Source organism: Myotis yumanensis, unplaced genomic scaffold (assembly GCF_028538775.1).
Source record: "Myotis yumanensis isolate MYYU_CA2020_CCGP unplaced genomic scaffold, mMyoYum1.0.hap1 SCAF_16, whole genome shotgun sequence".
Classification (NCBI taxonomy): domain Eukaryota; kingdom Metazoa; phylum Chordata; class Mammalia; order Chiroptera; family Vespertilionidae; genus Myotis; species Myotis yumanensis.
In genome coordinates, this window is record NW_027223767.1 from 45,760,765 (window position 1) to 45,830,730 (window position 69,966).

The 69,966-nt window shown below is 43.4% G+C and overlaps 7 protein-coding genes and 1 pseudogene across 11 annotated transcripts; all 8 read right to left on the minus strand.

The window, feature by feature from the left end:
- Positions 1 to 424: 424 nt before the first annotated feature.
- On the minus strand, positions 425 to 10,632 carry LOC138994602 (keratin-associated protein 4-6-like). 3 transcript variants are annotated; one of them, XM_070394616.1, is made up of 3 exons: positions 10,584 to 10,632; positions 10,033 to 10,367; positions 5,492 to 5,893 (listed from the first exon to the last, which is right to left on the minus strand). In XM_070394616.1, the coding sequence occupies exons 1-3, from the start codon at positions 10,630 to 10,632 to the stop codon at positions 5,492 to 5,494; spliced, it is 786 nt and encodes a 261-aa protein (XP_070250717.1). The 3 variants fall into 3 exon arrangements, with proteins under 3 accessions (XP_070250716.1, XP_070250717.1, XP_070250718.1); XM_070394615.1 differs by lacking the exon at positions 5,492 to 5,893 and adding an exon at positions 425 to 882 and having other exon boundaries at positions 10,020 to 10,632; XM_070394617.1 differs by lacking the exon at positions 5,492 to 5,893 and having other exon boundaries at positions 10,006 to 10,367.
- A 4,026-nt stretch (positions 10,633 to 14,658) lies between these two features.
- LOC138994603 (keratin-associated protein 4-3-like) lies at positions 14,659 to 21,315 on the minus strand. 3 transcript variants are annotated; one of them, XM_070394618.1, is made up of 2 exons: positions 20,881 to 21,315; positions 14,659 to 15,159 (listed from the first exon to the last, which is right to left on the minus strand). In XM_070394618.1, the coding sequence occupies exons 1-2, from the start codon at positions 21,313 to 21,315 to the stop codon at positions 14,659 to 14,661; spliced, it is 936 nt and encodes a 311-aa protein (XP_070250719.1). The 3 variants fall into 3 exon arrangements, with proteins under 3 accessions (XP_070250719.1, XP_070250721.1, XP_070250720.1); XM_070394620.1 differs by lacking the exon at positions 20,881 to 21,315 and having other exon boundaries at positions 14,659 to 14,950; positions 15,047 to 15,198; XM_070394619.1 differs by lacking the exon at positions 20,881 to 21,315 and having other exon boundaries at positions 14,659 to 15,198.
- An 11,441-nt stretch (positions 21,316 to 32,756) lies between these two features.
- Positions 32,757 to 33,089, minus strand: LOC138995034 (keratin-associated protein 9-1-like). Its single transcript, XM_070395397.1, has one exon. The coding sequence runs from the start codon at positions 33,087 to 33,089 to the stop codon at positions 32,757 to 32,759; it is 333 nt and encodes a 110-aa protein (XP_070251498.1).
- Positions 33,090 to 36,410: 3,321 nt separating this feature from the next.
- On the minus strand, positions 36,411 to 36,797 carry LOC138995035 (keratin-associated protein 9-1-like). The gene has a single exon (XM_070395398.1). The coding sequence runs from the start codon at positions 36,795 to 36,797 to the stop codon at positions 36,411 to 36,413; it is 387 nt and encodes a 128-aa protein (XP_070251499.1).
- Positions 36,798 to 40,101: 3,304 nt separating this feature from the next.
- LOC138995036 (keratin-associated protein 9-1-like) lies at positions 40,102 to 44,306 on the minus strand (annotated as a pseudogene).
- Positions 44,307 to 47,627: 3,321 nt separating this feature from the next.
- LOC138995037 (keratin-associated protein 9-1-like) lies at positions 47,628 to 48,050 on the minus strand. The gene has a single exon (XM_070395400.1). The coding sequence runs from the start codon at positions 48,048 to 48,050 to the stop codon at positions 47,628 to 47,630; it is 423 nt and encodes a 140-aa protein (XP_070251501.1).
- A 3,325-nt stretch (positions 48,051 to 51,375) lies between these two features.
- LOC138995038 (keratin-associated protein 9-1-like) lies at positions 51,376 to 51,918 on the minus strand. The gene has a single exon (XM_070395401.1). The coding sequence runs from the start codon at positions 51,916 to 51,918 to the stop codon at positions 51,376 to 51,378; it is 543 nt and encodes a 180-aa protein (XP_070251502.1).
- Positions 51,919 to 56,260: 4,342 nt separating this feature from the next.
- On the minus strand, positions 56,261 to 56,698 carry LOC138995039 (keratin-associated protein 9-2-like). Its single transcript, XM_070395402.1, has one exon. The coding sequence runs from the start codon at positions 56,696 to 56,698 to the stop codon at positions 56,261 to 56,263; it is 438 nt and encodes a 145-aa protein (XP_070251503.1).
- Between the last annotated feature and the right edge of the window lie 13,268 nt (positions 56,699 to 69,966).

Genomic DNA, 69,966 nt, shown 5'->3' on the forward strand with positions numbered 1-69,966 from the left:
GTATTTCTAAGCCAGGAAAATAGAGCTTTATTCAGAAGCAACAATAAGATACTGAAGCATCCCTCTTAAAGGAAATACATGATAGGGCCCTCTAAGGTGTTCAGATCTGAGGTTGTGACATCAGTGGCCCTACAGGCCCTGCAGGTATTTCCATATTTTGGACAGGATTACCAGGAACCCAGAAATCAAAAGATCAGATACAGAATGTGCATAAATATAATAATTGCTTATTATAAATGCCACCTAATTTCATACTCTGGATCCACATCAGAGAAAAGTCAGCTAAAGAGAGAGTTTGGCCTGAGGCCAGGATATGGACACAAAGTTGAAGGGAATGGGCAGTCCTAAGGCATCTCTGAGGTGCACAGGGTCTGCTTCTTTGATGAGCAAGATGCAGGAGAGAGAGTGGGTTCAGGGAAGGTGCTCAGCAATCAGGGACAGCACAGCACATGGGGCGGGGGCAGGTGGAGATGACACAGGTGGGGCGATAGCAATTGGTGGGGCAGGAGACCTGGCCACAGACTGGGCGGAGGCAGCAGCAGGGGCAGCAGCAGGGCCGGCAGCAGCTGGAGCCACAGCAGCTAGAGCCACAGCAAGAGGGGCGGCAGCAGCTGGAGATGCAACAGGAAGGACGACAGCAGCTGGAGCCACAGCAGCTAGAACCACAGCAAGAGGGGCGGCAGCAGCTGGAGATGCAACAGGAAGGACGACAGCAGCTGGAGCCACAGCAGCTAGAACCACAGCAAGAGGGCCGGCAGCAGCTGGAGATGCAACAGGAAGGACGACAGCAGCTGGAGCCACAGCAGCTAGAGCCACAGCAAGAGGGGCGGCAGCAGCTAGAAATGCAGCAGCTGGGGCGGCAGCAGCTGGTCTGGCAGCAGCCTTGGCCACAGCCCTGGTCAGAGCAGACGGAGCCACAACAGGACATGGTGTTGGAGGGTGGAGGTTCTGGGTGGGTTTCCAGGAGAGTGAGGTTCTTGAGTTTGGATGTCTTCTTACCACATGTCCCCTTTTATACCCAGCTGAGGGACTTCTGTGATTATGAAAATACTATTTCCTTGTTTTTGTTTATATGACTACAAATGCATTTAGTAAATTATATCATTGCACTTTTCTAGTAAAAGCTTTCATTATATAGAACACAGTTATTTCCCTTTTATCAAGTTCCCCAGTGTTCCCACATGAATCACCTTTTGTGTTTTTCCCTTGTTTGCAGTGTCATAAGATTTCACTCCCTGGGTATCATGTGACACAGGTGGGCCACTATCTCTTGTCTGTCCCTTGCCTTGACATAATTGTGGGAGCGCTTCTGATGGGGCTAGGTTTTCTGGTGGAAAATGTTGTGTTTCGATCAGATGGAATGCTGATAGGAAAGAAGGAAGTAAGCTCATTTTTTTGAGTTTGAGAAATAAGGAAACGTATGATTCATTGTGTTTTCTGGGTGTCCATGGAGCTAATAAAATTACTAGGACATTCCAAGCTGTGTTATTTTTCATCACCCTGATGCACTTTGAAACAGTTAGCAGTGACTCAGTGTTTTTAAATAGCAAAGAGTCATCTGGTATTGATCACTTTTGATCTTCATAAATCTCCTCTCAGGTGGGGTAGAGTAATTGGGACAAAATTTTTTTATCGGCCTTTCAAAATATCATGATATGTCATGGTTATGCTTTATGGACGTTTTCTTAAAATCTTTTTAAAACATGCTGACCTAAAAAATCTAGTAGTTTTTGTAGTATCACTTATATTTAAGATTTTCTTAGATAAATTAAGAAGAATATACATGCACAGAAATTGCATCCATAAATGGTTTTGTAACCAATGCCTATATGACTATAGTCATAATAAGAGGTCTTCTTCAGTGCCACAGGCATTCAGGAAAAAACTAATTCGAGGAAAGAACAAATTACCCTCATGATATTCCCTCTTCCTGCAAAGTCTCTTGTGAGCTCAGCATTCTCCTAGTTATCTTTTATTGGGAAGTTCAAATGCCATCTTCCTCCATTGTCTTTCTTGGCCAATGCAGAGCAAAGTTCTTCCTTCATTGACCTTCTGTTGTGCTTTGTGTATGTGTGGGTTCTATAGCATTCTCTGCCAGAAATGTATGTATATAGCTAGCTCTCTCTAGAATGTCAACTCCATTAGGGCAGTATTTTACCCATCTTTTTATCCCGCAGGCTTGAAATAGAACACATTTTTGATAAAGGAGTATTTTTTTTAGTAAGTGAAGAGTTTGTCTAGGCCATAAAAAATGACACACTGATGTTGAGAACATGTTATTTACATATATAGACAGAAAAAGGACTCAAAAGAGGAACAAATGAGAGTAGGCATAACTCTGGCTCGTGATGATGAGAGTGGTATATCTAGAAGGTCTATTTTAATAAATAGTGAGAGATATGGTGAGGTTGCTAGAATGTGGGAAAGACTGTATGTAGCCTTGAATTCCACAAGAAATTGTGAGGATCTATTAAAAGCCTTTAGGCAAGAAGTAATATAATATATTTATTATATGTGATTTATTTTAATTTTTTTATCTGCCTTTAGAAATGCCAAAATACACTTGGATTTCTGGGGAGAGATGTTGCTTAAAAGTTTTAAGTGGGGCAGGGTGGGCGGTGTGTTCACAGCATCAGGCGATAAAATGAGTATAATAGTTATTTCAAAGAAAGAATCAGAAGAGAATTGGGCCAAATTGAAAATGGAGCTATAAGGAGGGTTTTTCAGAAAAGTTATAAAAGATACCTTAACTTAACTATTTATTTATATGTTTTGTGACTAGCTATGTGTATAATTTATGACACCTACTTCCTAAAAGCCCACAATTAAAAATTTTAAAGGATAAATAAACGGTGCTCTAAATTTCCACCAACCAGATGCTCTCTGAACAGCATTCTTCTGGGTTTTTCTGGAGGCTTCATACTGATAACCAGGATTCGGAGCCAAGGTTTTTTTTTTCCTCTGGGGTAATGTCTTATGAAGCCAAATTAAATTGCAGACCAGAATATTGAAGCAAAAGTGTGGAAAATTTATTACAAAGCAGATTCAGACTTCCCGCATGGGGAGGGGGCCCCATAATGGGTTTCCCATGAAGCTTTGTGGTCTAGGAGTATATATTGGCTACAGGCCTGATGTGTATCTATCCATGTCATCACCTGGTTGATTCCCTCAAATATTCTTGCCCAGCAACAGACCTGAACTTTCCCTGTTTCTATGTGTCAGTTCAACTTATTGTTACAGAACCTCCCTAGTTTCACACGTCTCCTGCTTTGAGTCTAGAAACATTTTATTTTTCTTCATGGTTGGTTCCTGTGATTAGGCTTTGCTCAAACTGCCGTGTCTGCCCCTGCCTGTGTTCCACCTGCCTTTGTTTCCCACTGGACCCCTGCCCTGTCTGCCTGCGTGTCAAGCTAACCCTCTCACTAACACCCTAACGCTCAACTTATGTTGGGGTGAAGCCCATTTTATATCAACCTCTATATGGCCTGTTTCTTGACACCTTAGAACTTTCAAAAATTTTTTTAGAAATAACAATCAGCTCTTAGTTACATTTATTTTTTGGAAATATAACCCAGCTAACATATAAAACTCTGATATACACAAATTTTGAATTTAAAATGTTTTTAATGTACTTCAGATTATGAACCAAAAGTTATAGACCCTTATATTAGTACTAGAGGCCTGATGCACAAAATTCGTGCAAGGGGCTTGGCCCTCACAGCCCCAGCTTCATCCAGACGGTCCTTCTGCTGTTTGGTCTAAGTAGCATATTAGCTCTTTATTATATAGGATAAAAATGATATTATTGTATATATATTGTGAGATGTTTTTGCAGCTAAGGAGGATCATTCTCACCTGAGTTTTGGTGACAAGAAAACTGAGTCTCAAAGAAATATCCTGCACATGTGCTCTTACATAAGACCAAGCAAGGTGACAAAAGCCGAAAACAGGAGAGTAAAACCATCAGGAAGATAGGAAACCTCAGTAACGCGAGAGGCTAAAATCATGAAGGCGTTTCCGTTTTAAAATACTAAAATTTTAGGACATGCTTAGAGAAAGGAATGGAGAGAGCAAGAGCGAGAGAGAGAAACATAGATATGAGAGAGAAACATCAATCAACTACCCCCTCATCAAACCTGCAACCCAGGTATGTGCCCTGATTGGGAAATGAACAGGCAACCCTTTGGTGCATGGGACAGCAGCTCAACCAACTGAGCCACTTCAGCTGGGCTTGCACATCTATTAATAAAGCGTTTTAAAAGCACAGGCTGTGTGGCTCAGTGGTTGAGCATCGACCCCTTAATCAAGAGGTCACTGGGATTCAATTCCCGGTCAGGGCCGTGCAGGAGGCAGCCGATCAATGATTCTCTCTCAATTGATGTTTTCTAGCTCTCTCTCTCTCTCTCTCTCTCTCTCTAAAATAAATAAATAAATATCAATAAAAAACATTTTTAAAAGTTTTACAATTTTTATGGAGAGGTTGCCATGGACTTTAATACACTTCCAGAAAGCTATATTTAGAAGGTACACTTCGTATTCTGAGATAAAGTTTATTATTTAAAGAGAAAATGAGGAAGGGGCAGAGGGAGGAGGAAGAAGTACTCCAGCTAAGTGAAACACCCAAATTTATTAACACAACCAGTAGTGGGACAGACTGCAAGTAGAAATATAGTCCAATGAAATTTAGATGATGTCTGTATGATGTTCAATTCACTGGAGTTTTTAAGGGACATTTGAGACATATGCCAATACTTAGAGTTCTAGAGGTCAGTGAAACAATTATGCAAACTTTCTTTGTTCTGTCAAAGAGAACATGATACTAAGGTAGTATTCTCAACCAGGGCAGTGTTTCAATAATAGTAACAATAAAAATGGTATTTACTGAGAGCTTACATCATGCTCCTCACCTCTGTGCTAAGTGTATTTATTACATGGATTATGTCTTTGAACCTTTGAAGAGCATAACCTATTATCCCCATTTCACAGAGAAAAAAACTGAGGCTTAAAGATATTAAGTAACTTTGCCTATGTCATGCAAGAAATGCCTAGTGGAATCTTGATGCCAAGATAAGTAACTGCTCCCAAACTTACTGTCCTGCATTTCATGCAACATTTCTTACTGTGAAGTCATAAAGACACACATGTACACACACACATACACATCAAATTAACAAATCAGGAGATTTCGATATCAGGGAAAATGGCTGTTTATTAAGAACATATGGAGACAATGTTATATGAGATCATCACATACAGTATATACTTCGGACGAGACAGTGTTGGTTCAAAAATAGATGCATGTGGGCCTCGGTTAAAACCATTTGACAAGTGTGTTTTCATTTATCATTTCCTGAAATTGAACACCAACTCTGAATGCCAAATCAGAAGAAGAGTTGGAAGCTAAGCGTTCATTCCCCAGTCACTGGCTGGCTCAACACATTTTAGGTGACTCGTGAGGATATCCATAGTGTGACAGATTACAGGCAAAGATTCAGCAGTCAGGGATGGCACAGCACATGGGGCGGGGGCAGGTGGAGATGACACAGGTGGGGCGATAGCAATTGGTGGGGCAGGAGACCTGGCCACAGACTGGGCGGAGGCAGCAGCAGGGGCAGCAGCAGGGCCGGCAGCAGCTGGAGCCACAGCAGCTAGAACCACAGCAAGAGGGGCGGCAGCAGCTGGAGATGCAACAGGAAGGACGACAGCAGCTGGAGCCACAGCAGCTAGAACCACAGCAAGAGGGGCGGCAGCAGCTGGAGATGCAGCAGGAGGGGCGGCAGCAGCTGGAGCCACAGCAGCTGGAGCCACAGCAAGAGGGGCGGCAGCAGCTGGAGATGCAACAGGAGGGGCGGCAGCAGCTGGATACACAGCAGCTGGGGCGACAGCAGGTGGTCTGGCAGCAGCGTTGGCCACAGCCCTGGTCAGAGCAGACGGAGCCACAACAGGACATGGTTTTGGAGGGTGGAGGTTCTGGGTGGGTTTCCAGGAGAGTGAGGTTCTTGAGTTTGGGGGTGTCCTTGTGGCAAGGCCTCTTATATACTGTCTGAACAGGGTGAGCTGTCCACATGTTTCCTTGTTTTTATTTACCTAATGTTTGAGTAATTATCAGATTACACATTAATGTTTATCTGTCTAATGGTTTAAACTTATTGGAAACAACATTTTCCTTTCCAGATATGCTAAGTGCTGTCTGATTTGCTTTTCCTCTGAGTCATACCTGTGGGCATCTTCTAGGCCACACTCTCCTCCATTTAGCATTTGGGATTACATTCCTTACTCTCCCCTCGGTATCCCCTCAGGATGGGATCTGGGCAGACATGTTCCTGGTTGTGCATTTCTTCCAGTGACTAATGTGGAGGAAATTCCATCCGCATAGTGTGGCATCAGGCAGGCATGGGACAAGAGAAAAATGACCCCTCTGGGTCATTTGTGAGCAATGAGGAAGGGGACCTCTGTACGTGTGTGATGTCGGTGGCCTCTATGCCACTGGAATGGGTTTCCTTAAGTGTTTCAAACTTTGGATCATGTTCTGTATCCTAAACTGTGGCAGACAATTTATCTACATGGCTTTGGTTACTACAACATCCCACAGTTTATTACGTTGTTACTTTGCTGGCATATATGTTTGCAGTATCTCTCTCCAGCTGGTCTCTTTGTTAAAGTTTAATTTATATATTTGGCACAGTAAGAGATAAACAAACATAGCTAAGAATAAAATAGAACAGTTATAAGACTACCCTATATAACAGTGATGGCGAACCTTTTGAGCTCAGCGTGTCAGGATTTTGAAAAACCCTAACTTAACTCTGGTGCTGTGTCACATATAGAAATTTTTTGATATTTGCAACCATATAAAACAAAGACTTATATTTTTGATATTTATTTTATATATTTAAATGCCATTTAACAAAGAAAAATCAACCAAAAAAATGAGTTCGCGTGTCACCTCTGACACGCCTGTCATAGGTTCGCCATCACGGCTATATAATAAAGAGGCAATATGCAAATTGACCCTCACACCCTCACAAAGATGGCTGACTGCAACCAGGCTGGCAGGGGCGTTAGTGAGGGACGACCAAACGACTGAATAGCAGGCTGCATGGGGCGATCAGGCCGGCAGGGGCTGGAAGTTGGGGGTGACCAGACCAGCAGGAGGGGTAGTTGGGGGAGATCAGGCTGGCGGGGGAGGTAGTTAGGGGTGACCAGGCTGGCAGAGGGGGACAGTTGGGGGTGACCAGGCTGGCAGGGGGTGCAGTAAGAGGCGACCAGGTTGGCAGGGGGGCAGTTGGGGGCGATTAGGCTGGTGGGGGGGGCAGTTGGGGGTGACCAGGCTGACAGGGGGGGCAGTAAGGGGTGACCAGGCCATCAGGGAGGGGGCAGTTGGGGCGACCTGGCTGGCAGCGGGGGGTAGATGGAGGTGACCGGGCTGGCAGGGAGGGGGCAGTTGGGGCAACCTGGCTGGCAGCAGGGGGGCAGTGGGGGGAAGTTAGGGGCAATCAGGTTGGCACGTAGAGGCAGTGAGGGGTGATTAGGCCGGCAGGGTGGGGCAGTTAGGGGTGACCAGGCAGGCCAGCAGGTGAGCGACTAGGAGCCAGCGGTCCAGGATTGTAAGAAGGATGTCCCCCAAGGGGTCCCTTATTGGAGAGGGTGCAGGCTGGGCTGAGGGGACCCCCTGCCCCATGCACAAATTTCATGCACCAGGCCTCTAGTGCTGTAATAAAAGTTATGTGAATGTGGTCTCCCAACCAATTAATACAAATTTCTTTTTCCTTCATCACAATTTATGGATAAAAGATCCATTCTTTTTTTAAAAAAAAATATTTTTATGAATTTCAGAGGGGAAGGGAGTGGGGGAGAGAGATAGAAACATCAATGACGAGAGAGAATCATTGATCGGCTGCCTTCTGTACGTCCCCTACTGGAGATTGAGCCCACAACCTGGGCATGTGCCCTAGACAGGAAGGTGCCCTTGACCAGAATTGAACCCGGGACCCTTCAGTGAGCTGGCCAGTTAGGGGTGACCTATCCAATTGAGCAAACTGGCTAGGCCAGAAGATCCATTCTTACTGTAGAAATTAGCAGCCTCAGCATATGCTTTTAAAAAAATACTTTCTTATTAAGAACTTTCTCTTAGAAGGAGCACTTTAGGGCTTCTCTTTGGCATATTTGAACTACCAGCGTCACTATTCTTACACTTTGGGGCACAGGTCACGATGACCAGCAGCAGTAAATAAGGAACACAAGCACTGCAACACCAAGAGAGTTGATCTGACCATTGAGACAACTGCTAAGTGACTGATGGTGTGCAGCATGTACAGTACAGATTTACTGCACAAAGGGATGATTCGCAACCTGGGTGGGATGGAACAGGACAGCACAAGATTTCACCATGGCTGCTCAGAATGGCGTGCAAATTAAACTATGAATTTTTTATTTTTAAAATTTTCCATTAATATTTTCAGACCATGGGTGACTGTGGGTAACTAAAACTACAGAAAGCAAAATCTCAGATTCACGGGGGGGCTTCTGTATACTGAAAAGTGTATAAAACATACAAGTATAATATAATAAATAATTATGAAGCACGCATCTATCTATCCCAACACCCATGTCCAGAAATAGGACATTGCTGTCACCAAGAGGGCCCTGGATGTGTCTTCTCTTGACCACATCGCTCTCCTTCCCCCCTACATATAATCACTGCCCTGATTCTTAATCTTTTCACTGATGTGCTTTACAGTTTTACCACCTACGTATGCATCCTAAGCAATATAGTTTAGTTTTACATGTTTTTGAATTTTATATAAGTGGAATCTTCATATATGTATGGTGTGTTTTTATTCTCTCACTCAATATTATGTAAGAGTTATGGTAGGCAGCCCCTTAGGTGGCCCAGTGATTTCTACCTCTTGGTGTATCATGGTCTTACATATTTCCCTCCTTGTGAGAAAATTGCTTCTAATCAACATTCAAGTGACTAAGTGACAAAAGATGGTGACTAGCCAGATTTCTCTCCCTCACTGGCTCTGAAGGAAGTAAGTGGCCGGGTGGGAGAGATGTGGCAAAGCACTGAGAACAGCCTCTACTGACCACCAGAGGGAACTGCGGCTCTGACTCTAATGGCCCTCAAGGAACTGAATCCTGTCACCAACCACGTAAGTGAACTTGGAACTGGATTCCTGCTCAGTCAAGACTTTAGATGGGACCCCAGTGCCAGCTAACACCTCGATTGCAGAGTTGTGCAAGTGGATGAAATGGAGGGGTCAGCTGAGCTACATCTGGATGCTTGACCCACAATATAAATGATTTGATGAGATTACTCCTGTAGACAACTGGGGTGCAATCCCACTGAGGCCCTCTGGAAACTGGAACAGCATGCCCCCACTAGGGAAAAAAGAAGCTACAGCATTGACCAAACACTCCCGTCCTCTGGTTGAACAATGTTCCCAGAGACCTTAACTCTGACTTGTGGCCTGCCCAGAGCTTGCTTCTTCATCCGCAGGAAGTTCTCAGACAGAGAGTTCCAGGTGCTTGCTGTAGGAAACCATCTTCCTATAATACAGTGAGGATGATGTGGGACTAAAGTTAGATATCCTGAAATCACCTGCAATAGCCTGCGCTCTGCAGAGAACAACAGAAGAGCGGACAGATAAGAATGCTGATTCAAGAAGGAAAAATGAGACATAATACTCTTGTATTTGTATGCTTGGGAAATTAAGATTTATTTAAAATTTGGGGACATCTTCATATGAGAAAATGTGGTAAGGAAGAAATATATCAATGCGATGACATAGTCATTGAAGAATTTCAGAGAAAATTCAAGCTTTCTATTCATTTGGGAGAGAGAGAGTAACATATGGGGGGGGGCATTATATTTGGAGGCCACAATCAGTTAAAGAATCAGTTGAAACTGAGTTTTGACAATTGGACTCTCATGACTCAGTTCAATTTGGACTACATCAAGAAGATCGGTTGATGAAACCAGGTGGACACAGGTCACGATGATCAGCAGCAGGAACCGCTAGAGCAGACTGGGCGGCAGCAGGTGGTCTGGCAGCAGGTGGGGCGGCAGCAGGTGGTCTGGCAGCAGGTGGGGCGGCAGCAGGTGGTCTGGCAGCAGGTGGGGCGGCAGCAGGTGGTCTGGCAGCAGGTGGTCGGGCAGCAGGTGGGGCGGCAGCAGGTGGGGCGGCAGCAGATGGTCGGGCAGCAGCTGGTTGGGCAGCAGCTGGGGCGGCAGCAGGTGGTCTGGCAGCAGGTGGTTGGGCAGCAGCTGGAGCCACAGCAGCTGGAGCCACAGCAAGAGGGGCGGCGGCAGGTGGTCCTGCAGCAGGTGGTCTGGCAGCAGGTGGGGCGGCAACAGCTAGAGATGCAGCAGGTAGGCCTGCAGCAGCTAGAGCCACAGCTGGAGCCACAGCAGGAGGGGCGGCAGCAGCTGGACACACAGCAGCTGGGGCGGCAGCAGGGGGTCTGGCAGCAGGTGGGGCGGCAGCAGCTAGAGATGCAGCAGGTTGGCCTGCAGCAGCTGGAACCACAGCTGGAGCCACAGCAAGAGGGCCTGCAACAAGTGGTCTGGCAGCAGCCTTGGCCACAGCCCTGGTCAGAGCAGACGGAGCCACAACAGGAGTTGACCATGGTGTCAGAGGGTGGAGGTTCGGAGTGAGTTTTCAGGAAGGTGGGTTGGAAGGTTTGGAAGTCTGCTTGCCCCAGGTCCCCTTTTATACCCTGCTAAGGGCTGCTGTCATCAGAAGCTGTGCTCTTTCCTTGTCCTGTTTGTCCTAATTAACAGGTGATTAGGAAATTAGCCAGGTTTGTTTTCCTGGCTAACCTTTTCAAGATGGATGGAAAACATTGTTTCCTTTTCCTGATGGGTTAGGATTCCTCACTTCAGCTCTTCCTGGATCATCTGTTATGTGTCTTTCTTGCTTCATCTTCCTTAAAGAAAGCTGTCATGTGATTTATGCACTTAGATCATGTATGTGTGTCTCATGTTGCACAGCCCAACATGTCTCCCTTTGGGTGATAATAAGCCACATTCCTTTTGGTGACTTAGGGAGATACAGCTGCATTTTAGTTTGATGTCTCATTCATTGTGGGGTCAGGTGGGCAGAGAAGTGTTGAATGTGAATCAGGGCATCGCTGGCATGAGAATAAGGCTCTTAGCATATTTCCTCTCCCTCCTGTGAATTGTGGCCCATTTTCTAGACTTTCTGATGGGAAACAAATAACTGGTGTTGGAGGAAAAACTAAGTCATCTATCTAATTTTGATGTTTCTTCTTTGTCTTCAGCTTTATTAAGGTATGTGTAATATACAAAAACAATTACACGTCTAATGTATACATTCTGATGAGTTTGGACTTATGTATGCACCATAATACCATTTCCAAAATTAAGGTAAAAACCTATTCTTCACCCCTAAAGAGTTTTTCTGTCCCTTTGCTTTTTGTGTGTGTTAAAAACAGTATGAGATTTACCCTCTTAACAAGTGCATCATACTATTATTGTTAACTATAGGCACAATGTTGTACAGCAAATTTCTAAAATTCATTCATCTTGTATATCTTTAACTCCGTACCCATTGAACAACAACAACCCACTTCCTCCTCCCCCAGGTCCTAAATTTCACCATTTTATTCTCTGCTTCTATGAATTTGACTATTTTAAATATCTCAACGAGTGGAGCATGCAGTATTTGTACTTCCGTGACTGACTGACTTCACTTAGCGTAATGTCTTTTGAGTCCATTTATGTTGTCACACATGGCAGAATTTATTTAAGGCTGAATAATATACACTTTCATCAATGTATCGGTGTTGGCATTCAGAGTTTAATGGCAACAGTGGTCACCAGTAAGTGTGGCTTATCTTGAAGTTAATATCTTGTACACATCTATGTCTTTTTCATTAGAAACTGCTCCAATCTTTCTTATAGATTTGCAGTAGGTAGAGTAGACCAACAGTTCTCAAGCTCTTCTTCTACTTGATAACAGGTATACTGATGATGGTACACCTCGGGAAGAGGCGCTGAGAGGAAATATAATGTTAGGGTGTGTGGGTGGTTCAAATCAGTTCTTCTCCCAATTAAAAAAATATATATCCAGAGATGAAGGGAGAGGGAGAGAGAGAGAAACATCAATGATGAGAGAGACTCATTGATCACCTGCCTCCTGCATACCCCACACTGGGGATCGAGCCTGCAACCTGGGCATGTGCCCTGACCAGGAATTGAACCGTGACCTCCTGGTTCATAGGTTGACGCTCAACCACTGATCCACACCACTTGGGCCCAAAATTTTAAATATAGTTAGAACTACCCAACTCATGTGCTATGTGCATTAATAACTACTCATCTAGATCTCAGAAAGACTCTGACCTTTCATCCTGCGGGATTTACTGTCTTGTGCAAGGATGTCCAGGGCTTTTTGAACCAGATTCTGTCATTCAGCATATTCAATCTCCCTCAACTTCATGGCCTCCAAATATTTTGATGAAAAGACTCTCATTTTATTTCTCATTTACATATTTTATAAGAAGACTCTCAACCAAGTTGAGATGTCCCTGGCTCTGTTCTCAGGATGGCTAGTCCAAGACAGGAATGGCTATCCAGGAACTACCCTAAAGTTGAAGCTGTCACCTATTTTGCAGAACATAATACAAAAAAAACCAAACAAATAGATTTTATAGTAAGTGTCCTACTCCCTCCCTGACTTTTCTTGACTCCAAGGAGAAACTGCATATAAGGAGCTAACAGATGATCTGTCAGTGCCCTCATTTTTTAAACACGAATCAGCTGGTCATATGGTTGCTGTACATGAGAGACTGACTTTCCCCAGATTACTATAATAGACTGATATAGCCTAAGTGGGTGTCTCATAGAAACAAATTTGAGTCACTGTGGTGAATATGGTTTATGGAATGGCTGCTTCCAAGGATAATCAGTGGAGAGCTTGAACTCTAAGCTGGTTTTACAGAGGAAGAATCAATGACATGGGTTCGAGGACCCCTCTCTACCATAAGGGATGTATAGGACGAATAAAACCCAACTCCTCATGTTGCTTTTTTTTTTTTCCGGCCAGTTTCTACTTCTGCCCTGGCTCTGATTTTCAGGTGGACACCCCAGGGTGCTAATAACCTGGGCTCCTGACGGGACCTTGGCTGGGAGGTGTGGCTGGTGTGCAGAGCCTGTATTGTCATAACGCTGGTGAACCAGATACAGCATTATTTTTTTTGGGGGGGGAGAAGTCCTGAGCCTCTTCTTCTGTCACAGAAAGATGAGAGAACAAAATCAGATATCAAGTTGCTGTGGGGGCAGAGGCCCTAGAGAGCCTCATCATGGAGTCCGAAAAAATCTCGAAGAGTTCCATATGACCTCCTGTTTTGGGAAAAGGTTGTCCCTTAGGAGCTCTGATGAGTGAGGCCTACTGATGACTCAGTAGAGATAATTTTTATTTATATTAATTTAGTATATATTTTTTCTTCATGGTGTGTGTGTGTGTGTTCCTTGATAAGCTTAAAATTATGTCTCAAAATGCCTCATGATTTCTTCTAGTATATTAACAGTTTAATTTTTATATTGAGTTTTTCATCCAAATGAAATTTGCTTTGGTTTAATGAAGTGTTAACTCTCTCCTTTCTTTGCCCAGAAATTAAGGAGCTGACTTACATGATTTTTATTATTATAGCACAAACATTTTTAGTCTGTACTGAGTTTCTATAGGCTGTTAGGCCTATTCTGGAGTTTATTCGGCGGCACACCCCACTATGTGAATATCCCTGGGTTGGAGGGTCTTTAATGTGATTCTCAGTGTCTTAGATGGAGGGCCCTCAGGGGCAGACCCCAACCCGAGTTTCAAATAAAATAGTCTGTTAGGAAGATCATCCTAAAAGGCACTGCAGGGAACCTGGGAAGTGATCCGGGGAAGGGACGGAGGCCAGTGTAGGATGATGGAATGAGCAGCTTACTCCTGTGGGCAGCTGGGCGTCACTCCACCAAGGACCTGTAGAGAGTGGCGCTCCTTGCCCCCACCTGAGAGGAAAGAGCTAGAGTAAGTACCCACTGCACCCATCACTGGCCGAGCACTGCTCCTACACACTTGGACCCCCGGCCTGCCTTGAGCTGGCTCCTTCATCCGGAGAAAGCCCACAGGCCGACAGATCAAAGTGTTTGCTGTAAGAAACCACCTTCCTATATTAAAACAAGGATGCTGAGGCCATAGAGGGGGACATCCTAAAATCACCTGCTGTCCTCTGCTCTCTGCAGAGAGAACAACAGAACAATTGACAGCTAAGGATGGCAAGTCAAGAGGAAAAATGATCAGACATGATACTCTTGTATTTGTATGCCTGGGAAATTCAGATTTATTTAAGATTTAGGGGCATCTCCATATGAGAAAAGATGGCCGGGAAGAAATAGATCAATTGGGATGACATGTTGGTTGAAAGATTTCAGACAAAATTCAAACTTTGTGTTCATTTGGGAGACAGATAGTAACATGGTGGGGTGGGGGCAAGAAGGAGGGGAGGAGGCTGTGTGTTTGGAGGCCAAAGTGAGTTTAAGAATCAGTTGAAACAGGTTTTACAATTGGTCTCTCATGACTCAGTTCTGTTAAACTGCATCAAGAAGATTGGCTGACGAAAACCTGTGGGCACAGGTCAGGGCAGTCAGCAGACTGGGCGGCAGCAGGTGGTCTGGCAGCAGGTGGGGCGGCAGCAGGTGGTCTGGCAGCAGGTGGGGCGGCAGCAGGTGGTCTGGCAGCAGGTAGGCCTGCAGCAGCTAGAGCCACAGGAGGAGCCACAGCAGGAGGGGCGGCAGCAGCTGGAGCCACAGGAGGAGCCACAGCAGGAGGGGCGGCAGCAGCTGGACACACAGCAGCTGGGGCGGCAGCAGGTGGTTCTGCAGCAAGTGGTCTGGCAGCAGGTGGGGCGGCAACAGCTAGAGATGCAGCAGGTAGGCCTGCAGCAGCTGGAACCACAGCTGGAGCCACAGCAGGGGCGGCAGCAGCTGGAGCCACAGGAGGAGCCACAGCAAGAAGGGCGGCAGCAGCTGGACACACAGCAGCTGGGGCGACAGCAGGTGGTCTGGCAGCAGCTGGGGCGGCAGCAGGTGGTCTGGCAGCAGCTGGGGCGGCAGCAGGTCTCCTGGCAGCAGCCTTGGCCACAGCCCTGGTCAGAGCAGACGGAGCCACAACAGGAGTTGACCATGGTGTCAGAGGGTGGAGGTTCGGAGTGAGTTTTCAGGAAGGTGGGTTGGAAGGTTTGGAAGTCTGCTTGCCCCAGGTCCCCTTTTATACCCTGCTAAGGGCTGCTGTCATCAGAAGCTGTGCTCTTTCCTTGTCCTGTTTGTCCTAATTAACAGGTGATTAGGAAATTAGCCAGGTTTGTTTTCCTGGCTGACCTTTTCAAGATGGATGGAAATCATTGTTTCCTTTTCCTGATGGGTTAGGATTCCTCACTTCAGCTCTTCCTGGATCATCTCTTATGTGTCTTTCTTGCTTCATCTTCCTTAAAGAAAGCTGTCATGTGATTTATGCATTTAGATCATGTATGTGTGTCTCATGTTGCACAGCCTAACATGTCTCCCTTTGGGTGATAATAAGCCACATTCCTTTTGGTGACTTAGGGAGATACAGCTGCATTTTAGTTTGATGTCTCATTCATTGTGGGGTCAGGTGGGCAGAGAAGTGTTGAATGTGAATCAGGGCATCGCTGGCATGAGAATAAAACTCTTAGGATATTTCCTCTCCCCACTGCTAATCAGGGACCATTTTCTAGATTTTCTGATGGGAAACGTTAGCATGAGATCTCTCTTAACAAGGTTTTATGTGCACCATAATGGGCTTTTGTTATAAACACAATATTGTACAGCAGATCTCTAAAACTTGTGTGTGTGGTTTTTTTTGTATAACTGAAACGTTCTGTCCATTGAACAACTACCCCTTTCTTCCTCCTCTCACCTCTGGAAACCACCATTTTATTCTCTCCTATGAAAAAAATTGACTCTTTTAGATATCTCATGTAAGTGGATTCTTGCAGTATTTTTCCTTCTGTGACTGACTTATTTCCCTTAGCATTATGTCTTCCAGGTCCATCACAAAATAGCAGGATTTCCGTTTTGTTTTGTTTTTTGTCTTTTGTTAATCCTCACCCCAGGATATTTTCCCATTGATTTTTAGGGAGAGTGGAACAGAGAGGGAAAGACAGAAAGAAACATTGATGTGAAAGAAATACTTTGATTGGTTACCTCCTGCATGAGCCTGACTAGGGCCGGGCCGGGGGAGGACTCTGAAGCCAAGGTACCTGCCCTTGACCTGAATCGAACCCGGAACTCTTTGGTCCACAGGCCAGTGATCTCTCCACTGAGCCAAACTGGCTAAGGCTGGCAGGACTTCCTTTTGAAAGGCTGAATAATAGACACTTTTATTACTGTAACATTGACATTCCGAGTATAATGACAATATTGGTTGGCAGTAGATGTGGACGTACAGCCTGTGAAACACTGTCTTTTTCATCACACACTGCTTCAGTCTTTCTTATAGATTTGCAGTGGATAGGCATAGACCAGCACTTCTCAATCTCTTCTTCTACCTGATACCAGGAGTAACATGGTTTGTACTGATGATGGTACACCTGGGGAAGAGGTGCTGAGAGGGGATACAACGTTAAGTCAGTTCTCCCCCCAAATTTAAATATAGTCAGAGCTCCCCAACTCACATGCCATGTGCTTTGATAACTACTCATCTAGATCTCAGAAAGGCTCTGACATTTCATCCTGTGGGACTTAGTGTCTTGTGCAAGGATGTCTACAGATTTTCGCATCATGATTTTGTCTTTCAGCATATTCAACCTCCCTTACCTTATGGCTTCCAAATATTTTGATGAAAAGACTCTCATTTTATGAGAAAATTCTCAACCAAGTTGAGATGTCTGTGGCTCTGTTCTCAAGATGTCTAGTTCAAGACAGGAATGGCTACCCAGAAACTATCCTGACATTGAAACCGATGCCTATTTGGCAGAACATAATATAAAAACTGATTTTATAGTAACTGTCCTTTTTCCAAGGTTTCCTTGACTCCAAAGGGGAAATGTATATAAAGAGCCAACTGAACTGTCAGTGCCCCTCATTCTGAGAAACACTAGTTGGCTAGTCCAGTGGTCGGCAAACTCATTAGTCAACAGAGCCAAATATCAACAGTACTTCTTCAAAATAGACTCGCCCAGGCCAAAAACCGACTTCTGTGCATGGGCCACGAAGTTTCAATCGCACTGTACATGCGCCTGCACATGGTATTTTGTGGAAAAGCCACACTCAAGGGGCCAAAGAGCCGCATGTGGCTCGCGAGCCGCAGTTTGCCGACCACGGGGCTAGTTGAATGGTTGCTGTATGTGAGGGATTGACATCTCCCCGATTGCTGTAATGGGCTGATATCAGGTAAGTGGGTGTCTCATAGAATCAAATTTGAGTCACCATGGTGAGTAAGGTTGTGGAATGACGGCCTCTGTAGACAGTCAGTGGAGGGCTTGAATTGTAAGCTGGTGTTACAGAGAAAGAATGAAAATCCAGATAGAGGAGATGGGATGAAATGGGTTTGAGGATCCCTTTCTACCTTAAGCAACTTAAACATCACATAAACCAAACTCCTTATGTTGCTTTTAAAATTCCTGGCCAGTTTCCACTTCTGCCCTGGCTCAAATTTCCAGGTGGACACAACCTAGATGATGACAATGTGGGCTCCTGATTGGACATCTGCTGGGAGGTGTGGCTGGTGTGCTGAGCCTGCATTGTCATAACTCTGACGAGCCCACACACAGCATTTTATTGGAAAGGTCCTGAGCCTCTTCTTCTGTCACAGAAAGATGAGGGAACAAACGCAGATTCAAGTTGTTGTGGGGTGAAGGCTATAGGGAGCCCTGTTAGGGAATCTGAAGAAAATACCAAGATTTCTATATGACCTGGAATTTGGGAAAAAGAATGTCTCCAGGAGACCTACTGATGACTCAGCTATAGTCACATTTATTTATATTAATTGGCTTTTTTTTTCCTTCGTGGTGTGTGTGTGTGTGTGTGTGTGTGTTGCTTTGTTGTTCTTGTTGCTTAGCATAAGCTTAACACTATGTTTGAAAATCCCTCCTGATTCCTTTTAGAACTTTAACAGTTTTGTTTTTATAATGAGTTTTCACTCTATTGAAGTTTGTTTTGGTTTAATGAATGTAGTATCTCTCCTTCCTTTCCTTCTTTCTTTATCCAGTTAACTAGCCGACCTATACCATTTTAAAAATAATTCTTCCCTTACAGGGTGATTTTAAACTGCCACCTTTTTTGTACTTAATTCCTATCGGCTTTTGGGTCTATTTCAGGACTCTATTCAATCCAATTTTTATTTGAGAAATACAGAGGTTCTTGCAGATATGATATAAAATCTGAAAATTGTAGTCTGTTGCCTTGAAGTCAGAAACATATATGTTTTAAAAAAATTATGTTGTGTTAAATATAAGAGCACAACATAAAGATATACCCCTTAGAAAATTTTAAGTATACAAAACAGTATTGTCAGCCATAAGCAAAACTCATAGACCAGGGAAGGATTGGAGAATTTTGCCACTTCAGTGACTTTTTGGGTGTGTTTTCCTTTCCTTCCCTTCCCTTCTTTCCTCCCTTCCTTCCTTCCTTCCTTCCTTCCTTCCTTCCTTCCTTCCTTCCTTCCTTTCTTTTTCCTTTTTTAAAAATAGTACTTTAAATATAACATTTCTCATGTACATTTTTCCACTTATGCCATTTTCTTAGTATTTTATTCACATTATTCATATTGATGTGAATTTGTTGTTTCAATTAATGATTTTCAAACCTTTTAAGAAATACTTTCTTGTCTGGAAGCTCACTGTGTTTGTATAAATCAGGGAAAATGGAGCCACTCCAGGTGGAGGGAGATGGCACAGCTCCCAGTCCACAGGCTAGCAACATATGAGACAGTGTTTTTCCAATACTTTTTGAATAAAGATTGCCTTCATAAAAATATAAACGTTATGCTTTCATTCACTCCTCTCCTCACTTTGTCTTGTCTTATGTGTCTGTGAGCTGGACATTCCCCTGAATTTTCAGACTGGACACATTTTTTTTAAAAATCAATCCTTATATATTATCTTCTCCAATAGAATAGAATCCTCTTTATCACCAATATTACCAACATACTCTACTTAACATACGTCTTTCTATTAAATCCAAGATTTCATTGTGAGTTACGTGAGGGATGGGAACTGGGTCTCATTCAACTTATAAGTTTCCCGGAGCCCAGTAGCACAAGGACCTTGCTAAGTGGTTCATAATTTAGTTTAGTAAAAAGGATTTTCTTATCTTCTCTCAATTAACTTGCTGGCAGACAATGTGGGCAATCTGGCTGGAGAAAGACTAATTATTTGGCATTTTCTTTGATACTAGTGGCCCAGTGCACGAATTTGTGCACATTGAAGGAGATTAATTAGAAGAAATATTTTAATACTGCTATTCTCCCTTTCTCTATAATAGAAGTGTCAACCAAATTCACTATCGACAGTGACAGATCGAAACACATGCATGCGATTGGCGCCAGTGAGAGCTTTATATGTATCGCACATGCGCGAGTCAACTTAGCCTTTTATATATATAGAATAAACTTGCTTAACTAGACCTGCTTTATGATGTAGGAAAACTTTTTCCAGCCCAGTGAAGCACCCCAACTTCTCTTTCAGGTAATTGTCAGCAGCACAGCAGTAAATGTCAACATGAAGCAGGTTATTATTGTAGATCACGCCGGGAGAACAAAGGGTAAAATATTTCACTGCAGCAGTGTTTGACTATATTCTGCGCAGTGAGAAAACCTGAAGTCATTTTCAAAGTCCACTATTTCTTACTTCTTTTCAGTCGGGTCAAGTTTCTTAGCTTTCTAAATCTCTGTTTTCTGGCTAGTGAAAAGAAAACAGGATTCCACCGAGTCTCCTATCTACCTACTCCAGGACTTCTGTGAGGATCAAATGAGATGAGGCACAGACATTTGGTTAAAGTGTAAAATGTTTCCACCTGGCTATAAAGCAAGTCGTGTTCCTGGACTGCAAGGAGGCTACTTGTCACTAGGGAGAGGAAGCTGGGCATTGTTACGTGACATCATTACCGGGCACCTACAGCCATTGTTTCTGGGCTGGGCTGGGCTGTGGGCGCATTTTGCGCCAAGGGGTCTCAGCAGCGTCGGCTGCAATTTGGTGGGGTGTCATTCCAGGGTGGTGGTAAGGCCTGTGTCCCACTTGGAGGAAGCTGAGTGTTATGGGCTTTGGGTCCGCAATGCCGTTTATTGTTCAATGGCCTGTCGCGAGGGAGAGGAAGCCGGGCATTGCTATGTGATGTCATTACCCGGACAGACACTTAGCATATTAGTCTTTTATTTATATAAATAGGCTTTGATTGATATATGCAAAATCAGTTTTTCTGTGCTCATAACAAATATCCAAACTCATCTCCAATTCATAATCAACACTAAAAAATAATTAAAGGCCACAAATGTTTTGATGCTAGGAGAAAAAGTATTTATTGAGACATGGCTGCTCTACTGCACACATTCAGTGTGAAGGTGAAGCCTACCCATGAAGTAGTAGACATTTGGTCATTTGACAGAATGTCTGCTTGGAGGTTTTGTGTGGTATTTAGTTTAAGTTGCTACTTTTTAAATGGTTGCTTGGTGGCAGGGGTTAATAAACATAGTAACAGATTAGAAAAGGGCTGGGTGCTGGGGAGAAAGGAAATGAGAACAAGATTGATGCACTGGTAGTTGACTCAGGGCTGGTGGTGAAAAATGTAGTTCAACAACAAGAAGAGGATCCACAACAGACTGGGCGACAGCAGGTGGTCTGGCAGCAGACTGGACGGCAGCAATTGGACACACAGCAGCTGGGCCTGCAACAGCTGGAACCACAGCAGGAGGGGCGGCAGCAACTAGAAGTGCAGCAGGAGGGGCGGCAGCAGCTGGACACACAGCAGCTGGGGCGGCAGCAACAAGAACCACAGCAGGAGCCACAGCAGCTGGGGCGGCAGCAGGTGGTCCTGCAGCAGGTGGTCTGGCAACAGGTGGGGCGGCAGCAGCTAGAGATGCAACAGGTAGGCCTGCAGCAGCTGGAGCCACAGCAGGAGGGGCGGCAGCAGCTGGAGCCACAGCAGGAGGGGCGGCAGCAGCTGGACACACAGCAGCTGGGGCGGCAGCAGGTGGTCTGGCAGCAGCTGGGGCGGCAGCAGGTCTCCTGGCAGCAGCCTTGGCCACAGCCCTGGTCAGAGCAGGTGGAACCACAAGAGTTGACCATAGTGTCAGAGGGTGGAGGTTCTGGGTGAGTTTCCAGGAGAGTGAGTTTCCTGAATCTCCTTGCTCAGGCCCTCTTTTATACCCTGTTGAAGCAATTTTTTCCTTGTTATTGTTTCTCTTAATAGGCAAGAAATTTTTCAATTAGGTGATTATCATCATTTTTTCTTGCAAAGTGAGATAGAATGCATTCTTCCTTTCTATGATGTATCTTCACTCTAATCTTTTCTTCAAATCAACACTTGTGTTTCTTTCTTGTGTGTATCATCTAATTTTCAGGACTGCAGCTCTCTGCTCCAATTGGCTGGAATGAGACTCACCATTTGTTGCTAAGTGTCCGTATGTTTCTCTTTTCCATGACTCAGCCCAGGCCTAAGCTGTGAGTCATGAGTTTAGGACATAGACAAATGGGAATGAAATAATTCTCAGAATGATATGTTGAGGGATCCCGGAGAGGAGTTGGAGACCTTCCCCCAAATAAATTATTCTTGAGCAGTGAGAAAAGATATGGCCCTAGGTGCAGGCTGGTGATTAGTGCGCTGGGAAAGGAATCCCAAGTAATGCATTTTGGCAGACTTCCTCATGTTGTTACGACTTCTTATTGGCAGTATCACTCTGTTTAACACAAGAAATTATCATATCTCTTCTTTATGAAATAACCAAATGACACATATCCCCTGTAATGAAGCCTAGAAATCTATATTTTTCAAAAACTGGCTAAGATGTTCTGGGAAGGTGCCCCGCAGAGCCCAGGGCCATGACCTACTCTCCTAATTCCTTCCTGGTGCAATTCCATTGATAAGAATAAGCCTAAAATTGAATGCACTGAGACTTTGTCTTCTCAAGAAGATAGAACAGGAAGAGCACTCCGTGGCATCATAAGCCAATGTTTTTAAATGAGGCGGGAAAGACCTGGGAGCAAATGTGAGTCAAAGAATTTGATAGACATGTGTACAAAAATGATATACAAATGGCTTATAAGCCCATGCAAAGATGCTCAACATAATTAGTCATTAGGGAAATGTAAATCAAATTACAATACACCACTTTATTGCCACTAGGACTTAAGAGGCATCTAATAACAAGTATTGGTGAGTGTTAGGGTTTGGCCTATGATGCGGGCAGTGAAAAAATTCACAACTGAGAGAAGAGATAGATGCAGAGAGAGGGAGTTTATTTTACTTTCCAAGGGAGGAAAAGGACGGGGCATTATTAATCAATACAAGGCAAGAAACAAAGTCAGCTTCCCCTTTAAAAAAGTAATGGCTGTGGTTGCTAGGTGATAAGGAAGGGAGGAGGATTTGGGGAGGAGGAAGTTGAGCAGACATCAGGGCTATTGTCTTGAAAAGTTAGTTTGTTTGCTTTTTAGGAGACAGTCCTGCAGATGTCCCAGGGAGGTGTCCTGTTTATTTTTAATATATATATTTTTTTTATTTCAGAGAAGAAGGGTGAGGGAGAAAGAGATAGAAACATCAATGATGAGAGCGAATCATTGATTGGCTGCCTCCTGCACAACCCCCACTAGGCATGTGCCCTGACCGGGAATCAAACCATGGCGTCCTGGTTCATAGGTCACACTCAACCACTGAGCCACGGAGGTGTGTTATTAGTATTTTTCCCAAGCCTATAAAACATGCTTAGAGCAAAAGTTATGAAGAGTTCAAAAGAGACTTGTTTTAACGGGAGGGGAGAAGGGAACTTTCTATTAAGTAAAAACTCCTTGATGTGAATTATCCCTGAGTTGTAAAAACAGCAGGGAGAGGGGGAAGGCAAGAACGTAGCCTTTAGAGTAGTTTATCTTGTCTTGCGGCTTGAACAGAGGGAGTGTTTGAATCAGAGGAGCTAATAATCTTGGGGTTTAATTACCATGTGCTTTTCATAAATTGTGGAAAGCCACAGCAAAGAAAAAGAAAAGCTTTTTTTTTATGCCCTTACAATGAGCATGTGCAGAAGTTGACACCTTTATACATTGCTGGTGGGATTATAACATGGTGCACTGCTTTGGAAAATAGTTTGTCAATTTCTGAGAAATTAACCATAGAGTTATCATGTAGAGACCCTGCAATTCGCTCCTGGATATATCAAAGCAGAGGAAACAACCCAAATGTTCATCAACTAATGACTGTATAAACAAAATGTAGAATAATGGACAAAATTATGTGTCCATTTAAAATTTTTTATTGAGTTATTGAGTTATAAGAATTCTTTATATATCCTTGATACAAGTCCATTTTCCTATATGCCTTCTTTATTTCCTTCTAGTGTATTAAGTGGATATTTTCTAATGTAACATTTAAATTCCTTTAATGAATTGTGTATATGAACTTTATATTATAATTTTGTTTATCCAGATGAATTATTTGACAATAAAAAGGAATTAAATATTGACACATGTTATAATGTGGATGAACCTTGAAAACAACACACTAAGTGAAAGAAGTCAGTTATGAAAGACCACATATTGTATGATTCCATGTATATGGAATGTCCAGAGAGGCAAATCTAAGTAGAGAGAAAGTAGATCAGTAGTTGCCTGCAGCTGGGGTGGAGGTTGAGGACATGGGGAGTGATTGCTAATGGAAATGAAGTATCTTCTCAGGGAGATAAAGATGTTCTAAACCTAGATGTGGTAATAGCTGCCCAACCTGCTTAGATTCTAAAAACATTGAACTATACTTTAAAAGTGGTGAACTTGCCCTAGCCAGTTTGGCTCAGTGGATAGAGCATCGGCCTGCGGACTGAAGGGTCCCGGGTTCGATTCCGGCCAAGGGCACATGCCCAGGTTACAGGCTCGATCCCCAGTCGGGGGCGTGCAGGAGGCAGCCAATCAATGATTCTCTCTCATCATTGATGTTTCTATCTCTCTCTCTCTCTTCCTTCCTCTCTGAAATCAATAAAGAAATATATTTTAAAAAATAAATAAATAAAAGTGGTGAACTTGATGGTTTTAATTACATCTCAATAAAGCTCTTTAAAAAGCAATAATAAACACATTAGTTATCAGAATAAATATGAATGGGATAAAAATCTCAAATAAAAAGATAGTGATGTCTCAGAACCACACAAATATTCCCAACTGATTTTTTTTTTTTTACAAAGGAGCAAGTTGGAAGCAAAAGAAGAAGAAAAATTTAAATGCATCACAAACTTAAATGTAAAATGATAAAACTTTGAGAAGAAAACATAGGGGGAAAAATCTTTGTGATCTTGGACTAGGCAAAGAGTTCTTACTATTGACATCAAGAGTACAATCCATAAAAGGAAAAATTGATAAACTGAACTTCATTGAAATTAAAAGCCTTTGATCTGTAAGGTGTGCTGTTAAAAGGATGAAAAGACAAGGTACAGATTGGGAGAAAATATTTATAAACCACATACCTGACAGAGCACTAGTATCTAGAATATATAAAGAACTCTCGAACTCAACAGGAAAAAAAAAAATTGAACCGTCAAAGTAGAGCATGGGTAAAGACATGAAGAGACATTTCACCGAAGAAGACATATAAATGGCAAATGAACACATGAAAAGATGTTCAATATCATTAGCCATTGGGGAAATGCAAATTGGAGCCTTGATGAGATATCACTATAAACCTATCATCATAGCTGAAATAAAAGATAGGTAACACCAAATGCTAATGAGGATGTGGAGAAACTGTATCACTGTACAATACTGATGCAGATGTGAAATGATGTAGCTATTCTAAAAAACAGTTTGTCAGGTTCTTCAAAAACAAAACATGCAATTACCATATAACCTGGAAATTGCAATCTTGGACATTTCTACCAGAGAAGTGAAGACTTTGTTCATGCATTGAATGTTTGTACTAATTCTGTTCATAACAGCCAAAGAATGGATACAACCCAGATACCCTTCAATGAATGAGTGATTAAACTGTGATATACTATGGAATACTTCTCAGCAATAGAATAAACTATTAATACTCAACAACCTGGATGACTCAACTGAAAATTATGTTGAGTGAAAAATGCCATTACCATATGCTGGACCTATGAACATGGGGTTTCTCCACTTTTGCTGCCAAGTTAGGCCGCATCAGCAGCCGAGGCACCAGAAATCCTTAGCCACAGCTTAATTCAGAGCACATGAAGCTGTATCTGGGGCTACATCGCTGCCAGTGAAAGAAAGAGGCTCTCTTTTTAAAAAGTTATCCAAATATGGAAATTTCCAAGTGTTCAAAATATTATGCACCTGATTCTGCTTTGCTCCATTGATACACATGATGGCGTCATTGTTGTCCCTTTTGTTCCTCCATTTACACTCCTTGGCATTTGTAGTTTTAGACTGCAGTTCAAAGCAGACTATTTTAGTTGTCAAACTAACTGCTTTTTCTTTACCAGTAAATGTAAATATAGTGTCCCCAGAACAGGCTTGCTGTCAGGCCGGCCAACAAATCTGGAGGCCAACATGGAAAAGATCATGCCAGTTACAGTTGAGCCCATTCCCTGCTACTGAAAATATGTGCCCATGTGGAGTTGCTTGCTACTAAAAGTTTTGTGTGACACAGATGAAAGCCTTGTTAAAATATTCAAAATGTGTTAAAATGTAGTTTGAATTCATCATCTTTGTTTCATCAATAACATGCTCTGTCTTCAGAGATGCATTTCAATATAAGTAGCATCAACAGAGGAAAGTTAGTGACAATGGCTCTGGCCTCTTCTCCAAACTAGCTTGAACTAGCATATGACCAGAGGATATACTGTGTCTTTAAAAAATGATGATTCATAGTTAATAATTCTTTTGATGTTGACTATCTCTCCCATTTCTGGAAATAAGTTCTTACAGGTTATCTTTTAATTAGGAGAACAATTCTATCATTTATTTTCAGAAAAATTCATAATACTTAGGAAACCCTTCTTTCTTGGGCAATTGTCCATGGTCATGAAGAAATGTCATAGAAAATAACCATGGACCACTGGAAGGTTGGCAACCGCTGATATAGATCAATGGGGAAAATTGTTTTTTTAAAAAGGTATCAAATTAATATGCAGAGAAAGTGTGGTCTTTTGAACAAATGATGCTGAAACAGCTAAATATCCATGTGTAAAAAAAACAAAACAAAAAAACCCACTTGGGCCCATATTTCATATGTTATACAAAATCAACTCAAAATGTATTATGCATCTAAATGTAAAGCCTGAAACTATAGAACTTCTAGAGGGAAACATAGGAAAAAGTTCTTCAGAGCTTCTAGCCCCCACCCTCACCTGATTACAGAGCCACTCATGTGTGAGCCAATTTTGTAAAAATGCTGCTAGTTTGCATCAGCCCTTGTCTGTACTAAGTTCCCTCCAAGACTGTCAGCTACTCATCTCCAATTTTATCTTTAATTGTAAATTCTCTGTTGTGGAAAAGAATACAATAGATCTTGGTTATGGGAATTAGAATCATATGGAAGAGTCTTCAAATTCCTGTTCTGCTGCTCCCTAGCTGTGTGTTGGGGCGGGGGGACATGCAGGATATATTTAATGCACCCTCATGAATGTTTCTCATATATAGTGTCATCCTCCTTTTGTCTATTGCTTTCTTTTCCCCACTTCCATCCTAAATAGTATGTCCACCCATGGATTAACCTGGAATTCTTTCTTTCTCTTTTTTGGCCTCCTTTACTATATCAGCCAGTCTGTAGGCAGATACCTTCTTTAAGAAATCATCATTCTTACATTTTCAAGGGGTATCACAAACACATATTTTATTCCTAATCCTTACTTAGTAGTAGAGAATAGTTTATTTGCCTTTTCTTTTTTCTCAGTAATTGGGATTTGCCTCTTGTTTATGCCTATATTCCCAACTTAACATAAACTTTATCTCAAATTTACAAATTAAACCTCCAGACCGAGGTGCTAGCAAGAAGCTATAGCATATCAGGAGGTTAGTGCTGACCTAAATGACTAAAGCATGATTGGTTTACAACTCCATAAACCTAATGGAATATGATATGTAATCATGAAATTCCTTAAATTTTATCAATTAGTAGCCCCAACAGTAGCTATTATACCCCATATGGAATTTTTTCTAGAATAGATCAACAACTTCTGGTCTAAGTGGAAAGTGAAAACACTCCCAGTGAAAAGAACTGTGAGCAGTACATCTAGTTGTAAATTTTGCTTAGGAGAAAAGTGGATGAGGAAATGATGTTCACGGGCTGTTGGGAAGTGGTGAAAAGCACAGGTGATTGGTCTGAGACCTGGAAGGAGCAAGATTGAAAGACTGGAGATACAGAGATTTGAAGAAACATGTAGCTATAACTAGGTGTGTGGACAGGAAGTGTTCCCTCTTTGTGTCCCACATCAGTGCCCACAAGAGTATCGACCACTCAGGAGGCACTGGACAATCAGGAGTGTGTGATAACTCATCCCGTCTTCCTCCTCAGGTGCCCCAGCGCTTCCATGATAGACCACAAACAAAGGAGCCGTGGTGGCAGGGACCCAGGCTTTGTGAGGAACCAGACACATGCGCCCCCTCCCACCACAGTTGCCTCTACTGAAGGTGCTACTTGTCAGCAGCAGGGACTGATGTTGAGCCTTTAATATGGTAACATCCCTCATGAAAACTCATTGAAGCAAGTTGGTTCAAAGTTGGGGATCGTAATGTAGGGTCTATGTTTTGTGGAGAATTACTTCATTCCTTTTTGCTTTAAAACAGGGACGCGGGAGAAGGAGACCACACAAGAAGTACATGATGCCAAGAACAAGTCCTGATAAACAAGCCTGTCTTAAGAGGACACGATGGATGCTCAAAATTACTTGATGCGGATGAATTGCATGCAGGGGTGACCAGAGCCTGAGAGAATGAAAGTTTCCCTGGATTCGTGAGAGCTCTCCAGCGCCATCACTGCCCCCTAACTGATACTCACCACCACCCTCACTGAAACAGCCACGGCTCGCTGAGGTGTGGGACCCTGACTGGAGAAGAACTCTGTAGACACAGAGGTAACTACATATATGGGAGATGATTCCGACCATTGTCAAAGGAGAAACTCAAGTGCACAGGTTGCTGGTGGTTAGTCCCAGGTTCATTTCTACTTGTCCCGATATGGGAATGTAATTGCCCTTGAGAGGAGCAGGAGGCCCGGTCTTCGATCGCCTCGGTCCATTTTCAGCTACATTGTACAGTGAAATGTTCTCATCTGAACAAATGGAGGATATAACTATTGAGAGGCTGTTGTGAGGCTCAAAATGGAAACGCATATGGTATGCAATAAGTGCGTAGGTCCCTCTGTCAGGAATGCTGTGTAAGAAAACAAAATGCAACTGGGGATGAATAAGGCTACAGGATTTATTAAGAAATACAGGAGAGAATTCCTGCATCTACAAAGACAATTCAAAGTGATCATGAACATAAAAAAGCAGGATATAAGAACCATGAGTACACTGAAAAAGTAACATGATTATGAAGAATGCTATTAAGACCAGCAGCAGAAATCCAAGAAGAAGTAATGAGAGTCTGTTTCCCTAAGTTACTCGGAGGTTAGACTCCACGTTGAGGATGCACGAAGCTGGCACATGATCCACAAGACGTAAGAAAAGATTAGGGTGATGTCCTCTGTACTCTGTCGGGCTGATTCACAAATTTGTTAACAGGCAAATGAGTCACAAAAATTTGTGGGACCACATGCTGGCTTTCAGCAACATTTGGAAGTGAATTTGTTTCCAAAATTGCAAGTCAGTTCACAGAAGGTGTTGCATGCAGATGGTGGCACTTAAGTCAGGGTCATCAGCAGCAAGAAGGCTGGCAGCAGCTGGAGACACAGCAAGGACGGCAGCAAGGCTGGCAGCAGCTGGACACACAGCATGGGCGGCAGCAAGGCTGGCAGCAGCTGGATCCACAGCATGGGCTGCAGCAAGGCTGGCAGCAGCTGGACACACAGCATGGGCGGCAGCAAGGCTGGCAGCAGCTGGACACACAGCATGGGCGGCAGCAAGGCTGGCAGCAGCTAGACCCACAGCATGGGCGGCAGCAAGGCTGGCAGCAGCTGGACACACAGCATGGGCGGCAGCAGCAGCTGGGACGGCAACAGCTGGATCCACAACAGCTGGATCCACAGCAGCTGGGCTGGCAGCAAGGGGAGCAGCACATGGTGTCAGGTATAGAAGGAGAGTTTCTGTTCAGAGGTGAGTTTCTCAGATTCTGAGGACTTCTTCCATTCTGGGGTTTTTATACACTGGGCCCCCAATGTTGGCACCAATCAGTAAGACTTTCCTTGTTTTTGTTTATGTTGTTTTGTTAATCACAGGGAAATTGTCAAGGAGGAAGTTGTTCCCTACGTGATATGAACCTTTAGGAAATAAGTGTTTAATGTGTTCCTTAATTGAGAATAACTCACAGAAACTTTTTCAGATAAAAGGAGGGTGGTCACATAATCATTCCTGCTCTGGTCATATTGTGGTCATATGATAGAGTCCCTCATGGCTTCATGAGGGCCAGTACATGTGTTTTGTGTATTCAGCTGTGCTTTAATTGGGAAGTATCCCTGTGTGAGGGATATGATGCTGATATGTTCATGGGGTTAAATTGACTCCTGAGTCCTGAGTCCAAGTCTGTTTGCCCACAAAAGCCTGATTCAAGACTGTGACAGGAATCTCTCTCTGGAGCAACCCACCCCACCTGTGTATCCAGGTTGGATCACAGATACTTGGGTAGAAGATGATTGGCATAATCTCTTGCATATGCACAGCAGAACCAAAGCAGGTAGGAGGAAACAGAAGCTGGGACTGAGAAAGCATCCAACATTTCACTTCCTGGGTGACCAATGGTCCTGATTGCCCAGGACTAAGGGGTTTCCCAGGATGCGGGACTCCCCAGGGGTGTGACTGGGGCGGTTTGGGCAAACCAGGATGAGCTGGTGACTCCAGTCCTAACCTTGTTAGCCAGCAGATTCAGTGACCTCATGTCACTGACTACACATGTACTGTGTTTTCTTTTTCTTTCTCATTTTCTTTAATCCCTTCCTTCCTTCCTTCCTTCCTTCCTTCCTTCCTTCCTTCCTTCCTTCCTTCCTTTTTCTTCCTTCTTCCCTCTTTTTCTTCTACTCTCTCTTCCTCCTTCTCTTCCTCCTCCTTTCCTTCCTTTTTCTTCTCTTCCTTCTCTTTCTCCTCATCTTTCTTCTTCTCTTTCTCCTTCTCCCTCACCCATTCCTCCCATCCACCTCCTCCTCCGTCTACATGCCCTTCTTCACCAGCACTACCTCTTCTTCTTACTCTTTATTTTTCTTCTAGAAAGTGTGAGTTTACACTGAATAACACAATATTGGATGCAAGTGGGGAAAATCATAGATTATAGATGACGTTTTGAATTCTCCACTCAGGTATCTTAGATCAGAGTGTGTTCAGGGCAATTTCTGCCAGTAGACCAGCATCTCTGAGCATCAGGGCTATTTTCTTGCATCAGTCATGCTGCCTGTGTGTGTCCCAACCACTGCTTCTGGAGAGGGTTATAAGGAGGCAGCTCCCAAATTCCTCAGTTGGGTAATCCTAAAGTGTGTGCTTGAATCGTTTCTGATATTTCCTCTTAGGCAAAAGCTGCATTTGGCCACAATGATACTGGTTTAATGTGCCCCTTTCTGGCATCAAGTCCATACTCCCCAACCAGTGAGACCTGTGCTTTCCAAGTCCACTGCATACACTTGAATCTTTTCTTCAGAGTGCCTTCTGGGAGAAACCAAACTATGACATTTCTTTACCTCCTCAGTCTCAATATCCTCATCTGTACAATGGAACATTTATACCTGCATTGAAAATTTCTTCAAGAATTAAAGATATGTAGATGAAGCACTGAGGGCATACCCAGCAAATAGTAAGTCACCCAGAACATGTTAGTTTCTCATTTTAATCACCCAAATACCCATCAAGGACCAGCAGTTGGTTAGTTTGGACTTAGCAGTCTCTTCTGAGCATCCCGATGCACAGTATCAGAAGGGAGCACATGTCCTGGATACCAGCTTGGTGAGCTCAACAGAGGTACCTACTACTGCTGCCAAGGAGGTGATCCAGGTTCCAGACTCTTCTACATCTCTCAGAACCAGTCTCAAGCTTTACCTCAATGCATGTTCAAGCAGCATTGTTAGTTCAGGACCACAGAGCAGCCTCTGTCCAGCATGACTAGAGATAGTGCTCAGGCTCCTCGACTTTTCTTCTTAATCACATCATTTAAGTTCCCCTAGAACCCAGGTTTTTATTTCTCTCAAATGCTTCAGAGTTGACTCACAATACCTAGAGGATGGTTCTGTTTCCTTAAGAGGTTCAGGTTTTGTGAATTACTCACAGTCATACGTGCCCGTTGCTTATTTCACAGGTCCCAACTAACTTCTCTTGCTAAGATTCTGATCAGAATGACAAAGTGCCTTAAAGTTGGGGAATGTAAAATGTTCTGCAGGAAATGACTTCATTCCCTTTTGTTCTAGTCTATAGGTAACTCGGGATGGAGGCCATCCAAGAATTTTATTTACGTGAAAGTGAAGAAGAGTTAGTTCTCTTTACATGAGCCTCTTCCTGGTGAGGACACTGTATGATCCGGAATATTGGATGCCCATGATGTGTGAGTGGCTGGACAGCACCTGAGAAAGGAAAGGATCCTGCATCCAGGAGAGCTCTAACCTGCAGGCCTTTCTTCCCTACCATGTAGCTGAGGTGTGGACACTGATTTGGGGAGAACTTTGTAAATAGGTGTTATGTGCCTATACATACAGGAGAATATCACTTCCACTGTCAGAGACACTCAAATTAGGTGCCATTGAGCAGTAAAACAAAAGATACAGACTTGGGTCTGAGTCTGCCAAAATCAGCTATCTAACATGACCATGTGAAATGTTATCAGGTGAAGAATAGAAATAATTATTTTGGGGGAACTATATGAAGCTCAGAATAAATTATGCATATGATGTGCAAAATGTAAGGTAGTGCTGGTTAAATCCATCCACCAAGATGCTGTACAATAAAACCAAACACAATATAGAATGCACAGAATTTATTAAGAAATAGAGGTACAACTTCCTGTAACCAGGAAGCCAACTCAGAGTGACTGTGGAAGAAAAGCAGGATTACAGGAACCAGGAGTGCATGGGAAAAGAAAACAGGACTGAGAAGATTTTCAGCAGTTGCAGAAAACCTATGTAACAGTTACAAGAATTCCTTTTTTTAAGTTACTCAGAGAATGATGACCTGGACTACGGAGTCAAAGCAGAGACCATAACTCCATATCAAGGATGCTCGAAGCTGACACATGTTACACACGGGAGGAAGAGGATTGGGGACGTCCTCTGCTCTCCATCCAGCTGATTTAGAAGTTTGTGTCAGGCACAGGAGTCACAGAAATTTAGGTACAGCATGCTGGTTGTCAACCAAGTCAAGGAAATGCATTTGTTTCCAAAATGGCGGGTCAGTTAACTGATGGGTTATGAAGATGGTGGTTCTTTGACAAGGTGATCAGCAGCAGCAAGGCTGACAGCAGCTGGATACACAGCAAGGGCGGCAGCAGCAGCTGGGCCGGCAGCAGGTGGTTTTACAGCAGGTGGTCTGACACCATTTTGGACAGCAGCACGGCTGGCAGCAGCTGGATCCACAGCATGGGCGGCAGCAAGGCTGGCAGCAGCTGGATCCACAGCATGGGCGGCAGCAAGGCTGGCAGCAGCTGGATCCACAGCATGGGCGGCAGCAAGGCTGGCAGCAGCTGGACACACAGCATGGGCGGCAGCAGCAGCTGGATCCACAACAGTTGGACCCACAGCAGCTGGGCTGGCAGCAAGGGGAGCAGCACATGGTGTCAGGTGTAGAAGGTGAGTGTCTGTTCAGAGGTGAGTTTCTCAGATTCTGAGGACTTCTTCCATTCTGGGGTTTTTATACACTGGTTCCCCAATGTTGGGACCCATCAGTAAGACTTTCCTTGTTTTTGTTTATGTTGTTTCGGTAACCACAGGGAGATAGGCAAAGATGAAGTTGTTTCCTACCTGATATGAATTTATAGAAAGTAAGTGTTTAATGTGTTTCTTAATTGAGAATAAGTCATAGAAACGTTTTCAGATAAAGGAACTTTGTGTCATCATCAGGATGGTTCCTGCTTAGATCATATTCTGGTCATATGACAGAGTCCGTCTTGGCCTAATGAGGGTCAGTACATGTGTTTTGTGTATTCAGCTTTACTTAGTTTTGAAAGTATCCCCGTTTAAACAATGTGATGCTGGTATGTTCTTGGGGTTAAATTGACACCATGCCTGAGTCCAAGTCTGTTTGCCTCCAAAGCCTGATTCAAGACTGACAGAAATCTCTCTCTGGAACAACCCACCCCACCTGTGTATCCAGGTTGGATCACAGACACTTGGGTAGAGGATGTTTGGCCTAATCTCTTGCATATGCACAGCAGGACCAAAGCAGGTGGGTAGAAGCAGAAGCTGGGACTGAGAAAGCATCAATCATTTTACTTCCAGGGTGACCAAGAGTCCAGGCCTAAAGGGTTTCCTAGGATGCGGGACTCCCCAGGCTAGTGACTGGGGCAGTTTGGGCAAACCAGGATGAGTTGGTGACTCCAGTCCTAACCTTGTTAACCAGCAGATTCGGTGACCTCTTGTCAGTTACTATACAATTCCTGTCTTTTCTTTTTCTTTATTTCTCATTTTCTTTGATCCCTTCTTTTCTTCCTTCAGTTTTCTTTCATCTTCTCTCTCCCTTTTCCTCCTCTCTACCTCCCCCTTCCTTCCTTTTCTCTTCCTTCTCTTCCTCCTTATTTTTCTTCTTCTCCCTCTCTCCTTCATCTGTTTCTACCCCCATTTTCTCCACCTTCTACATCTCCTTCTTTACCAGCACTACCTTTTCTTCTAACTCTGTCCTCTTCTTCTAGAAAGTGTGAGTTTACACTGAATAACAAAATATTGCCTGCTAGTGGAGAAAATCATAGAGTATACATGTGTTTTTGAATTCCCAGTGCATGGATCATGGATCTTAGTGTGTTCATGCCAATTTCTGCCTCAGGGCTGTTTTCTTGCATCCACAGAAATCATGCTGCCTGTGTGTGTCCCAACCACTGCTTCTGGAGAGGGTTATAAGGACGCGCCTCCAAATTGCTCAGTTGGGAATTCCTATAGTGTGTGCCTACATTGTTTCTGATATTTTCTCTTAGGCATAAGCTGCAGTTGGCCACAGTGATACTGGCTTAAATGCCCCTTTCCTGTATCATGTCCACACTCCCCTTCCAGTGACACCTGTGCTTCCCAAGTCAACTACATGCACTTGAATCTTTTCTTCAGAGTGCCTTCTGGGACAAACCAAACTATGACATTTCTTTACCTCCTCAGTCTCAATATCCTCATCTTAAAATGGAAACATTTATACTTGCATTGAAACTTGCTTCAAGAATTAAAGATATGTAGATGAAGCATTGAGGGCATACCCAGCAAATAGTAAGTCCCCCAGAACATGCTAGTTTCTCATTTTAATCACCCAAACACGCATCAAGGACCAGCAGTCAGTAAGTTTGGACTTAGCAGTCTCTTCTGAGCATCCCTGATGCACAGTCTCAGAAGGGAGCACCTGTCCTGGATCCCAGCTTGGTGAGCTCATCAGAGGCACCACTACTGTCCCAAGGAGGTGATCCAGGTTCCAGACTCTTCTACTTCTCTCAGAACCAGTCTCAAGCCTTACCTCAATGCATGTTCAGGCAACATTGTTAGTTCAGAACCACAGAGCAGCCTCTGTCCAGCATGACTATAGGAGTGCTCCCGCCCCTCAACTTTTCTTCTTTCTCACATTATTTCAATTCCCCTGGAACACAGGTTTTTATTTCTCTCAAATGCTTCAGAGTTGACTCACAATGCACAGGAGATGGTTCTGTTTACATAGGAGGTTCAGGTTTCATGAATTACTCACAGTCATACGTGCCCGTTGCTTATTTCTCAGGTCCCAACTAACTTCTCTTACTAAGATTCTGATCAGAATGACAAATTGCCTTAAAGTTGGGGAATGTAAAATGTTCTGCAGGAAATGACTTCATTCCCTTTTGTTGTAGTCTATAGGTAACTCGGGATGGAGGCCATCCAAGAATTTTATTTACGTGAAAGTGAAGAACAGTTAGTTCTCTTTAAATGAGCCTCTTCCAAGTGAGGACACTGGATACTCCCGAATATTGGATGCCCATGATGTGTGAGTGGCTGGACAGCACCTGAGAAAGGAAAGGATCCTGCATCCAGGAGAGCTCTAACCTGCAGGCCTTTCTTCCCTACCATGTAGCTGAGGTGTGGACACTGATTTGGGGAGAACTTTGTAATAGGCGTTATGTGCATATACATACAGGAGAATATCACTTCCACTGTCAGAGACACTCCAATTAACATCTTGCTGGTGTTCAGTCCAGGCCTTTTTCTGATTTGTCTTGAGATAGAAACTTAAGTGCCATTGAGCACTAAAGCAAAAGATACAGTCTTGGGTCTGAGTCTGTCCAAATCAGCTATCTAACATGACCATGTGAGATGTTCTCATGTGAGGAATGGAAATAATTATTTTGGGGGAACTATATGAAGCTCAGAATGAATTATGCATATGATGAGCAACATGTAAGGTAGTGCTGGTTAAATCCATCCACCAGGACACTGTATAATAAAACCAAATGCAATATGGAATGCACGGAATTTATTAAGAAATAGAGGTACAACTTCCTGTAAGCAGGAAGCCAACTTAGAGTGACTGTGGAAGAAAAGCAGGATTACAGGAATCAGGAGTGCATGGGAAAAGAAAACAGGACTGAGAAGACTTTCAGCAGTTGCAGAAAACCTATGTAACAGTTACAAGAATTCCTTTTTTTAAGTTACTCAGAGGATGATGACCTGGACTACGGAGTCAAAGCAGAGACCATAGCTCCATGGCGAGGATGCACGAAGCTGGCATATGATCCACACACACGGGAGGAAGAGGATTGGGGACATCCTCTGCTCTCCATCCAGCTGATTTAGAAGTTTGTATCAGGCATACGAGTCACAGAAATTAAGGTACCACATGCTGGTTGTCAACCAAGTCAAGGAAATGCATTTATTTCCAAAATGGTGAGTCAGTTAACTGATGGTTTATGAAGATGGTGGGTCTTTGACAAGGTGATCAGCAGCAGCAAGGCTGACAGCAGCTGGACACACAGCAAGGGCGGCAGCAGCAGGTGGGCCGGCAGCAGGTGGTTTTACAGCAGGTGGTCTGACACCATTTTGGACAGCAGCACGGCTGGCAGCAGCTGGACAAACAGCATGGGCGGCAGCAAGGCTGGCAGCAGCTGGATCCACAGCATGGGCGGCAGCAAGGCTGGCAGCAGCTGGACACACAGCATGGGCGGCAGCAAGGCTGGCAGCAGCTGGACACACAGCATGGGCGGCAGCAAGGCTGGCAGCAGCTGGACACACAGCATGGGCGGCAGCAGCAGCTGGGACGGCAACAGCTGGATCCACAACAGCTGGATCCACAGCAGCTGGGCTGGCAGCAAGGGGAGCAGCACATGGTGTCAGGTGTAGAAGGAGAGTTTCTGTTCAGAGGTGAGTTTCTCAGATTCTGAGCACTTCTTCCATTCTGGGGTTTTTATACACTGGGCCCCCAATGTTGGGACCAATCAGTAAGACTTTCCTTGTTTTTGTTTATGTTGTTTCGGTAACCACAGGGAGATAGGCAAAGATGAAGTTGTTTCCTACCTGATATGAATTTATAGAAAGTAAGTGTTTAATGTGTTTCTTAATTGAGAATAAGTCATAGAAACGTTTTCAGATAAAGGAACTTTGTGTCATCATCAGGATGGTTCCTGCTTAGATCATATTCTGGTCATATGACAGAGTCCCTCTTGGCCTAATGAGGGTCAGTACATGTGTTTTGTGTATTCAGCTTTACTTAGTTTTGAAAGTATCCCTGTTTAAACAATGTGATGCTGGTATGTTTCATGGGGTTAAATTGACACCATGCCCGAGTCCAAGTCTGTTTGCCTCCAAAGCCTGATTCAAGACTGACAGGAATCTCTCTCTGGAACAACCCACCCCACCTGTGTATCCAGGTTGGATCACAGACACTTGGGTAGAGGATGTTTGGCATAATCTCTTGCATATGCACAGCAGGACCAAAGCAGGTGGGTAGAAGCAGAAGCTGGGACTGAGAAAGCATCAATCATTTTACTTCCAGGGTGACGAAGAGTCCAGGCCTAAAGGGATTCCTAGGATGCGGGACTCCCCAGGCTAGTGACTGGGGCAGTTTGGGCAAACCAGGATGAGTTGGTGACTCCAGTCCTAACCTTGTTAACCAGCAGATTCGCTGACCTCTTGCCAGTTACTATACAATTCCTGTGTTTTCTTTTTCTTTCTTTCTCATTTTCTTTGATCCCTTCTTTTCTTCCTCTCTTTTTCTTTCTTCTGCTCTCTCCCTTTTCCTCCTTCTCTACTTCCTCCTTCCTTCCTTTTCTCTTCCTCCTCCTCCTCATTTTTCTTCTTCTCCCTCTCTCCTTCACCTGTTTCACCCCCATTTTCTCCACCTTCTACATCTCCTTTTTTACCAGCACTACCTTTTCTTCTTACTCCGTCCTCTTCTTCTAGAAAGTGTGAGTTTACACTGAATAACACAATATTGTCTGCTAGTGGAGATAATCATAGAGTGTCATGTGTTTTTGAAGTCCCAGTGCATGGAACTTGGATCTTAGTGTGTTCATGCCAATTTCTGCCTCAGGGCTGTTTTCTTGCATCCACAGAAATCATGCTGCCTGTGTGTGTCCCAACCACTGCTTCTGGAGAGGGTTATAAGGACGCGCCTCCAAATTGCTCAGTTGGGAATTCCTGTAGCGTGTGCTTACATCATTTCTGGTATTTCCTCTTAGGCATAAGCTGCATTGGCCACAATGATACTGGCTTAAATGCCCCTTTCCTGTATCAATTCCACACTCCCCAACCAGTGACACCTGTGCTTCCCAAGTCAACTACATGCACTTGAATCTTTTCTTCAGAGTGCCTTCTGAGAGAAACCAAACTATGACATTTCTTTACCTCCTCAGTCTCAATATCCTCATCTTAAAATGGAAACATTTATACTTGCATTGAAACTTGCTTCAAGAATTAAAGATATGTAGATGAAGCACTGAGGGCATACCCAGCAAACAGTAAGTCCCCCAGAACATGCTAGTTTCTCATTTTAATCACCCAAACACCCATCAAGAACCAGCAGTCAGTAAGTTTGGTCTTGGAACTCTCTTCTGAGCATCCCCGATGCACAGTCTCAGAAGGGAGCACGTGCCCTGGATACCAGCTTGGTGAGCTCATCAGAGGCACCACTACTGCTCCTAAGGAGGTGATCCAGGTTCCAGACTCTTCTTCTCTCAGACCCAGTCTCAAGCCTTACCTCAATGTATGTTCAGGCAGCATTGTTAGTTCAGGACCACAGAGCAGCCTCTGTCCAGCATGACTAGAGATAGTGCTCAGGCTCCTTGACTTCTTCTTACTCACATTATTTATGTTTCCCTAGAACCCAGGTTTTTATTTCTCTCAAATGCTTCAGAGTTGACTCACAATGCACAGGAGATGGTTCTGTTTCCATAGGAGGTTCAGGTTTCATGAATTCCTCAAAGTCATACATGCCTGTTGCTTATTTCTTAGGTCCCAACTAACTTCTCTTACTAAGATTCTGATCAGAATGATAAGTTGCCTTAAAGTTGGGGAATGTAAAATGTTCTGCAGGAAATGACTTTATTCCTTTTTATTCTAGTCTATAGGTAACTCAGAGGATGGAGGTTATCCAAGAATTTTTATTTACATGAAAGCGAAGGACTAATTTCTTTAGAGGAGCCTCTTTCTCATGAGGACATACTGGATATTCCCAAATATTGGATACCCATGAAAGCCTGAGTGGCAGGAGAGCACCTGAGACAGCAAAGCATCATTCATGCAGGAGAGCTGTAAACTGCAGGCCTTGCTGCCCTACTAAGTAGCTGAGGTGTGGACACTGATTTGGGAAGAACTTTGTAAATAGGTGTTATGTGCATATACATACAGGAGAATATCACTTCCACTGTCAGAGACACTCAGATTAACATCTTGCTGGTGTTCAGTCCAGGCCTTTTTCTGATTTGTCTTGAGATAGAAACTTAAGTGCCATTGAGCAGTAAAGCAAAAGATACAGTCTTGGGTCTGAGTCTGTCCAAATCAGCTATCTAACATGACCATGTGAGATGTTCTCATATGAAGAATGGAGATAATTATTTTGGGTGGACTGTATGAAGCTCAGAATGGATCGTGCATATGATGTGTAACAGGTGTGCAAATCCTTACATCAGGATTTATAATAAAACCAAACACAATGTGGAATGAACAGACTTTATTAAGAAATAGAGGTACAACTTCCCGTAACCAGGAAGCCAACCCAGAGTGACTGTGGAAGAAGAAAGCAGGATTACAGGAACTAGGAGTGCATGGGAAAAGAAAACAGGATTGAGAAGGTTTTCTGCAGTTGCAGGAAACCTATGTAACAGTTACAAGAATTCCCTTTTCTAAGTAACACATAGGATGAAGGCCTGGACTACGGAGTCAAAGCAGAGACCATAGCTCCATATCGAGGATGCTCGAGCTGACACGTGTTCCACACACGTGGCAGGAAGAGAATTGGGGACGTCCTCTGCTCTCCATCCAGCTGATTCAGAGGCTTGTATCAGGCACATGAGTCACAGAAATTAAGGTACCGCATGCTGGTTGTCAGCCAAGTCAAGGAAATGCATTTGTTTCTAAAATGGCGGGTCAGTTAACTGATGGGTTATGAAGATGGTGGGTCTTTGACAAGGTGATCAGCAGCAGCAAGGCTAACAGCAGCTGGACACACAGCAAGGGCGGCAGCAGCAGGTGGGCCGGCAGCAGGTGGTTTTACAGCAGGTGGTCTGACACCATTTTGGACAGCAGCAAGGCTGGCAGCAGCTGGATCCACAGCATGGGCGGCAGCAAGGCTGGCAGCAGCTGGATCCACAGCATGGGCTGCAGCAAGGCTGGCAACAGCTGGATCCACAGCATGGGCGGCAGCACGGCTGGCAGCAGCTGGATCCACAGCATGGGCGGCAGCAAGGCTGGCAGCAGCTGGATCCACAGCATGGGCGGCAGCAAGGCTGGCAGCAGCTAGACCCACAGCATGGGCTGCAGCAAGGCTGGCAGCAGCTGGACACACAGCATGGGCGGCAGCAAGGCTGGCAGCAGCTGGACACACAGCATGGGCCGCAGCAAGGCTGGCAGCAGCTGGACACACAGCATGGGCGGCAGCAGCAGCTGGGACGGCAACAGCTGGATCCACAACAGCTGGATCCACAGCAGCTGGGCTGGCAGCAAGGGGAGCAGCACATGGTGTCAGGTGTAGAAGGAGAGTTTCTGCTCAGAGGTGAGTTTCTCAGATTCTGAGGACTTCTTCCATTCTGGGGTTTTTATACACTGGGCCCCCAATGTTGGGACCAATCAGTAAGACTTTCCTTGTTTTTGTTTATGTTGTTTCGGTAACCACAGGGAGATAGGCAAAGATGAAGTTGTTTCCTACCTGATATGAATTTATAGAAAGTAAGTGTTTAATGTGTTTCTTAATTGAGAATAAGTCATAGAAACGTTTTCAGATAAAGGAACTTTGTGTCATCATCAGGATGGTTCCTGCTTACATCATATTCTGGTCATATGACAGAGTCCCTCTTGGCCTAATGAGGGTCAGTACATGTGTTTTGTGTATTCAGCTTTACTTAGTTTTGAAAGTATCCCCGTTTAAACAATGTGATGCTGGTATGTTCTTGGGGTTAAATTGACACCATGCCTGAGTCCAAGTCTGTTTGCCTCCAAAGCCTGATTCAAGACTGACAGAAATCTCTCTCTGGAGCAACCCACCCCACCTGTGTATCTAGGTTGGATCACAGACACTTGGGTAGAGGATGTTTGGCATAATCTCTTGCATATGCACAGCAGAACCAAAGCAGGTGGGTGGAAGCAGAAGCTGGGACTGATAAAGCATCAATCATTTTACTTCCAGGGTGACCAAGAGTCCAGGCCTAAAGGGATTCCTAGGATGCGGGACTCCCCAGGCTAGTGACTGGGGCAGTTTGGGCAAACCAGGATGAGTTGGTGACTCCAGTCCTAACCTTGTTAACCAGCAGATTCGGTGACCTCTTGCCAGTTACTATACAATTCCTGTGTTTTCTTTTTCTTTCTTTCTCATTTTCTTTGATCCCTTCTTTTCTTCCTCTCTTTTTCTTTCATCTTCTCTCTCCCTTTTCCTCCTTCTCTACTTCCTCCTTCCTTCCTTTCCTCTTCCTTCTCTTCTTCCTCCTCCTCCTCCTCATTTTTCTTCTTCTCTCTCTCTCCTTCATCTGTTTCATCCCCATTTTCTCCACCTTCTACATCTCCTTTTTTACCAGCACTACCTTTTCTTCTTACTCCGTCCTCTTCTTCTAGAAAGTGTGAGTTTACACTGAATAACACAATATTGTCTGCTAGTGGAGAAAATCATAGAGTGTACATGTGTTTTTGAAGTCCCAGTGCATGGAACTTGGATCTTAGTGTGTTCATGCCAATTTCTGCCTCAGGGCTGTTTTCTTGCATCCACAGAAATCATGCTGCCTGTGTGTGTCCCAACCACTGCTTCTGGAGAGGGTTATAAGGTGGCGGCTCCCAAATTGCTCAGTTGGGTAATCCTAAAGCATGTGCTTACATCATTTCTGGTATTTCCTCTTAGGCAGAAGCTGCATTGGCCACAATGATACTGGCTTAAATGCCCCTTTCCTGTATCAATTCCACACTCCCCAACCAGTGACACCTGTGCTTCCCAAGTCAACTACATGCACTTGAATCTTTTCTTCAGAGTGCCTTCTGAGAGAAACCAAACTATGACATTTCTTTACCTCCTCAGTCTCAATATCCTCATCTGTACAATGGAACATTTATACCTGCATTGAAACTTTCTTCAAGAATTAAAGATATGTAGATGAAGCACTGAGGGCATACCCAGCAAATAGTAAGTCACCCAGAACATGTTAGTTTCTCATTTTAATCACCCAAATACCCATCAAGGACCAGCAGTCGGTAAGTTTGGACTTAGCATCCCCGATGCACAGTATCAGAAGGGAGCACATGTCCTGGATACCAGCTTGGTGAGCTCAACAGAGGCACCTACTACTGCTGCCAAGGAGGTGATCCAGGTTCCAGACTCTTCTACTTCTCTCAGACCCAGTCTCAAGCCTTACCTCAATGTATGTTCAAGCAGCATTGTTAGTTCAGGACCAAAGAGCAGCTTCTGTCCAACATGACTATAGGAGTGCTCAGGCTCCTCGACTTTTCTTCTTTCTCACATTATTTCAATTCCCCTGGAACACAGGTTTTCATTTCTCTCAAATGCTCCAGAGTTGACTCACAATACCTAGGGATGGTTCTGTTTCCTTAAAAGGTTCAGGTTTTGTGAATTCCTCAAAGTCATATGTGCCCGTTGCTTATTTCTCAGGTCCCAACTAACTTCTCTTGCTAAGATTCTGATCAGAATGACAAATTGCCTTAAAGTTGGGGAATGTAAAATGTTCTGCAGGAAATGACTTCATTCCCTTTCGTTGTAGTCTATAGGTAAATCAGGATGGAGGCCATCCAAGAATATTATTTACGTGAAAGTGAAGAACAGTTAGTTCTCTTTTCATGAGCCTCTTCCGGTGAAGACACTGTATGATCCGGAATATTGGATGCCCATGATGTGTGAGTGGCTGGACAGTACCTGAGAAAGGAAAGGATCCTGCATCCAGGAGAGCTCTAACCTGCAGGCCTTTCTTCCCTACCATGTAGCTGAGGTGTGGACACTGATTTGGGGAGAACTTTGTAAATAGGCGTTATGTGCATATACATACAGGAGAATATCACTTCCACTGTCAGAGACACTCAAATTAGGTGCCATTGAGCAGTAAAACAAAAGATACAGTCTTGGGTCTGAGTCTGTCCAAATCAGCTATCTAACATGACCATGTGAAATGTTATCAGGTGAAGAATGGAAATAATTATTTTGGGGGAACTATATGAAGCTCAGAATGAATTATGCATATGATGTTCAACAGGTAACGTACTACTGGTGTAAATCCATCCACCAGGATGCTGTACAATAAAACCAAACGCAATATAGAATGCACAGAATTTATTAAGAAATAGAGGTACAACTTCCTGTAACCAGGAAGCCAACTCAGAGTGACTGTGGAAGAAAAGCAGGATTACAGGAACCAGGAGTGCATGGGAAAAGAAAACAGGACTGAGAAGATTTTCAGCAGTTGCAGAAAACCTATGTAACAGTTACAAGAATTCCTTTTTTTAAGTTACTCAGAGAATGATGACCTGGAGTACGGAGTCAAAGCAGAGACCATAGCTCCATATCAAGGATGCTCGAAGCTGACACATGTTCCACAGACACGGGAGTAAGAGGATTGAGGACGTCCTCTGCTCTCCATCCAGCTGATTTAGAAGTTTGTGTCAGGCACAGGAGTCAAAGAAATTTAGGTACAGCATGCTGGTTGTCAACCAAGTCAAGGAAATGCATTTGTTTCCAAAATGGCGGGTCAGTTAACTGATGGGTTATAAAGATGGTGGTTCTTTGTCAAGGTGATCAGCAGCAGCAAGGCTGACAGCAGCTGGACACACAGCAAGGGCGGCAGCAGCAGCTGGGCCGGCAGCAGGTGGTTTTACAGCAGGTGGTCTGACACCATTTTGAACAGCAGCAAGGCTGGCAGCAGCTGGATCCACAGCATGGGCGGCAGCAAGGCTGGCAGCAGCTGGATCCACAGCATGGGCTGCAGCAAGGCTGGCAGCAGCTGGACCCACAGCTAGGGCTGCAGCAAGGCTGGCAGCAGCTGGACACACAGCATGGGCGGCAGCAGCTGGACACACAGCATGGGCGGCAGCACGGCTGGCAGCAGCTGGACACACAGCATGGGCGGCAGCAGCAGCTGGATCCACAACAGCTGGATCCACAGCAGCTGGGCTGGCAGCAAGGGGAGCAGCACATGGTGTCAGGTGTAGAAGGTGAGTGTCTGTTCAGAGGTGAGTTTGTCAGATTCTGAGGACTTCTTCCGTTCTGGGGTTTTTATACACTGGTTCCCCAATGTTGGGACCAATCAGTAAGACTTTCCTTGTTTTTGTTTATGTTGTTTCGGTAACCACAGGAAAATAGGCAAAGATGAAGTTGTTTCCTACCTGATATGAATTTATAGAAAGTAAGCATTTAATGTGTTCCTTAATTGAGAATAAGTCATAGAAACGTTTTCAGATAAAGGAACTTTGTGTCATCATCAGGATGGTTCCTGCTTACATCATATTCTGGTCATATGACAGAGTCCGTTGGCCTAATGAGGGTCAGTACATGTGTTCTGTGTATTCAGCTTTACTTAGTTTTGAAAGTATCCCCTTTTAAACAATGTGATGCTGGTATGTTCTTGGGGTTAAATTGACACCATGCCCGAGTCCAAGTCTGTTTGCCTACAAAAGCCTGATTCAAGACTGACAGGAATCTCTCTCTGGAGCAACCCACCCCACCTGTGTATCCAGGTTGGATCACAGACACTTGGGTAGAGGATGTTTGGCCTAATCTCTTGCATATGCACAGCAGGACCAAAGCAGGTGGGTAGAAGCAGAAGCTGGGACTGAGAAAGCATCAATCATTTTACTTCCAGGGTAACGAAGAGTCCAGGCCTAAAGGGATTCCTAGAATGCGGGACTCCCCAGGCTAGTGACTGGGGCAGTTTGGGCAAACCAGGATGAGTTGGTGACTCCAGTCCTAACCTTGTTAACCAGCAGATTCGGTGACCTCTTGTCAGTTACTATACAATTCCTGTGTTTTCTTTTTCTTTATTTCTCATTTTCTTTGATCCCTTCTTTTCTTCCTTCAGTTTTCTTTCATCTTCTCTCTCCCTTTTCCTCCTCTCTACCTCCCCCTTCCTTCCTTTACTCTTCCTTCTCTTCCTCCTTATTTTTCTTCTTCTCCCTCTCTCCTTCATCTGTTTCTACCCCCATTTTCTCCACCTTCTACATCTCCTTCTTTACCAGCACTACCTTTTCTTCTTACTCCGTCCTCTTCTTCTAGAAAGTGTGAGTTTACACTGAATAACAAAATATTGCCTGCTAGTGGAGAAAATCATAGAGTATACATGTGTTTTTGAATTCCCAGTGCATGGATCATGGATCTTAGTGTGTTCATGCCAATTTCTGCTGCAGAGCTGTTTTCTTGCATCCACAGAAATCATGCTGCCTGTGTGTGTCCCAACCACTGCTTCTGGAGAGGGTTATAAGGAGGCGCCTCCAAATTGCTCAGTTGGGAATTCCTATAGTGTGTGCCTACATTGTTTCTGATATTTTCTCTTAGGCATAAGCTGCAGTTGGCCACAATGATACTGGCTTAAATGCCCCTTTCCTGTATCATGTCCACACTCGCCTTCCAGTGACACCTGTGCTTCCCAAGTCAACTACATGCACTTGAATCTTTTCTTCAGAGTGCCTTCTGGGACAAACCAAACTATGACATTTCTTTACCTCCTCAGTCTCAATATCCTCATCTTAAAATGGAACATTTATACTTGCATTGAAACTTGCTTCAAGAATTAAAGATATGTAGATGAAGCACTGAGGGCATACCCAGCAAATAGTAAGTCCCCCAGAACATGCTAGTTTCTCATTTTAATCACCCAAACATGCATCAAGGACCAGCAGTCAGTAAGTTTGGTCTTAGCAGTCTCTTCTGAGCATCCCCAATGCACAGTCTCAGAAGGGAGCACGTGTCCTGGATCCCAGCTTGGTGAGCTCATCAGAGGCACCACTACTGTCCCAAGGAGGTGATCCAGGTTCCAGACTCTTCTACTTCTCTCAGAACCAGTCTCAAGCCTTACCTCAATGCATGTTCAGGCAACATTGTTAGTTCAGAACCACAGAGCAGCCTCTGTCCAGCATGACTATAGGAGTGCTCCCGCCCCTCAACTTTTCTTCTTTCTCACATTATTTCAATTCCCCTGGAACACAGGTTTTTATTTCTCTCAAATGCTTCAGAGTTGACTCACAATGCACAGGAGATGGTTCTGTTTACATAGGAGGTTCAGGTTTCATGAATTACTCACAGTCATACGTGCCCGTTGCTTATTTCTCAGGTCCCAACTAACTTCTCTTGCTAAGATTCTGATCAGAATGACAAATGGCCTTAAAGTTGGGGAATGTAAAATGTTCTGCAGGAAATGACTTCATTCCCTTTTGTTCTAGTCTATAGGTAACTCGGGATGGAGGCCATCCAAGAATTTTATTTACGTGAAAGTGAAGAACAGTTAGTTCTCTTTACATGAGCCTCTTCCAAGTGAGGACACTGGATACTCCCGAATATTGGATGCCCATGATGTGTGAGTGGCTGGACAGCACCTGAGAAAGGAAAGGATCCTGCATCCAGGAGAGCTCTAACCTGCAGGCCTTTCTTCCCTACCATGTAGCTGAGGTGTGGACACTGATTTGGGGAGAATTTTGTAAATAGGTGTTATGTGCATATACATACAGGAGAATATCACTTCCACTGTCAGAGACACTCCAATTAACATCTTGCTGGTGTTCAGTCCAGGCCTTTTTCTGATTTGTCTTGAGATAGAAACTTAAGTGCCATTGAGCACTAAAGCAAAAGATACAGTCTTGGGTCTGAGTCTGTCCAAATCAGCTGTCTAACATGACCATGTGAGATGTCCTCATGTGAGGAATGGAAATAATTATTTTGGGGGAACTATATGAAGCTCAGAATGAATTATGCATATGATGTGCAACAGGTAACGTACTACTGGTGTAAATCCATCCACCAGGACGCTGTATAATAAAACCAAATGCAATATGGAATGCACAGAATTTATTAAGAAATAGAGGTACAACTTCCTGTAACCAGGAAGCCAACTTAGAGTGACTGTGGAAGAAAAGCAGGATTACAGGAATCAGGAGTGCATGGGAAAAGAAAACAGGACTGAGAAGATTTTCAGCAGTTGCAGAAAACCTATGTAACAGTTACAAGAATTCCTTTTTTTAAGTTACTCAGAGGATAATGACCTGGACTACGGAGTCAAAGCAGAGACCATAGCTCCATGGCGAGGATGCACGAAGCTGGCATATGATCCACACACACGGGAGTAAGAGGATTGGGGACATCCTCTGCTCTCTATCCAGCTGATTTAGAAGTTTGTATCAGGCATACGAGTCACAGAAATTAAGGTACCACATGCTGGTTGTCAACCAAGTCAAGGAAATGCATTTATTTCCAAAATGGCGGGTCAGTTAACTGATGGGTTATGAAGATGGTGGTTCTTTGACAAGGTGATCAGCAGCAGCAAGGCTGACAGCAGCTGGACACACAGCAAGGGCGGCAGCAGCAGGTGGGCCGGCAGCAGGTGGTTTTACAACAGGTGGTCTGACACCATTTTGGACAGCAGCAAGGCTGGCAGCAGCTGGACACACAGCATGGGCGGCAGCAAGGCTGGCAGCAGCTGGATCCACAGCATGGGCTGCAGCAAGGCTGGCAGCAGCTGGATCCACAGCATGGGCTGCAGCACGGCTGGCAGCAGCTGGACACACAGCATGGGCGGCAGCAAGGCTGGCAGCAGCTGGATCCACAGCATGGGCGGCAGCAGCTGGACACACAGCATGGGCGGCAGCAAGGCTGGCAGGAGCTGGGACGGCAACAGCTGGATCCACAGCAGCTGGATCCACAGCAGCTGGGCTGGCAGCAAGGGGAGCAGCACATGGTGTCAGGTGTAGAAGGAGAGTTTCTGTTCAGAGGTGAGTTTCTCAGATTCTGAGCACTTCTTCCATTCTGGGGTTTTTATACACTGGTTCCCCAATGTTGGGACCAATCAGTAAGACTTTCCTTGTTTTTGTTTATGTTGTTTCGGTAACCACAGGGAGATAGGCAAAGATGAAGTTGTTTCCTACCTGATATGAATGTTTAGAAAGTAAGTGTTTAATGTGTTCCTTAATTGAGAATAAGTCATAGAAACGTTTTCAGATAAAGGAACTTTGTGTCATCATCAGGATGGTTCCTGCTTACATCATATTCTGGTCATATGACAGAGTCCGTCTTGGCCTAATGAGGGTCAGTACATGTGTTTTGTGTATTCAGCTTTACTTAGTTTTGAAAGTATCCCTGTTTAAACAATGTGATGCTGGTATGTTTCATGGGGTTAAATTGACACCATGCCCGAGTCCAAGTCTGTTTGCCTCCAAAGCCTGATTCAAGACTGACAGGAATCTCTCTCTGGAGCAACCCACCCCACCTGTGTATCCAGGTTGGATCATAGACACTTGGGTAGAGGATGTTTGGCATAATCTCTTGCATATGCACAGCAGAACCAAAGCAGGTGGGTGGAAGCAGAAGCTGGGACTGATAAAGCATCAATCATTTTACTTCCAGGGTGACCAAGAGTCCAGGCCTAAAGGGATTCCTAGGATGCGGGACTCCCCAGGCTAGTGACTGGGGCTTTTTGGGCAAACCAGGATGAGTTGGTGACTCCAGTCCTAACTTTGTTAACCAGCTGATTCGGTGACCTCTTGCCAGTTACTATACAATTCCTGTGTTTTCTTTTTCTTTCTTTCTCATTTTCTTTGATCCCTTCTTTTCTTCCTCTCTTTTTCTTTCATCTTCTCTCTCCCTTTTCCTCCTTCTCTACTTCCTCCTTCCTTCCTTTCCTCTTCCTTCTCTTCTTCCTCCTCCTCCTCCTCATTTTTCTTCTTCTCTCTCTCTCCTTCACCTGTTTCATTCCCATTTTCTCCACCTTCTACATCTCCTTTTTTACCAGCACTACCTTTTCTTCTTACTCCGTCCTCTTCTTCTAGAAAGTGTGAGTTTACACTGAATAACACAATATTGTCTGCTAGTGGAGAAAATCATAGAGTGTACATGTGTTTTTGAAGTCCCAGTGCATGGAACTTGGATCTTAGTGTGTTCATGCCAATTTCTGCCTCAGGGCTGTTTTCTTGCATCCACAGAAATCATGCTGCCTGTGTGTGTCCCAACCACTGCTTCTGGAGAGGGTTATAAGGTGGCGGCTCCCAAATTGCTCAGTTGGGTAATCCTAAAGCATGTGCTTACATCATTTCTGGTATTTCCTCTTAGGCATAAGCTGCATTGGCCACAATGATACTGGCTTAAATGCCCCTTTCCTGTATCAATTCCACACTCCCCAACAAGTGACACCTGTGCTTCCCAAGTCAACTACATGCACTTGAATCTTTTCTTCAGAGTGCCTTCTGAGAGAAACCAAACTATGACATTTCTTTACCTCCTCAGTCTCAATATCCTCATCTTAAAATGGAAACATTTATACTTGCATTGAAACTTTCTTCAAGAATTAAAGATATGTAGATGAAGCACTGAGGGCATACCCAGCAAATAGTAAGTCCCCAGAACATGCTAGTTTCTCATTTTGATCACCCAAACACCCATGAAGGACCAGCAGTCCATAAGATTGGTCTTGGAACTCTCTTCTGAGCATCCCCAATGCACAGTCTCAGAAGGGAGCACGTGTCCTGGATACCAGCTTGGTGAGCTCATCAGAGGCACCACTACTGTCCCAAGGAGGTGATCCAGGTTCCAGACTCTTCTACTTCTCTCAGAACCAGTCTCAAGCCTTACCTCAATGTATGTTCAGGCAGCATTGTTAGTTCAGGACCACAGAGCAGCCTCTGTCCAGCATGACTAGTGATAATGCTCAGGCTCCTCGACTTTTCTTCTTAATCACATTATTTATGTTCCCCTAGAACCCAGGTTTTTATTTCTCTCAAATGCTTCAGAGTTGACTCACAATGCACAGGAGATGGTTCTGTTTCCATAGGAGGTTCAGATTTCATGAATTCCTCAAAGTCATACATGCCTGTTGCTTATTTCTCAGGTTCCAACTAACTTCTCTTACTAATATTTTGATCAGAATGACAAGTTGCCTTAAAGTTGGGGAATGTAAAATGTTCTGCAGGAAATGACTTTATTCCTTTTTATTCTAGTCTATAGGTAACTCAGAGGATGGAGGTTATCCAAGAATTTTTATTTACATGAAAGCGAAGAACTAATTTCTTTAGAGGAGCCTCTTTCTCATGAGGGCATACTGGATATTCCCAAATATTGGATACCCATGAAAGCGTGAGTGGCAGGGGAGCACCTGAGACAGCAAAGCATCATTCATGCAGGAGAGCTGTAAACTGCAGGCCTTGCTGCCCTACTATGTAGCTGAGGTGTGGACACTGATTTGGGAAGAACTTTGTAAATAGGTGTTATGTGCATATACATACAGGAGAATATCACTTCCACTGTCAGAGACACTCCAATTAACATCTTGCTGGTGTTCAGTCCAGGCCTTTTTCTGATTTGTCTTGAGATAGAAACTTAAGTGCCATTGAGCAGTAAAGCAAAAGATACAGTCTTGGGTCTGAGTCTGTCCAAATCAGCTATCTAACATGACCATGTGAGATGTTCTCATATGAAGAATGGAGATAATTATTTTGGGTGGACTGTATGAAGCTCAGAATGGATCGTGCATATGATGTGTAACAGGTGTGCAAATCCTTACATCAGGATTTATAATAAAACCAAACACAATGTGGAATGAACAGACTTTATTAAGAAATAGAGGTACAACTTCCCGTAACCAGGAAGCCAACCCAGAGTGACTGTGGAAGAAGAAAGCAGGATTACAGGAACTAGGAGTGCATGGGAAAAGAAAACAGGATTGAGAAGGTTTTCTGCAGTTGCAGGAAACCTATGTAACAGTTACAAGAATTCCCTTTTCTAAGTAACACAGAGGATGAAGGCCTGGACTACGGAGTCAAAGCAGAGACCATAGCTCCATATCGAGGATGCTCGAAGCTGACACATGTTCCACACACGTGGCAGGAAGAGAATTGGGGACGTCCTCTGCTCTCCATCCAGCTGATTCAGAGGCTTGAATCAGGCACATGAGTCACAGAAATTAAGGTACCGCATGCCGGTTGTCAGCCAAGTCAAGGAAATGCATTTGTTTCCAAAATGGCAGGTCAGTTAACTGATGATTTATGAAGATGGTGGGTCTTTGACAAGGTGATCAGCAGCAGGAAGGCTGACAGCAGCTGGACACACAGCAAGGGCGGCAGCAGCAGCTGGGCCGGCAGCAGGTGGTTTTACAGCAGGTGGTCTGACACCATTTTGGACAGCAGCAAGGCTGGCAGCAGCTGGATCCACAGCATGGGCGGCAGCAAGGCTGGCAACAGCTGGATCCACAGCATGGGCTGCAGCAAGGCTGGCAGCAGCTGGATCCACAGCATGAGCTGCAGCAAGGCTGGCAGCAGCTGGATCCACAGCATGGGCGGCAGCATGGCTGGCAGCAGCTAGACCCACAGCATGGGCTGCAGCAAGGCTGGCAGCAGCTGGACACACAGCATGGGCGGCAGCAAGGCTGGCAGCAGCAGGACCCACAGCATGGGCGGCAGCAAGGCTGGCAGCAGCTGGACACACAGCATGGGCGGCAGCAAGGCTGGCAGCAGCTGGACACACAGCATGGGCGGCAGCAGCAGCTGGGACGGCAACAGCTGGATCCACAACAGCTGGATCCACAGCAGCTGGGCTGGCAGCAAGGGGAGCAGCACATGGTGTCAAGTGTAGAAGGAGAGTTTCTGTTCAGAGGTGAGTTTCTCAGATTCTGAGGACTTCCGTTCTGGGGTTTTTATACACTGGGCCCCCCAATGTTGGGACCAATCAGTAAGACTTTCCTTGTTTTTGTTTATGTTGTTTGGTAACTACAGGGAAATTGTCAAGGAGGAAATTGTTCCCTCCGTGATATGAATCTTTAAGAAATAAGTGTTTAATGTGTTCCTTAATTGAGAATAACTCACAGAAACTTTTTCAGATAAAAGGAAGGTGGTCACATAATCATTTCTGCTCTGGTCATATTGTGGTCATATGATAGAGTCCCTCATGGCTTCATGAGGGCCAGTACATGTGTTTTGTGTATTCGGCTGTGCTTTGATTCGGAGGGATATGATGCTGATATGTTCATGGGGTTAAATTGACTCCTGAGTCCTGAGTCCAAGTCTGTTTGCCCACAAAAGCCTGATTCAAGACTGTGACAGGTATCTCTCTGGAACAACCCATCCCACCTGTGTATCCAGGTTGGATCACAGACACTTGGGTAGAGGATGTTTGGCATAATCTCTTGCATATGCACAGCGGAACCAAAGCAGGTAGGAGGAAACAGAAGCTGGGACTAAGAAAGCATCAATCATTTCACTTCCTGGGTGACCAATGGTCCTGATTGCCCAGTACTAAGGGGTTTCCCAGGATGCGGGACTCCCCAGGGGTGTGACTGGGGCAGTTTGGGCAAATCAGAATGAGTTGGTGACTCCAGTCCTAACCTTGTTAACCTGCAGATTCAGTGACCTCATGTCACTGACTACACATTTACTGTGGTTCCTTTTTTTCTCATTTTCTTATAATTCTCTTTCTCTCTCCCTGCCTCTCTCTCTCTCAGTTTATGAAGTTTTAGATTAGTTGAGATGTTACCTGGTTTATTTTTGAGGTCTAATATGTTTAAACTTTTTTAGATATACTATTAATCTTAAAAGTATGCAAATGATTAATTTCCAGCTTGACAGATTATTACGAAATGAACAGACCGGTGGTAATACTATCAGCTTAAGAAATAGAAATGAACCTTACTCCAAATCATACCCCCTTATTCATCCCCAGTGGTTGCTAATCACTCTCTTGACCTGTCACCCTATAGGTTGGTTTCACTCTTTTAGATCTTTATAGAAATGAAAGATTATAGAATTGGCTTTTCTTTACATTATGATTGTGACATTCAACAATGTAAATATTTGTAGTTCATTTATTATTGTTGGTGTATAATCTTCCACTGGATAAATATGACACAATTTATTTGTTGACTGTCCACTTGAGAAATATGTAGGTTTTTTGCAGTTTAGGACTCTTAAAAAATAGTATCTCTATGAATTTTTTTGAATAGGTCATTTGGCAAACATATATAAATGTTCCTTTGAATATATATATATATATATATATATATGCCTAGCAGTAGATTTCTCATAGACTTGCTTGGTCAAACTATTCTGTTCTCTGTAGGATCTTGGCTATCTTTCATTAGTTTTTCTTAGATATTTTATTTTTATGGTCTTATTTATGGTATAATATAATATTTTATTTTTAACTTCTTCTGACATACAGAAAAACATTCATTTGTATATGAATTTATCTTGGAACCAAATTCCCTCATTATTTTAAATAGCTTACTAATAAAATTTTTGTTGGAAATTTTGAATACACAGTCATATCCACAGAAAATGGTGGTTTTATTCATTAGCAGCCTTTTTATCTTGTAAATTGTTTCCTTCTTTAGTCCACGTGTAGGCCCTCCCTTTAATATTGAATAGAATGGTGAAGTGGATTTCTTTGTGTATTCTCTGTAGAATAGGACAGCTCTCCATATTGCATAATTTAATAGTAAGCTTTCTGTCTTTTCTGTAGATTCTTTCCATCAGGGGAACTAGGGTTTTTTTTTATTCCTATTTGCTAAGGCATTCTGTATTTGAAATGTGTTTAAATTTACAAAATGCTTTCTCTTCACCTATTGACATAATCATATGATTAGCCTCCTTTTTTTTTTAGTAAATATGATTTTTTAAAAAATTGATTCATGTTTTGATGTTAAACCTTGTATTCCCGTGAACAATTCAATGTGGTTATGATTATGATCATATGTATATGGTGCTGAATTTGATCTGCTTATATTGTATTTAGAACATATGCTCTGATTGCATCCCACACATTTATCCTTTAGTTCTTTTTTTTTTTTTTTTTTTAAATATATTTTATTGATTTTTCACAGAGAGGAAGGGAGAGAGATAGAGAGCTAGAAACATCGACCAGCTGCCTCCTGCACATCTCCTATTGGGGATGTGCCCGCAACCCAGGTACATGCCCTTGACCGGAATCGAACCCGGGACCTTTCAGTCCGCAGGCCGACGCTCTATCTACTGAGCCAAACCGGTTTCGGCAATCCTTTAGTTCTTATACCATTTCCTCCACCTCCCTCAAATAAGTCAACCCTAAATATGGCAATATGCTCCCCACTTCCCGTGACTGAATTTGCATGTGATGTGACTCCCTGTATTGGGTTTCCAAAGGACTTTTATGACCCACAAGATTAACCCACAGTGCTCTTGCAGAGTAGGGCTTGGGGAAAAGTGTTATCTTTTAAACAGTTCACAGGAATATCCCACAAGTCACTCTCAGGCACACATGCCATGATGGAATTCCAGAGTAGCTCTGGTGGCAGGAATAGAGACAGGTGTGGATCAAGAGCACTGCTCCCTCTCACCTCTGCTGCCTCTGCTGTGCATGCTGTTGTCATAAGCAGAGAATGGTATTGAGCCCTTATCGAAGCTAACCACCCCATGTGGAGGCTAGTTTTCTACATCAGACCACTTCCACACTGAAAAGACAACAGCAGTTCTACCTTATTATAATTGCATGTGTGGTGCATAGAATTGTCTTCTCTGTCTGCAGTACTACCCACCAGATTACAGTATATAAGTCATAGGATAGCATCACTTTGAACCAAGGGATCAACTCTTATGATGAACAAGGTCAACAGTAGGCACAAGACCATGGGATCTACTTATCCTATTTTATATCACATGACAGAGAAATTGCAAGCTTGATGAGAAATTAAAATGGTCTCTTAGATGTGCAGCAAAGACACCAACTTAGAGGTGACTTCCTGCTATATTATGTTCTGGATGTGGAATGTACCTCAATCCAATGGCCATTATATGGTCTGACATATATGTAGGACCACATATATCCTTTAAAAAGTAGAACACGTAGGTTCAAAAAATGATGGATGGAAGTTGGAGTGAACCTTCTCAAATTAACTCCCAGTGACACACTTGGGAATCTATGTTTCTTGTCTCATAATGCCTTTAGGCTCTCCTGGGTTGAAGGTCTTACTCCTCTGAAACACACCTTTTTGTCAGGAGACACAACTATCATCTGGCCATTGTGCACTCCTAGAGAGCAGTTACTGTTTGGTGAGGGATTGTTATCTTGAAGGTAAGAGAGCAGAAAGAAATACATCTGGAACACAGGATTTCACGGGAGTGACTCGTGGTGGGTTCAGGCTCAATGACGTTCATAAATGAGCAAGGACAGCAACCACAGCATGCCAATCAGATGTAACTGGGGTGCAGACCTACGTCTTTCAGATGTAGATGTAAGTGCCTTTGAGTAAGAACAGGAGACCCAGTCCTGGATCTGAGTCTGTTCATTATTAGCTTGTGACATCGCACAATGAACTGTTTGCGTGTTGTTGTTCTGATAATTGGAGATAATAATGTGGGAGGTGCTATTGTGATGCTCAGAATGAATAATGCATGTAGTATGCAATGTGTATTTAAATCCTTATATCAGGAATTCTGTACAATAAATCACACACAATATGGATGAATTATGATATAGAATTTATTAAGAAACACATAGTAAGACTCCTGATTCTACAAAGACAACTCAAAGTGACCATAAAAGAAGAAAGCATGATACAAAAACCATGAGTACACTGAAAAAGAATATATGATTGTGAAGATTATTGATCAATTACAGAAACCTATGAAAAAGTTATGAGAATTTTATTTCCTAAGTTACTTAGAGGAACTAGGCAATCCTACTTCAAAATCAAGGTCAGTTCCATATCGAGGATGTATAAAACTGGTACATGACCTACAGGCACAGGAGGAAGGTCGAAGTCCTGTGACCTCCATCAAGCTGACTCAAAACTTGTAACCAATCCGATGAGTCACAGAAATTATGGTCCAGCATGCTGGTGTCAGCAAAGTCAAGGAAGACCATTTGTTTCCATAATGGCAAATCAGTTCACAGATGATAGGTGTGCAGATGGTGGTTGTCTGGCAAGGTGATCAGCAGCAGCAGCAGGACTGGCCACAGCTGGATCCGCAGCCATAGCTTATGCACCCAGGCACGCAGCAGCAGGTGGGGCGGTAGCAGGTTCTGCAGACATTCACGGGACAGCAACAGACTTGCTGGCAGCAGGGTGAGCAGCAGCAGGACCCGCCACAGCTGGACCCACAGCAACTGGGCTGGCAGCAGGGAGTGCTACAGCAGCAAGGCTGGCAGCAGCTGCTCACACAGCAAGGGCGGCAGCAAGGCTGGCAGCAGCTGGACACACAGCAAGGGCGGCAGCAAGGCTGGCAGCAGCTGGACACACAGCATGGGCGGCAGCAAGGCTGGCAGCAGCAGGACCCACAACAGCTGGACCCACAGCAGGTGGGCCTCCAGCAGGTGGTTCTGCATGTGGTCCTGTAGCAGGTGGGCTGGCAGCAAGAGGAGCAGCACATTTTGTCAGGTGTGGAGGGTGGGTTTCTGTTCAGAGGTGAGTTTCTCAGATTCTGATGGTGTCTTCTCTTTGGGGGCTTTTATACTCTGGACCCCCAATAATGGGACCAATAAGCAGGCCTTTCCTTGCTGTTGTTTCCTTGTTTATAGTCACAAGGAAATTGTCACGGAGGAAGTTGTTCCCCTTGTGTTTTGAGGGATCTGTAAATTTCCGTTTGATCTTCTCCTTAATTGGGAATATTACTTAAGAATCTTTTCCAGAAATGGGACAATCAGGAATCATCCCCAGCAACATTTCTGGTCATGTGACCTCATCTGGTCGTGTATTACTTCCTGCTGGTTTGAAGAAGGTCAGGATAGTGGTCTCTTCTCAGTGTTGTTCCTTTGGCCATACAGTATTTAGATTGATGTGCTGTTGTCATAAGCAGAGAATGGTGTTGAGTCTTATCTATAATATCCATCTTGGAAGCAATCACCCACACAACCAATGTTCTATTTGTACCACTTCCACATTGAAAACACAGCAATTCTTCCTTTCTATGGTTGCGAGTTTGTGTGTGGAGTTGTCTTTGTCTGCAGTGCTACCCACAAGCTTACAGTCTATTGTCGTAGGATGCTGGATAGCAACACTTTGGACCACGGGACCCACTTTATGATGAACAAGGTCAACAATAGGCACATAATCTTGAATCTACTTGCCCTACCATATATCACATGACAGAGAAGTTGCTGGACTGATAAAAAATGAGCATGGTGTTTTAGATGTGCAGCAAGATACCACCATAGAGATGACAACCTGGAAGATTGATTAATTGTCTTCTAAATGTGGCATATATTTTGATCCAATGACCATTATATGCTTGACATATATATAGTACTATATGTATTCATGAAAGTTAGTATCCATGGATTTAGAATATGTTATACTTGAAATGTTAAATTCTGTTTCTGACATATACAAATACAATTCATGTTTGGATGTTGATCCTGTAATCAAACTGCATGATTATTTCTAATAGCTCATTGATAGATTTTTTGGACATTTTACATGCACAGTTATATCATCCACCCATGATCGGATTGCCCTTCTAAAGCTGAATGTAAAGACACAAACAGGAGCAGAACCAATTTATAGAGGCAGTTTAAAGAGGAAGAATCATATCCAGACAAGGAGAATATCCACTACCCAGGTTGAGATCATGTACAAATGAATGTGTGTTTCTCAAATGGGCATGTGGCAGTGAACCCTGGAAGTTCAGAGTCAGGAGAGGCACACGGGCAGAGGTGGGCAGAGCACAGCTGCCCCGCACAGGGGAGAGGGACATTGCACCTGAGCCTTCCAGTTCCTGAGGCAAGAACACGTGTTTGACATGAATGCAGGCAGTGCCACGAAACATTGTGTTCTTCTAAATTATTGCTTCTGATTCTTTGCTCAGAAAATAACCCTCCTGTTATTATTTGACTACCCTGGTAGGCATTTGTGGACGGAGAAACAACTGGTCAAATACACTATGGAAACTAAAGTTACTACATTTATAATTGTGGCTAATCATTGGCGTATTAATTTATGAGGATCAATAAAGTTGTTATGCCTCAGGGGTCGGGTAGCGACTCATCCTTGTGTGTGATTGAGATCAGATGTCTGAGTCCGCGAGATTTAAATCCAGCTCCTCATAGATTTGTCACAATTCTGAAAATCGACTTGAAAGAGTTTTGGAAGAGAGCTTCTTGTTCTCCCAGGTGAATGCATAAAAATGTCATGGCACCCTGTGCCATGTATTTATTTCAGTGAGATGCTTTTGAATGCTTGTGGACTTCTGAGAATGACAGCAATGTCAGCAAGCAATCAGTGACAGTGATTGGACAAGAGAGAGAATTTGGGGACTTTAGAGAGACTCAGTAATGGAGAGGACCCTTAGGGTCCCCTATTGAATTTACTCACAGAGAGTGCAAATCAAAGATACAATATCCCAATATCTACCAATTGGTTGTTTAGTTGATGCTTGATACCTGCAGTGATGTGGGTTCCTACCCCCATGGTAGCCTATCCCATTTGCTAACATCTCCCATAACAGAGCTTCCTTATGTGAGAGTCCACCCTCCTGGGCCTCCTGCATCTTTTGCTCAGACAGTCAGAAGGCATTGCAGAGCAGCTCGTCCTCTCATTAGACTTTGTCCCCTGATAGTCCTGCTGCAGCATCGCATTCCCTTCACTGTATCTCTTACATGTGTTTCCCCGCCTCGTGGGATGCACTTCTGATGAAGGCCAGCATTTCCCTGTTGAGTGCATGAATTTTATGAAGCTCAGTTTTTCTCAAGGACCATGAAATTGACATTGCCAAATAGATCCTTATTGTGAAGAAATTGTTAGGAGTAGTTTCTCTTAATATTGTAGTTGTTCCTAGATTATGGTTTGATGGAATATAATAAGATCCTGAAATGTATGGACATTTGTTATTATTCTTACTACTTGGCACCTGTGCCGATTTTGTAAGATGCTTCTAGTTTCCATTATCCATTTTCTGTAGATTGTACATCTGTTTAGCTCTGACTTAATCTTCAACCATAAGTTCTTTATTGTGGAAGTAAGTACAATTGATTTTGGTTATGAGGTTTAAATCATATGGAAAAGTCCTCAGGTTCCTGCTCTGCCACTCACTAGTTTTACTGTTAAGGGAAATATAGTGTATTCTTTATGCCAACTCACGAATTGTTTCTTACCTATACCGTATAATCATCCCTTACAAATATTTTGTTTTATTATTCAGCAACCATCTTACATATTATGACCATCCATGGATTAATCTGGAAGTGTTACTTCCTCTATTTTCCTTTCTTTTACTGGGTCAGCCAGTCTCCTGGCAGATACTTTCTTGGAGATACCACTGTTCTTATGTTTTCAACAGACATGACAAAAACAAATCAATTCATCACCCTTATTTTTAGTAGAGAATAGTAACTTTCCCTTTTCTTTCCCCTTAATAAGCTAAGATTTATTTCTCTCTTGCTTATCTCTTTATCTCTGACTTAGTACAACTGACCTCAATGTTACAAATTATAAACATCCCAAACCAAGAATAATGGTGGGTCTTCTCCCAAACCAGGGAGAAGATCATGGTGTAGCGATGACGTCCATGGCTAATGAACACAAGGATGATAATTTTTAGCACAATTCCATTTTATTCCCAAAAAACCTACAATTATTATAATATATAGACATGGAATACCTCAAAATTCATTAATTGATAACCCCAATAGCAGAATTTATGCCCAATGGAGTTTTTATGGCAAAAGATCAACTTCTAGTTTCAAAGGCAGTGGACAGAGGAAATATTTCCAGTCAAAACAACTCTGAGGAGTATATTGAGCATTATTTATATGTGTATGTATTTTTGGATTAAAAAAGTGGCCCGAGGGAACGATGTTAATTGACGGTTTGCCAGTGGTGAAAGCCTTGACTGACTGCTCACAGACCTGGAAGGATCAGGTTGGACTATAGGCATTTGGAGAAGAATCATGTAGAGGGAGATGGTCGGTGGACAGAAAGTGTTTCCACATTCTGTCCCACCTCAATGCCCAACCCCCCCAGAGAGTATCCACCATTTAGGAGACACTGAACAACTATGAGTTTGATACAGCTCAGCCTGTGTCCCTTCTCAGGTGCACCAACATTTGCACAGGGAGCATGAGCAAAGTAGCCCTGGAGGAAGGGACAGAGGCTTTGTGTGAACCAAGAGCAAGAATTTCCCCTCCCCACAGCTCCTCTGCTCTATGTGCTGTTGTCATAAGCAGAGAATGGTGTTGAATCCTTATCTGTAATATCCATCTTGAAAAGTAATCACCCACACAGAGCAATGTTCTACTTGTACCACTTCCACATTGAAAACAGCAATTTTTCCTGTCTATGGTTTGAGTTTGGTGTGTGGAATTGTCTTCTTTGTCTGCAGTGCTACCCACGAGCTTACAGCCTATTGTGGTAGGATGCTGGATAGCAACATTTGGGACCAAGGGACCCACTTTATGATGAACAAGGTCAACAATAGGCACATAATCATGGATCTACTTGTCCTATGGATCTACTTGCCCTATCATACATCACATGACAGAGAAGTTGCTGGACTGATAAAAAAAAATGAGCATGGTGTTTTAGATGTGCAGCAAAGATGCCACCATAAAGATGACAACCTGGGGGATTGATATATTGTCTTCTAAATGTGGCATATATTTTGGTCCAATGACCATTATTTGCTTGACATATATGCAGTACTACATGTATTCATGAAAGTTAGTATCCATGGATTTAGAAATAATGGGTGAAAATAAAGGTGAACCTCTCCTGTGAATCCGCTGTAACATGCTTGGGAATTGGGGCTTCCTATCCCATCATGCCTCTAGTTTCTTCTGGATTGGTAGTTTTACTCCTAAGAAAGCACTTTTTGTCAAGTAATATCATGTAATTTTATAACTATCATCTGGTGAGCTTGGAATTTTCATATCAGTAGAGTAGCAAGCAGAGAAAGCAGTTACTATTTGGTGAGTGATAATTACCATGAACGTGTAGAGAGCAGGGAGAAGTACATCTGGAATGGGGGAATTTACTGGAGTGTCTCATAGTGTGTGCAGGCTCATTGACAACCTTATCTGAGCGATGACAACACCACAGCTTGCGAAGGGTTCAGTAACCAGAGGCTCAGACCTCTACATCTTTGACATGTAAATGTCAGTGTCTTGAGCAGGCACAGAAGACCCAGTCCTGGATCTCAGTCTGTTCATTATTAGCTTGTGACATCGCACAATGAATTGTTTGTGTGTTGTTGTTGTTGTTGTTGCTGTTCTGAAAATCAGAGATAATAATGTGGGAGGTGCTATTATGATGCACAGAATGGATAATGCATGTAGTATGCAATGTGTATTTAAATCCTGTGTATTTGAATTCTGTACAATAAATCACACACAATATGGATGAATTATGATATAGAATTTATTAAGAAACACATAGTAAGACTCCTGATTCTACAAAGACAAATCAAAGTGATCATAAAAGAAGAAAGCATGATACAAAAACCATGAGTACACTGAAAAAGAATATATGATTGTGAAGATTATTGATCCATTACAGAAACCTATGGAAAAGTTATGAGAATTTTATTTCCTAAGTTACTTAGAGGAACTAGGTAATCCTACTTCAAAATCAAGGTCAGTTCCATATCGAGGATGTATAAAACTGGTACATGGCCTACAGGCACAGGAGGAAGGTCGAAGTCCTGTGACCTCCATCAAGCTGACTCAAAACTTGTAACCAATCAGATGAGTCACAGAAATTATGGTCCAGCATGCTGGTGTCAGCAAAGTCAAGGAAGACCATTTGTTTCCATAATGGCAAATCAGTTCACAGATGATAGGTGTGCAGATGGTGGTTGTCTGGCAAGGTGATCAGCAGCAGCAGCAGGACTGGCCACAGCTGGATCCGCAGCCATAGCTTATGCACCCAGGCACGCAGCAGCAGGTGGGGCGGTAGCAGGTTCTGCAGACATTCACGGGACAGCAACAGACTTGCTGGCAGCAGGGCAAGCAGCAGCACGACCCGCCACAGCTGGACCCACAGCAGCTGGGCTGGCAGCAGGGAGTGCTACAGCAGCAAGGCTGGCAGCAGCTGCTCACACAGCAAGGGCGGCAGCAAGGCTGGCAGCAGCTGGACCCACAGCAAGGGCGGCAGCAAGGCTGGCAGCAGCAGGACCCACAACAGCTGGACCCACAGCAGGTGGGCCTCCAGCAGGTGGTTCTGCATGTGGTCCTGTAGCAGGTGGGCTGGCAGCAAGGGGAGCAGCACATGGTGTCAGGTCTGGAGGGTGGGTTTCTGTTCAGAGGTGAGTTTCTCAGATTCTGATGGTGTCTTCTCTTTGGGGGCTTTTATACTCTGGACCCCCAATGTTGGGACCAATAAGCAGGCCTTTCCTTGCTGTTGTTTCCTCATTTATAGTCACAAGGAAATTATCAAGGAGGAAGTTGTTCCCCTTGTGATTTGAGGGATCTGTAAATTACCGTTTGATCTTCTCCTTAATTGGGAATACTACTTAAGAATCTTTTTAGGAATGGGATAATCAGGAATCATCCCCAGAAACATTTCTGGTCATGTGACATCATCTGGTTGTGTATTACTTCCTACTGGTTTGAAGAAGGTCAGGATAGTGGTCTCTTCTCAGTGTTGTTCCTTTGGCCATACAGTATTTAGATTGATGTGCTGTTGTCATAAGCAGAGAATGGTGTTGAGTCTTATCTATAATATCCATCTTGGAAGCAATCACCCACACAGCCAATGTTCTACTTGTACCACTTCCACATTGAAAACACAGCAATTCTTCCTTTCTATGGTTGCGAGTTTGGTGTGTGGAATTGTCTTCTTTGTCTGCAGTGCTACCCACAAGCTTATAGTCTATTGTCGTAGGATGCTGGATAGCAACACTTTGGACCACGGGACCCACTTTATGATGAACAAGGTCAACAATAGGCACATAATCATGGATCTATCTGCCCTACCATACATCACATGACAGAGAAGTTGCTGGACTGATAAAAAAATAAGCATGGTGTTTTAGATGTGCAGCAAAGATACCACCATAGAGATGACAACCTGGAGGATTGATAAATTGTCTTCTAAATGTGGCATATACTTTGGTCCAATGACCATTATATGCTTGACATATATGTAGTACTATATGTATTCATGAAACTTAGTATCCATGGATTTAGAATATGTTATACATGAAATGTTAAATTCTGTTTCTGACATATACATATACAAATACAATTCATGTTTGGATGTTGATCCTGTAATCAAACTGCATGATTATTTCTAATAGCTCATTGACAGATTTTTTGGACATTTTACATGCACAGTTATGTCATCCACACATGATAGGATTGCCCTTCTAAAGCTGAATGTAAAGACACAAACAGGAGCAGAACCAATTTATACAGGCAGTTTAAAGAGGAAGAATCATATCAAGACAAGGAGAATATCCACTACCCAGGTTGAGATCATGTACAAATGAATGTGTGCTTCTCAAATGGGCATGTGGCAGTGAACCCTGGAAGTTCAGAGTCAGGAGAGGCACACGGGCAGAGGTGGGCAGAGCACAGCTGCCCCGCACAGGGGAGAGGGACATTGCACCTGAGCCTTCCAGTTCCTGAGGCAAGAACACGTGTTTGACATGAATGCAGGCAGTGCCACGAAACATTGTGTTCTTCTAAATTATTGCTTCTGATTCTTTGCTCAGAAAATAACCCTCCTGTTATTATTTGACTACCCTGGTAGGCATTTGTGGACGGAGAAACAACTGGTCAAATACACTATGGAAACTAAAGTTACTACATTTATAATTGTGGCTAATCATTGGCGTATTAATTTATGAGGATCAATAAAGTTGTTATGCCTCAGGGGTCGGGTAGCGACTCATCCTTGTGTGTGATTGAGATCAGATGTCTGAGTCCGCGAGATTTAAATCCAGCTCCTCATAGATTTGTCACAATTCTGAAAATCGACTTGAAAGAGTTTTGGAAGAGAGCTTCTTGTTCTCCCAGGTGAATGCATAAAAATGTCATGGCACCCTGTGCCATGTATTTATTTCAGTGAGATGCTTTTGAATGCTTGTGGACTTCTGAGAATGACAGCAATGTCAGCAAGCAATCAGTGACAGTGATTGGACAAGAGAGAGAATTTGGGGACTTTAGAGAGACTCAGTAATGGAGAGGACCCTTAGGGTCCCCTATTGAATTTACTCACAGAGAGTGCAAATCAAAGATACAATATCCCAATATCTACCAATTGGTTGTTTAGTTGATGCTTGATACCTGCAGTGATGTGAGTTCCTACCCCCATGGTAGCCTATCCCATTTGCTAACATCTCCCATAATAGAGCTTCCTTATGTGAGAGTCCACCCTCCTGGGCCTCCTGCATCTTTTGCTCAGACAGTCAGAAGGCATTGCAGAGCAGCTCGTCCTCTCATTAGACTTTGTCCCCTGATAGTCCTGCTGCAGCATCGCATTCCCTTCACTCTATCTCTTACATGTGTTTCCCCGCCTCGTGGGATGCACTTCTGATGAAGGACAGCATTTCCCTGTTGAGTGCATGAATTTTATGAAGCTCAGTTTTTCTCAAGGACCATGAAATTGACATTGCCATTTAGATCCTTATTGTGAAGCAATTGTTAAGAGTAGTTTCTCTTAATATTGTAGTTGTTCCTAGATTATGGTTTGATGGAATATAATAAGATCCTGAAATGTATGGACATTTGTTACTATTCTTACTACTTGGCATCTGTGCCGGTTTTGTAAGATGCTTGTAGTTTCCATTATCCATTTTCTGTAGATTGTGCATCTGTTTAGCTCTGATTTTATCTTCAACCATAAGTTCTTTATTGTGGAAGTAAGTACAATTGATTTTGGTTATGAGGTTTAAATCATATGGAAAAGTCCTCAGGTTCCTGCTCTGCCACTCACTAGTTTTACTGTTAAGGGAAATATAGTGTATTCTTTATGCCAACTCACGAATTGTTTCTTACCTATACTGTATAATCATCTCTTACAAATATTTTGTTTTATTATCCAGCTACCATCTTACATATTATGACCATCCATAGATTAATCTGGAAGTGTTACTTCCTCTCTTTTCCTTTCTTTTACTGGGGCAGCCAGTCTGCTGGCAGATACTTTCTTGGAGATACCACCGTTCTTATGTTTTCAACAGACATGACAAAAACAAAGCAATTCATCACCCTTATTTTTAGTAGAGAATAGTAACTTTCCCTTTATAAGCTAAGATTTATTTCTCTCTTGCTTATCTCTTTATCTCTGACTTAGTACAACTGACCTCAATGTTACAAATTATAAACATCCCAAACCAGGAATAATGGTAGGTCTTCTCCCAAACCAGGGAAAAGATCATGGTGTAGCGATGACGTCCATGGCACACAAGGATGATAATTTTTAGCACAATTCCATTTTATTCCCAAAAAACCTACAATTATTATAATATATGGACATGGAATACCTCAAAATTCATTAATTGATAACCCCAATAGCAGAATTTATGCCCAATGGAGTTATTATGGCAAGAGATCAACTTCTAGTTTCAAAGGCAGTGGACAGAGGAAATATTTGGAGTCAAAGAAACTCTGAGGAGTATATTGAGCATTATTTATATGTGTATGTATTTTTGGATTAAAAAAGTGGCCTGAGGGAACGATGTTAATTGACTATTTGCCAGTGGTGAAAGCCTTGACTGACTGCTCACAGTCCTGGAAGGATCAGGTTGGACTATAGGCATTTGGAGAAGAACCATGTAGAGGGAGATGGTCTGTGGACAGAAAGTGTTTCCACATTCTGTCCCACCTCCTTGCCCAACCCCCCCAGAGAGTATCCACCATTTAGGAGACACTGAACAACTATGAGTTTGATACAGCTCAGCCTGTGTCCCTTCTCAGGTGCACCAACATTTGCACAGGGAGCATGAGCAAAGTAGCCCTGGAGGAAGGGACAGAGGCTTTGTGTGAACCAAGAGCAAGAACTTCCTCTCCCCAGGGCACCTCTGCTCTGTGTGCTGTTCTCATAAGCAGAGAATGGTGTTGAATCCTTATCTGTAATATCGATCTTGAAAAGTAATCACCCACACAGAGCAATGTTCTACTTGTACCACTTCCACATTGAAAACAGCAATTTTTCCTGTCTATGGTTTGAGTTTGGTGTGTGGAATTGTCTTCTTTGTCTGCAGTGCTACCCACGAGCTTACAGCCTATTGTGGTAGGATGCTGGATAGCAACATTTTGGGACCAAGGGACCCACTTTATGATGAACAAGGTCAACGATAGGTATATAATCATGGATCTACTTGTCCTATGGATCTACTTGCCCTATCATACATCACATGACAGAGAAGTTGCTGGACTGATAAAAAAAATGAGCATGGTGTTTTAGATTTGCAGCAAAGATGCCACCATAAAGATGACAACCTGGGGGATTGATATATTGTCTTCTAAATGTGGCATATATTTTGGTTCAATGACCATTATTTGCTTGACATATATGTAGTACTATATGTATTCATGAAAGTTAGTATCATTGATTTAGAAATAATGGGTGAAAATAAAGGTGAACCTCTCATGTGAATCCCCTGTAACATGCTTGGGAATTGGGGCTTCCTATCCCATCATGCCTCTAGTTTCTTCTGGATTGGTGGTTTTACTCCTGAGAGAGCACTTTTTGTCAAGTAATATCATGTAATTGTATAACTATCATCTGGTGAGCTTGGAATTTTCATATCAGTAGAGTAGCAAGCAGAGAAAGCAGTTACTATTTGGTGAGTGATAATTAGCACGAAGATGTAGAGAGCAGGGAGTAGTACATCTGGAATGTGGGAACTTACTGGGGTGTCTCATGGTGTGTACGTGCCCCATGACAACCTTATCTGAGCAATGACAGCACCACAGCTTGCGAAGGGTTCAGTAACCAGAGGCTCAGACCTCTACATCTTTGACATGTAAATGTCAGTGTCTTGAGCAGGCACAGAAGACCCAGTCCTGGATCTGAGTCTGGTCATTATTATTAGCTTGTGACATGCAATGAATTTGTTTTTCTGAAATTGTAGATGATAATTGTGGGAGCTATTGTGCTCAGAATGAATGATGCATATAGTATGCAATATGTATTTAAATCAGGAATGCTGTACAATAAATACACACAATATGGATGGCTTATGGTAAAGACTTTATTAAGAAACACATAGAGAAGAGTCCTGCATCTAGTAAGACAATTCAATGTGATCCTGAAGGAAGAAAGTCTTATACAAGAATCATGATTACTTTGTAAGGAATTGTGATTAGGAGGATTATTATTCAGTTATAGAAACCTATTAATGGAATAGGAAGATTTGTTGACTCAGTTATTTAGAGGGAGCCATTGGTCCTGACTTCAGAGTCAAAGGCAAGACCATGACTGCATATCGAGGATGCACAAAGTGGAGGCAAGATCCATATACACGGGAGGAAGAGAACTGAGGGAAGTCCTCTGCACTCCATCCAGCTGATTCTTTAAACAGGCAGATGAGTCACAGCAATTATGTTCTCGCTTGCTGGTTGTCAACAAAGTCCAGAAGGTTCATTTGTTTCCATAATGGCAAATCAGTTCACAGATGATAGGTGTGCAGATGGTGGTTGTCTGGCAAGGTGATCAGCAGCAGCAGGGCTGGCCACAGCTGGATCCGCAGCCATAGCTTATGCACCCAGGCACGCAGCAGCAGGTGGGGCGGTAGCAGGTTCTGCAGACATTCACGGGACAGCAACAGACTTGCTGGCAGCAGGGTGAGCAGCAGCAGGACCCGCCACAGCTGGACCCACAACAGCTGGGCTGGCAGCAGGGAGTGCTACAGCAGCAAGGCTGGCAGCAGCTGCTCACACAGCAAGGGCGGCAGCAAGGCTGGCAGCAGCAGGACCCACAACTGGACCCACAGCAGGTGGTCCTGCAGCAGGTGGGCTGGCAGCAAGGGGAGCAACACATGGTGTCAGGTGTGAAGGGTGGGCTTCTGTTCAGAGGTGAGTTTCTTAGATTCTATTGATTCCTTCTGTTCTGAGACTTTTATACTCTGGACCCCCAATAATGGGACCAATAAGCAGGACTTTCCTCTTGGTTGTTTTGGTAATTACTGTGGAATTGTCAAGGAGGAAGTTGTTCTCTGAGTGTTTTGACGCTTATGTAAATAACTGTTTGATCTTTTCCTTAATTGTGAATCCTAATTTACAGCCCTTTCCAGAAATGAAACAGGAATCATCCTCAGGTACATTTCTAGTCATGTGACATCATGTGGTCTGTGGTCTTTCCTGCTGGCTTGGTGAAGGTCAGAACAGTTGTCTCTTCTCATCTTTACACCGTTGGCCCGGTTAATATTGGGAAGTGTCCTGAGATGTCAGGAGCCAGTGAGTTCTGTATGAATGGAGCCCTGCTTTTGTGTAAGTCTGATCTCCCAGAATCTGGATTGAGAACTCTAGCATTATTTGCCTGTGGCCACCTACTAGAAATTGTTTTTCAGTTCCATCAGACACCCTTGGGTAGAGGACATATTACTTATTTTTTTCTCTAATGCAAATCAGCATCAAAACAGGAGAGTAGAGGCAGAAGCCACCCACTAGGTTTCAGAGCATCAATGCATTCATGTTCCATCTCTGTTTTCTTACTGGGTCAGCATCTCAGGTGAGACATCCTAACTTACGCATACTTTCTTCTATAAATTGAGGCAAACAGGTGAGATATATGATGGTTAAAGTGTATTTGTTGTGTAATTGATATATTCCAACAAATGTGGAAAATGGTCAACCATAAATTTTTCAATGGTTTTGTGTCAATTCTCTCTTTCTAGGTAAATTTGTAGGCGTGAAATAACCATGTCATAGGGAAAGCACATAGTCAGCAGTGTGAAAGAACAGAGGAGAGTCTCAATATTTCACTACAGCAGGGTCACCTTCTTTTTCTGATATTGTGAGTCTTATGAATTCTAGTGGCATATAGCTAAACTTGCCTTTTTATTGAGGTACAGTTGACATAAAACATTATATTAGTTTCAAGTGTGGGACATAATGATTTGTGTTTGTATATATTGCAAATCATCACCACAATAAGTATAGTTAATATTTGTCAGTTTCCCCAATACCATTTATTGAGAAGACTATGTATTCCCCAGTTTATATTTGTGGCTCCTTTGTCATAAAGATATTGACCATATAATATGTGGATTTATTTCTAGGCTCTGTATTCTGCTCCATTGATATGTGGGTGTGTTTTTATTGCCAATAACTTACTATTTTGATCACTATAGGTTTGTAATATAGTTTGAAATCAGGGAGCATGATGCCTGTACCTTTGCTCTTCTTTCTCAAGGTTGTTTTGGCTATTCAGAAATTTTTTTAGTTCCATATAAATTTTAGGATTTTTTTCCATTTCTGTTAAAAAAAATGCCATTAAAATTTTAATATTAATTGCATTGAATTTTAGATTGCTTGAAGCATTGTGGACATTGATATTAATTCTTCCATTCCATGAGCACAGATATTCTTCCATTATTTGTGTCTTTTCCAATTTCTTTCATTCATGTCTTTTAGTGACAGGCACAGGTCTTTTACCCCTTTGTTTAAATTTATTTCTATATATTTTCATTTTGATGCAATTGTAAGTGGAATTATTATCTGAATTTCTCTTTCTGATAGTTTGTTAATGTGTGGAAAT

Excerpts from the sequence above, each read along its gene's own strand:
- LOC138994602 (XM_070394615.1), bottom strand. The coding sequence starts at position 10,632 with ATGGTCAACTCCTGTTGTGGCTCCGTCTGCTCTGACCAGGGCTGTGGC. Across the intron at positions 883-10,019 it reads CCGCCCAGTCTGCTCTAGCG|GCTGCTGCCAGACCAGCTGC; the intron begins GTTCCTGCTGCT and ends GCTGTGGCCAAG.
- LOC138994603 (XM_070394618.1), bottom strand. The coding sequence starts at position 21,315 with ATGGTCAACTCTTGTGGTTCCACCTGCTCTGACCAGGGCTGTGGCCAA. Across the intron at positions 15,160-20,880 it reads TGTCCAATTGCTGCCGTCCA|GGCTGTGGCCAAGGCTGCTG; the intron begins GTCTGCTGCCAG and ends TGCTCTGACCAG.
- LOC138995034 (XM_070395397.1), bottom strand. The coding sequence starts at position 33,089 with ATGTGCTGCTCCCCTTGCTGCCAGCCCAGCTGCTGTGGGTCCAACTGT.
- LOC138995035 (XM_070395398.1), bottom strand. The coding sequence starts at position 36,797 with ATGTGCTGCTCCCCTTGCTGCCAGCCCAGCTGCTGTGGATCCAGCTGT.
- LOC138995037 (XM_070395400.1), bottom strand. The coding sequence starts at position 48,050 with ATGTGCTGCTCCCCTTGCTGCCAGCCCAGCTGCTGTGGATCCAGCTGC.
- LOC138995038 (XM_070395401.1), bottom strand. The coding sequence starts at position 51,918 with ATGTGCTGCTCCCCTTGCTGCCAGCCCAGCTGCTGTGGATCCAGCTGT.
- LOC138995039 (XM_070395402.1), bottom strand. The coding sequence starts at position 56,698 with ATGTGCTGCTCCTCTTGCTGCCAGCCCACCTGCTACAGGACCACATGC.